The sequence below is a fragment of the Perognathus longimembris genome, chromosome 7, assembly GCF_023159225.1.
Source record: "Perognathus longimembris pacificus isolate PPM17 chromosome 7, ASM2315922v1, whole genome shotgun sequence".
NCBI classification, from domain to species: Eukaryota; Metazoa; Chordata; class Mammalia; order Rodentia; family Heteromyidae; genus Perognathus; species Perognathus longimembris.
Window position 1 is genome coordinate 27905962 of NC_063167.1, and position 68247 is coordinate 27974208.

The window sequence follows — 68247 nt, forward strand, 5'->3', positions numbered from 1 at the left end:
AAGTCCCTGAGACTCTTACCTCTTACCCAGTTAACCACTAAAAGCCAGAAATAGAGTGTGGCTTATGTGGTAAACTTTAGCTTTGATCATAAAAGCTCAGGAGCAGTGCTTAAGCCCTTAATTTCAAGCCCAAGGACTGACAAAAGTAAATAAAGCAGATTATAAGTTAATAGTTGTATTTTGACCTGTGGTTAATAAAGGATTACACACTCCCAAAAGCAAATTTGAATAAAGTCAGAATCAATAGGATTGAGATAGAAAATATTATAAATACACATAATACAAATATTTTTAATAATAACAATAGGCTGGGAATATGGCCCAGTGGCAAGAGTGCTTGGCTCTTGCTGGGAATATGGCCTAGTGGTAGAGTGCTTGCCTCATATACATGAAGCCCTGGGCTCGATTCCTCAGCACCACATAAACAGAAAAAGCCGAAAGTGCCGCTGTGGCTCAAGAAGTAGAGGGCTAGCCTTGAGCAAAAAGAAGCCAGGGATAGTGCTCAGGCCCTGAGTCCAAACCCCAGGACTGGCAAAAAAAAAAAGAGTGCTTGGCTCTTATACATGAAGCCCTGGGTTTGATTTGTCAGCATCACATATATAGAAAATGGCCAGAAATGGTGCTGTGGCTCAAGTGGCAGAGTGCTAGCCTTGAGCAAAAAGAAGCCAGGGACAGTGCTCATGTCCTGAGTTCAAGCCCCAGGACTGGCAAAAAAAAATAATAATTGGGGCTGGGAATATGGCCTAGTGGCAAGAGTCCTCGCCTCACATACAGGAGGTCCTAGGTTCAATTCCCCAGCACCACATATACAGAAAATGCCAGAAGTGGTGCTGTGGCTCAAGTGGCTGAGTGCTAGCCTTGAGCAAAAAGAAGCCAGGGACAGTGCTCAGGCCCTGAGTCCAAAGCCCAGGACTGGCAAAAAAAAAAAAAATTAATAGCATGGCCTAAATTTGGGGGGAAGGGGATATGAAAATATAAATATAAAGAGATATGGAAGTATGTTATAGAAATTATCATCAGACTCTGGGATTATGAGTGATATATATATATATGTATGCCTGCATCACTTTTTCTTAATTTGCAGAGAAGAAATCTATCCCCTACCTTCAGAAAAGAAAACAAAAAACAAAAATAATAATAAAAAAAACCCTTGGTGAAGAAGGGGCTTTTAGAGAAAGGTTGGATAATAGGTAATAAAATATAGTTAGATAAGAGCAATAATATCTAGTGTTTAGCACAGTAGGGTAAATTCAATCCATAACAGCTTATTACATGTCATGATAACTAGAATAGAGGAGTTTAAGGTTTCCCATCACAAATAAATTATATATATGTATATATGTTTTCAATGCTGAGCCTTACACACTGTCTGAATTCCCTCCAAATTTGTGTGAGACAAGTCCTTCAATGCAAAAGTTTACTTAGGAAGTGATTCCCAGGAAGCAGACATAGCAGAAGAAAAGAGGAAAAAACATGCTTTATTGAGCTACTGGGTCCCATTGGGGAATTCTGGGAGGAATCATACAGAATATAGCATAGAACATTTCCATCACTATTGTCTGATGTCCCTGGGCATTAGCTTTGGTGAACTCCTGGGGCTCCCTGCAGGCTAAACTGTCTGCTCTAAACAGGTAAACAAGGAGATGCTATGGCCTGTGAGATGACAGATGGTATACAGGCAAATTGCCTACAGTCTCAGTTATATCTAGACTGGGTGAGCTGAGGAAGACCGAGTGTGTGCCATGGGAAACTCTTAACTGATGTTAAGTGAAAAAGAGAGAGACAGAGAAAAAGTGAGAGACAGAGACAGAGAAGGAAAGAAGAGGAAGGAAAGAAAGAAAGAGAGGAAAGAAGGAAAGAAAGTCACAGAGCGTTCTATACAAATGGAATATCTTTTTTGGAAGTCCAGGATACATATGAACATACAATGTATAGTCAAGGTTACAGTTATGGACGTTACAAGTACACAATTATCAATATGAGTAAAACAAGAGTTTATCAAATGTTGAAGAACAGAAAGCAAGTTTGCTTGTGAAAAAGTACTTGTCAGGTATAGCTGGAGATAAAAGTAATAGGTTAAAGAATTGTGCTAATGGGTGAATGTTTTTGACCAACTAAAACAGATCTTCTAATTTATTCTCATTTGAAAGTAAATGTTGCAATAGGATCAAATTGTATGAAGGGGAGAAACTGCTGGCAGCTAGCTCTGGAGGAAAAGGGAACCAATATACAAAAGTCCCTTCCACCTAGTAGCTTTAGGAGTTTCCCTCACTTTTAGGGAGCCTCCTCTCTGCTCTGTTCCTTTTATCAAAGGCAGACAGACTGGGCGTTGCTTGTTTGTAGGGGTAGCCAGAAGACTAGGGTAGAGGGAGCCCCTGGCTTCGGCTTTGGTCTTTAGAACAGAATATGAACTTTTCCCAGGCCAACTTCTCCAAGCCCTTCCTGCTACTCTTGCCTGATGTCTGACCTTCCGCATGGGGTGAGAGAATTCCCAGCTTAGAGACTCCAATTCTGGCACTAAGGGACAAGGATCTCTGATTCCAACATCGGTGAGTTCACTTCCTCTTCTCCCTCTTCTCTCTCTTTATTCACTTTCTCAGGATTCTCAGATCTAATAGAGAAATAATTCTTACAAGAACACCTTAAAGGACAAAATGGCCAATGGGGAACTGTCAATTAACAAAGAAACAAAAAAGGTACAAATGACAAGGGAGCTGGATGGGTTTTGTCTGAAGACTTATTTATTATGGTTATGATTATTAACGTGATAGCTGGCATGTAACTAACCTTTACTGTTTGTTGAATCCTGGCCTCATTTTTGCGGGCAGATGCTCTATTGCTGAGCCATACCACCAGCCTAACAGTCTTATTTTCTTAAAAGGTTACATACAATGGGGGAGGATGATGGAAGGAGTGACATTGAATCAAGATACATTATACTCATAAATTGATAGGCTGAATTGTAATTCTTTTGGACAACTACTTCAATACTTTTTTAAAAAAATTAGAAAAGATTGCATATTTACATAGAAGAGAGGTTTGAGGAACCATTATCCCTAAGTGAAGGAATTGTAGATTTAGATTTGCTTGTCATTTGGTGGGGGGTGGGAAAGATAATTTCCAGATTTTCTTACAACAAGTACAACAGAAAAAGTTCTAAATTATGACACATGATGAAATTTAAGAAGTGAAATTGTACATATGAGGGGGAATTTTCTTCATAAAGTGTGAGTTACTGTGAAATTTTGCTTTATTTTGTAACTCGTGATACATAGCCCCTCATTCATTCATTCATTCAATTTCTCTGTGTTTCACATTCTGCTACCAGGAAAAGGGTCCGGCATTTTTACTTGCACAGTGCCTTGACATGCACACAATTGCTGCTCCTAAGCCTGAAAGAGAACAAGGCCTATCTTCAGAGTTATTGTTAGGACTGAAGACTATAGAAGTAGAGCTCCTAAGATGCAATAAGTGGGTACTGTTATTAATACAGAACAACATTACAATAATTCAGTCATGCACAAATATGACAAATATGTTGGCATAATATGTTGCATGAGAACATGATGGAGGGAGTAGATATCTTGGGCAATTAGAAGAACAAGCCCCAAGATCATACTGTGGCCAGATGGCTCTTATGGAGCACAGGAAACTATGAAACACGAGGGTCCCACTGAAATTCAGCTTCCTACCATAGAGCCCGTGAGGACCTCCAGCTCTGCTGCTTCGGCTCCTTCTCCTTCCTTTCCTGGCTTCTTCTCTCCTTTTTAATAGATGATTGGTCTTCTGATGACCAAAATGATACAAGTTTGAAGCAGAAAATTTGGAAGCTATAGAGGGAAATACCCAAGGGCACCCATAAGGAGTAGCCATTGGTTAACAGCTACATTCTTGCCTCTTCATTTTTAGTTCTTTCACTTTCAGGATCCTCAGGTCCAGGAGAGAAATAATTCTCCTAGCAAGAACACACTAAAGGGCAAAAGTATCCTATAGGTCATTTAATAGCCGTAGAAAGTGACACGTGATGAGAGAGTTAGATGGGTTTTGTCTGAAGACCCTCATTTAATCACTGACTTCATGCTGCAAGGAGGAATCGGACAGCTTTAGTCAGTTATGCGCCAACTTGAAAGGCTGTAGAAAAGGGCTCATGCACCATGGGTAAAGACCTGCTTGAAACAGGTACTTGCCAAGCCCAACCTGGACACTAAATGCAAAAAGAGGCCAGTGCTCTGATCGGCACTTACTTGACTCATTCTGGATATAAGTTCTCATCTCTCCAGACTCCTCTGCCTTCTAAGTCACACTCGTTCCCTCACTCATCCCCACTGTCATCCTCCTTTGTGCATTTGTAGGCTGATCTGGGATGCCAGCCTCTGTGTGAGTGCTCCCCACCCCGGTCCTGCAGGGTGGCAGGGCTGTAATACCGTTTTAAAGGTAAAGAAATAGAGTCTCAAGTTTATTCACCCACAACCACAAGGAGATATGGTGGATCTGGCCTTGTAAGCCAGGTCTGTGTGGCCCGAGGCCAGCCATGCCACCTGGGTTTCAGCTCCTGCTCCTGGGTCCTACCCTCCTTCAGGTCAAGCTCACCGGCTCTCTGCCCTAGTGTGGATGAGGATGGCAAGTTCCTCTGGCTCCGGGCTCCTTAGCTGCCTCCTCCCCCTCTTCCTCCAGGTGTCTGCACCACTGTCAGGTGGGTGTTTCAGAATGACTTTCCCTGCCCAGGATGTCTGATGATGACTCTAGAGAACATGAAAGCTTGGCCAGAGAACTTATTTCTCTTTTGGGTTCTGTCCTTTTTAAAAATTTATTTATTTATTGCCAGTCCTGGGGCTTGGACTCAGGGTCTGAGCACTGTCCCTGCCTTCTTTATGAGCCACAGCGCCACTTCTGGCTTTTTCTGTGTATGTGGTGCTGAGGAATCGAACCCAGGGCTTCATGCATGCAAGGCAAGCACTCTACCGCTAAGCCACATTCCCAGCCTGGGTTCTGTTCTTCCCCTAATCTTTTCCAGTGCCCGTCTCAGGCGCTGCCCTTCCCCAGGATATCCTCTGTCTCATCACTCTCCAAGCTCTTCCTCCCACCTGCCCACCAAGCCCTTCCTGGAGGTCTTCCCCCGCATCCTCCCTCCCACATCGAGCTGTTGTCCTTTCTGTTGGCATCCCACAGGCGATGCCGGCAGGTTCCACCTGGCGCCGCTAGGGGGCACGGCCGAGCTGCCCTGCCCGCTCTCGCTCTGGCCTGGGATGCGGCCCGAGGAGGTGCGGTGGCAGCGCCCCTCGCCCCTGCAGCGCCCGCGGGCCGTGCACGTGTTCCGCAACGGGGAGAGCAGGGAGGAAGAGCTGGTGCCGCAATATGCGGGCCGGACGGAGCTGGTGGGAAACGCCCAGGAGGGAAGTGTCGCCCTGAAGATCCACAACGTGAGCCTCGAGGACCGAGGACTCTACCAGTGTCAGATCCGGATCGGGAACCTGAGTCGAGAGGGCTCGGTGACGCTGCAGGTGGCAGGTGAGGACGGGCCGGGCAATTCAGGGAGGTGGGGGTGGGGGGTTTGCTTTATCTTTTTGTGCCTGTCCTGGGACTTGAACTCTATTCTTTAGCTTAGCCCTTCCTTCCTTCCTTCCTTCCTTCCTTCCTTCCTTCCTTCCTTCCTTCCTTCCTTCCTTCCTTCCTTCCTTCCTTCCTTCCTTCCTTCCTTCCTTCCTGCCTTCCTTCCTTCCTTCCTGCCTTCCTTCCTTCCTTCCTTGTATATGAGGCACTCTTTTCACTAGGCCATATTCCCAGCCCCTAGCTTAGCTTTTTTTTTGGGGGGGGGGGCAGTCCTGGGGCTTGGACTCAGGGCCTGAGCACTGACCCTGGCTTCTTTTTTGCTCAAGGCTAGCACTCTGCCACTTGAGCCACAGCACCACTTCTGGCCGTTTTCTGTATATGTGGTGCTGGGGAATTGAACCCAGGGCCTCATGTATATGAGGCAAGCACTCTTGCCACTAGGCCATATCCCCAGCCCCCTAGCTTAGCTTTTTCACTCAAGGCTGGCACCTCCTGAGTAGGTAGGATTACAGGTGTGGGACGCTGGTGTCTGGCTTTGAATGAGCTTTGTCAGAATCTACCCCCCCCCCCCCCCCGCATTTAAGTGTTTCTCTCATGACAAACATAATTCATGACAAACATAGTTTTTAATTTGCCTGCATGGCTCAGTCTTACCCAACCAAGCCTATTGATCTTAGGGAAACTGGGACTGGCCATTTCTGGTGAGGAATCAACCCGACTTGGGGAAATTCTGTACAATGTAACTCCTGGAAAGATAGAGCTAATGGCTTGTAGGGCTTATATGAGACTTCCCCTCTCAGAGGCATCTTTCTTTGCTCCATTATCAAGGAACTCAGAACCACTCAGAATTCCCACTTGTGAGAAAGGTTTACTTCATAGTCCTCTCGGAGTTTCTGAGATAATGTTTCTCAAACTAACTTCAATTATTTGAAAAGTATTGGTCTAATGGGCATCAACATCTCATGCCTGCAATCCTAGCTACTCAGGAGGCTGAGGATCAGGCTGAGGATCACAGCTTGAAGCCAGCCTGGACCAGGAAGTACATAAGACTCCAATTAAGCACTAAAGAAGCTGGAAGTGGAGGTGTGACTCAAGCAGTAGAGCACTAGCCTTGGGCCAAAAAGCTCAGGAACAATACCTAGGCCCTGATTTTAAGTACCAAAATGGACACACACACACACACACACACACACACACACACACACACACTCTACCAAAAACCTGGTCCAACCCAACCCAATCTGCATTTGCTTGCTTGATACCAGCTCCTTATGGTCACATGATGATTGTCTTTTGGTCATTGTTTAGTCACATACACCCCCAAAAAGGAGAATTAATTTCTTTAAAATAAATAGAAGTGAGTAGAAAGATTTTTTTGCCCCCAAACACAGAGTCCTTTGGGATGCAAGTAAGGGATGCAAGTATTATTGTTGTTGTTTGTTTTTTGAGACAGGGTCTCCTGTATGGCCTAGGCTGGCCTTGAACTCATGATCCTCCTGTTTCAGCCATCTGAACACTTTGATTACAAGTGTGTGCTACCATACCCAACTGAGACATCTTTGAATTTTTTTTTTTGTTTTGTTTTGTTTTGGCCAGTCCTGGGGCTTGGACTCAGGGCCTGAGCACTGTCCCTGGCTTCTTTTTGCTCAAGGCTAGCACTCTGCCACTTGAGCCACAGCGCCACTTCTGGCCATTTTCTGTATATGTGGTGCTGGGGAATCGAACCCAGGGCCTCATGTATATGAGGCAGGCACTCTTGCCACTAGGCCATATCCCCAGCCCCATCTTTGAATTTTTTGAGGTGCTAAGGACCAAACCTAGGGCTCTCTCCACTGAGCTACATTCTCAGCCTGCAAGCAATTTTTTTTGAAGGGGACTAAGGTTCCCAAAAGAATCAGAGTCACCTGATGGTAGTTACTTCTAAGGGTGGATTTTAAAATGTATTAGGCGGGCAGGGGTGGAAGGTCTCTGGCTTGAGCCACTTCCTGGCAGAGGCCCTTTGAGTCTGTTTCTAGACTGCTTCAACCAGGTCTCTCTTCTCTCCAGTTCTAGGCTCTGATCCTTACATCCACGTGAAGAGCTACGATGCCGGGTGGATCCAGCTGGTGTGCAGGTCAATAGGCTGGTTCCCGAAGCCTCGGGCCCAATGGAGAGACCCAAATGGTGGAGTGTTTGTATCCCTGTCAGAGGTCCATTCCCTGGATGAAACCGGCCTCTTCCGAACAGCAGTGTCCAGCAGAGTGAGGGACAGCACTTTGGGGAACGTGTCCTGTACTGTCCGCAATGAGGTCCTTGGCCAAGAAAAGACCGCAGCCATGGTCATAGAAGGTAAAGGGGGTGGAGAATAGGCTACTGTGAGGGAGGAAACTAATACAAAAGTTTTCCTCTTACAAAAGGTGGTTGCTACAAAGATTGTTGATATCAAAACAAGGTATTATAACCAGTCAGGGCAGAACTCTAATTATCGCCTAGCTACTATTTCCTCAAGACTAATTAACTTCGATCATGACTTCTCTATCTACTGTGAAGAGACTTCCCTACCTACAGTGAAAAGCTTTCACTAAAGGCAGCTGGTCAAGCAAGTCTCCTCAGGGAGGCTCTGTACAGAGAAAAGGGAGATTCTCATAACAAAGAGTGGCTTCCTTTGGCCAGCAAACACAAAGGAACTCATTAGAGAGGATTTTCTCCCCAAGGGCCTATTAGTGTGCTAATGAGGCATCAGAGTAACTGTGCCTAGGCTGTTTTCCACTGGTCAGAGAAGTTATTCTCCCACAAAAGACCTTGAAAAAATATAGAACATTTTAAAGTACACAAAATGGCCTATAATCTTGTAAACTGTGGAGAACTTCTAACATTTTGGGGGTATTTCAAGATTTTTCCATATGCATGTATGTCAGAAAAATGTACATATGTATATGTAGTATTTTTGTCCTTAGGTTTTTATTTTCTCTCTTATTTCCCATGTCAGGAGCAATTTTTTTAGCTCACATAATGAATTAATTATCTGTTACAAGATTTTTGGGGCTGCAGATAGTTTCATTGTATGATAATGGATCAATTCAAATTAATCACAGCCTATTTCTGGGCATCTGGATGTTTTTCAGTATCTATAACTGATATAATAAACAACTCTGCATATGTTCGGGAACTGATTCTGATTATCTTCTAGACTGTGTTACTGGAAGTAGAATTGATGGGCTAAAGGGTATGAACATTTTGAAGATCCTTAAAATATGGAATTATATGGTAAAGAATTGTGGGAGGTTTTCTTGGCGTCTTTTGGCAGTACTGAGATTTGAACTCAGGGCCTTCAGCTTTTTATTTATTTATTTGCCAGTCCTGGGGCTTGAACTCAGGGGCTGAGCACTGTCCCTGGCTTCTTTTTTGCATAAGGCTAGCACTCTGCCACTTGAGCCACAGCACCACTTCTGGCCTTTTCTATATATGTGGTGCTGGATAATCGAACCCAGGGCTTCATGCATGCAAGGCAAGCACTCTTGCCCCTAGGCCATATTTCCAGTCCCACCTCCAGCTTGCTAGACAAGCACTCTCTCTGTTTCTCTATCTCTTTCTTGAGCCAGGACCCTAGACTCTTTAGCTTTGGTTTGTTTTTCTGACAGGGTCTTACACTTTTGCCCCATGGACTATCTTCAGACAGGGTCTTGCACTTTTGCCCCATGATCCTCCCTTCTCCACCTCCTGTGTAGCTTTGGATTACAGATGTGTGCTACCATGCGTGGCTTAGAGAAGGGTGGGTCTAGAACTAAGAATGATAGACTATGACTGGTGTCTTTGGGTAAGAGAGTTCTTTAAAGTAATTCTCTTTGCTGCCTCCATCTTCTCTTACTACTGCCATTGCCCTCATTGGGTACTACATGTTTAACCTGATACCTAAACATCCCCCAAGACCCATATTCTTTTTTTTTTTTTTTTAAAGAAGATGCCTAACTTTATTATTAGATAGGAAAACACAAAAAATAGATGTCATTTTTCCCCCAATCAAATGTGCAGTAACTGTTGTAAAACAGCTTGATTAAGGTCTAGTTGATAGACAATAAATTCCACTATATATATATATATATATATGTAGTTTGATGAGTGTGGAAATATATATACACTCATGAAATGCTGCAGTAATAAAAATAGTAGATATATCTACACTCTCCAGGAATTTCTTTGGGTTCCTATTGGGTTTTTTGTTTGTTTGTTTGTTTCCCAAGTGGGGGAAAACAACATGAAATTTACCTGTTCTTTTCATGGATTTTTAAAAGTGTATAATACAGTATTATCAATTCATATTTGCTATATTTTAAATGTCTGGTAATATCACGTGTTGATGAATATGTAGGGGAAATTAAGCAATTTTATACACCAAGAGTATATAAATTGGCACACTTTGGAGAATTGAAAATAATTATGAAAATCAAAAGTATGTATTACTCATGACTTATAATGCTACGATTTGAACATTTTTTGGATAAGGGGTTATCAGAAACAACTAAAATTTTTATCAGTAGAGGAAATGACTAAATTTGTGGTATGTTTGCATTGTAACACAGGTAGCAATGAGAAGGAATAACACATTCTATAAGTGCTAAACTAGATAGCTAGAGATGAAAAGTATATAGAATTTTAGGCAGAACAAGAAAATTCAATGTTAGGACAATATGAAACAATATATATATATATATATATATATATATTATGGAATGTGTGTGTGTGTGTGTGTGTGTGTGTGTGTGTGTTTTGTTGAAACCCATATTCTTATCACCCCCATTTTGCACCTGAGGCCAAGTAGGCTGGAGAGGCAGTGTCTCTTACTAAGGGCCACACTGTAGTTGAGCGAGGACACACAGCCAGGCCTCCACTATTGTCATGGTTCTCTTTTCTCTTTCATCATCTCTTTTCTCACGTGGTACCTGTGGCACCTAGAGCTTTTTTTGCCCCTGCTGATGGTGCCTTGGAGTGTATATGTGAAAACAGACAGGCTGCTCATTGTTCTAGAATGGAGCAAGCTAGAGGGAGCAGGAGGGAGCTCGTGAGAAGCAATGGGTGATCATTAAGGAGAGAACCTTCAGCAGGTACTGATGACTAAGACTGGAGTCACAGGGTTTGAAGCCAGCCTGGGCAGACAAATCTGAGACTCCTTTCTCCAATTAATCAGCAAAATGCTTAAAGTGGATGTGTGACTCATGTGATAGAGCAACAGTCTTGAGAAAAATGAAGTGAGATTCAAGGCCCTGAATTCAAGCCCCAACACTGGCACAAGAGAAGGAGAGAGGGAGATGGAGAGGAGAGAGAGAGAGGGTGAAAGAGGAAGAAAAGAGGAGGGGAGGGGAGTGGAAAGAAGGGGAAGGGAAGAGAAAGGAAGAGAGGGGAAGAAAAGAGAAAAGGAAATGTGAGGAAGAGGGAAAGGAAGAAGGGGCAGGGGAGGTGAGGCGAGGATTCTGATCTTGGAAGTCTCTAGACTGTTTTTCCATGGAGTTGGAAGACAGGTTGAGAGTGTGTTGAGAAGCTGAGTTTAAACCACTGAACCATTGGTTGAACCATTGAAACTTTCTGGGGGTGTGAACATCTCACTTCTCATTAATGTCACCCAGGGTTTGAGTTCCCAAGTGGAACAGAGCGCCTCATGGTCTTGGCTAGGGTTTCTCCTTAAGGTGATGGAGACATTTGGGGTGTGCCAGAACCCTCTGCGCTCAGATGTTGTCCTAATGGAGGTCTTTGGTGGTCTCTGTTTCAGCCCCATCTCCAGGAAGTATTTCTCCCTCAGCGGTGGCTCTTGCTACCATCCTGCCTGTCCTGGTGCTTCTCATCACAGCAGGCTTTTGCCTTTTGTGGAAGCAAAGAAGATCAAAAGGTAACTCAGGGGTAAGGGAACCCAGGTTGGCAGAAAGAGGAATTATGACCACTCTGGGAAAATACCAGAAGGAAGTAGATGTATATATGCCATTTATCCATAGGTTGGAAATTCTGTAAGTTGGCTAGGAGAAAACTGGTAGAGCCATGGCCTGGAGACCCACATTGTCAAAAGAATAAACTAAACTACAGATAGGACCTGAGCAGAGCTGTGTGAACTCTCATTCTTTGAGAAATTGGACAACCACTAACCATATCAGCTTTCTAATTAACTAAGAAACTAGAGACTTCTAATCAGGAAATCCAATTATATTCCTTAGATAAAATCTTTATTAAATGGTAATGTTTGCAAAGGACCTGAAAAGTTCCATAATCCAACACTGCCTCCTCATCTGATAGTTTAAAGTCCTTTCCTTCCCCTTCCTTCCCTCTGTTTTTCCTCCCTCCTCCTCCCTCCCTCCCCTTCCCTTTCTCCCTCCCCTTCCCTTCCTCCCTCCCCTTCCCTCCCTCCCTCCTTTCTTCCCTTCCTCCCTCCCTCCCTCTCTCTTTCCTTCCTCTCATCCAACCCAAGGTCTCATGCATGCTGCTAAGTATTCTAAGCCGTAGCCCCAGCCCTGTTCTAATTTTTTCAAATAGTCCCACAGTTATAGCCACAGTGAGTTTGTCAAGCCGCTTGGGCCATCTATGGAGAACCATGGCTGTTAGAAAGAGTTGAGCTGATGCCCATCCCTCTTTCCCTTCCAGAGAAGCTTCTCTATGAACAGGCGATGGAGGTAGGTAAGTGTCCTGGGCTTGGGTGAGGGAGATGTTTCCCTTTTGTTGGTTTCTGTATCCTCAGCACCCATGTGTCTAAATTCTCAGCCCGAAAGCTGTGTCATTTACTCCCTTGTTAATGGTGTCTAAATCCATCTCTTCCTGTTTTCCCTAGCTTACTTGTCATACTTTGCCTTCTGGTAGGTTCAGTGGCTTTTGTCTGTGAGTTCATTGCTTATTCTTAGGGGACATTTGGTAGATCAAACGTAAAAAAGCTTTTGTTCACTCTAAATGATTGATAATTCTCTATCCAGTGCCTTAGACCATACTAGACTCTGGGGATCCAGTGGTAAAAAAAACGACATAGTCTCTGGCCTTCTGACGCTTTCAGTCTAGCCAGGATTATACAAACTAAATAGTTACACAAATAAATGTGTGTAAGTGTCCAGTTCTTCATAAGCAAGAGGAACCAATTGAACTGAGGGCTGAAGATGTGATGTTCACCTTGAAGAACTGGAAACTATGATTGAGGGGAGGGGAAGATGGAAAACCACGCACAGCAGAAAGAACAACTTCACAGAAGCATGGCCAGGGAGAGCTCAGAAAAGATGCACCAGTGAGGAGGGGGTGATCATGCTAGGTCACAAGAGCCTGGAGAGCACACTAAAGGTTCCAGCCCTTTTCCTAAAAGTGGTAGTAATGAATGGGAGTATGTCAACGAGAAGGGTGTTTTCAAAATCTCCCTCTCAGAGCAGTGTTGAGAATATATCAGAGGGAATGAGGAGAAATGTGGGAGACATTTTGAGTTGTCATTTTTGTCATTACAATGAGATAAGATGAGGGACTAGATCAGGGATGTACAGGTGAAGATGGACAAGTTCAAGAACAGATATAACGAAAGATCTTCAAGGTAATAGCAAACTGTCTCATTGTCTTCTCTCCCCCCTTTTTTTTAATCTCTAGAAAATCTTCTTGAAGACCATGCGAAAGAAAAAGGTAAAGAGCGAGATACAAATAGCATATTCTCTCTTCAGTTACATAAGTACTAATGGTCTCCTAATATGACTGGATTTTTTTTTGGCCAGTCCTGAGCCTTGGACTCAGGGCCTGAGTACCATCCCTGGCGTCTTCCCGAGCACTCTGCCACCTGAGCCACAGCGCCCCTTCTGGCCGTTTTCCATATATGTGGTGCTGGGGAATTGAACCGAGAGCCTCATGTGTAGGAGGCAAGCACTCTTGCCACTAGGCCATATTCCCAGCCCATGACTGGAGTTTAATTTCTAACATGAAGGGGATATGGAATTGGTGGGAGAGGGTAAGGAGAAGCCCGTAATCAAAATCCACAGGTTTGGCTGAGCACTGGTGGTTCATACATGGAATCCTAGCTACTCAGAAGGCTGAGATCTGAGGGTCATGGCTTGTAGCTAGCCTGGGCAGACAAATCTGAGAGGTTCTTACCTCCAATTAACTCCAATTAGAGCTGTGGCTATAGTGGCAGAGTAACAGCCTTGAGGGGGAAAGTTAAGCAAGAGTGGAAGGCCCTACGTTCAAGTCCCAGTACCAGCACATAAAAAAAAAAAGCATAGCTCTGGACCATCACATTCTTCCTTCATCAGCCTTTCTACCAGTCACTTAGACAAGAAGTCTGCATATTATTTAAAAGTATGACCATATGGTCATACAGAATGCATGAGAATCTCAAGAATTCACACAATCACAAAGAGAGATGGTGTAATGCATGGAAAGTCTATGGTCTCTGGAGTCAGCAACACCTGACTCAGCTTGCTGATCATCTGCCACTTACTGGCCCTGAACTTTGGTTTCCTCATCTGTAAAATGGGGATAAGGAGTGGCACTGTGGTTCAAGTGGTAGAGTGCTAGCCTTAAGCACAAAGAGGCTCAAGGACAGCACCTAGGCCCTGAGTTCAAGCCCTACAACTGACAAATAAATAAATAAATAAATAAATAAATAAATAAATAAATAAATGGGAATAAGGTATTTTACCTGCTTTTTTAGTGTTAAAATTATATGTGTGTGTACATATATATTGCACACATATATACGTGTATATTACATATATATTACATTACTGAGGTTGAATCTAGGGCCCTCCATTTGGCAGGCAGGTGTTCTACCACTTGAGCCATATACTCAGCCCCCTTTGCCTTGTTTTTTAAATAGCGTCTCATGATCCAGAGTAGCCTGGATCATGATCCTCCTATTTACTCTTTTTATTTTTTTTATTTTTTGCCAGTCCTGGGCCTTGAACTCAGGGCCTGAGCACTGTCCCTGGCTTCTTTTTGCTCAAGGCTAGCACTCTACCACTTGAGCCACAGCGCCACTTCTGCTTTTTCTATATATGTGGCGCTGAGGAATCTAATCCAGGGCTTCATGTATATGAGGCAAGCATTCTACCACTAGGCCACATTCTCAGCCCTATTCTTTCCAAGTAGTTTAGATGAAAGTTATGTACCACCATGACCCGCTTTTTTACTTGATTTGGGATCTCATGAACTTTTTGCCCTGGCTTGTCTCGAACCTGAACCCTCCCAATCTCTGCCTTCCTGGTAGCTAGAATTATAGGAATGAGCCACTGCATCTAGCTAGAGAAAATGTTTTGAAAAGATCTAACACAGGGCTTGTGACTCATTTCCCTTACTGCCATTTAAAAAAATTTGATGTGTGTCATGAACCACTAAAGGTTAAAGTCAGACTTCCTGTTAAAGTCTAGATAGGAAGACATGACTGGCTTGATGAGTCCAAGTTCAAAGACACTAGGATGTTGTCTCCTTCCCAATATATGTTCTTCAAGCTAGTGAAAATAGGGGATAAACAATGCAAACACTCTACCCATTTTTCCCAGAAGCATAAGAGAACAATGTGGAGTACTGGTGAGGGTCCCTGACTTGGGAGCTAGGTAGACTTGGGTTTGAATATTACCTCTGGTCACTCACTAGCTGGATAACCTTGAGGAAGTGTCAAGTTCCTCTGATCATCAGGCTGCCACTCTATAAAAACAGAGCAAGAGTTCTATGCACCTCACATTCAGTATCTATCTGTATAAGAACCCAATGCAGCTGATGGAAGTTCTTAGTACTGGAAAAGGCAACCACAAACCATAAATTCCTGGGGAACTGTGACCTTGTCAGCGTTATTGCTCCAGAGCCAAAGCATCACCTACAGCTAGCCTTAGTCCAGGGCCTGATAGTGGATTCAGGTGTGTAACTTCAATCCTCTGGCAGGATCAGTGCTAGGCAGGGGAACAGGTGGTCCCCTCCAGACAAGCTACAAGTACTTTCTCAAAGTATGTGACATAGACATATATGTTCCCAAATTTTCTGGAATCTTGAGTCTTGGGAAAATTATAACATTTGTTATAACATCACCAAGTCAATATGATACTTTTAGCAGCCAGTTTCATACCTTAGGTATCATAAACAAGAGAGAGCAAGGCATGTACACTCCTGGGCTACAGTTATCAGCACATGTAAACAGATAGCAGAAATGAAACTATACAGATGGGGGAAAAAGGCACAGGAAGAACCCAAGGCTGGGGCAACCTGGGTCATTGGGCAAGTAGAACTGGCACCACTGGTTTTCTGAGACTAACTTCTGTGACATAGGCTTGGGTTAGGAACTGTTGGAAACATCTCCATCCTTTGAGTCATGGGAGCAGGAGTGGTACCTAGGGCCTCGGGGGATAAAGGCAAAATCTGATCACTCACTCCTCTGTCTCTTGTTTTTTAGGAAGACTTCATAAAGCCCTCAGTAAGTCCTCCTTCTCATCTGTGGCACAAACTTCCTTCTGCTGACATCTCTGCTTTGGGATAAGTGTTTTAGTGTCACCTCCCGGGATAAAAGGGAGAGAGCAAGGGTAATTTAGACTACGGGGTTTGGGGATTTCTTGGCTCTTGAAAGCTTTTCTTTCAAGCTTGGTTCTGGTGGCTCATGCTAGCTACTTAGGAGGCGGAGGTCTGAGAATCGCTTTGAAGCCAGCCCAGGCAGAAAAGACTAGAAGACTCTTATATCTCTAACCAGCAAAAAGCTGAAAGTGGAGATGTGATACGAGTGGTAGAGTGTCAGCCTTGAGTGGAAAAAGCCAAACAAAAGTATGAGGCCTTGAGTTCAAGTCTCAGTACCAACACACACACACACACACACACACACACACACACACACACACACACACCCCTCTTAAGGGTTTTCTTCTTCCTTTTCCTGTACTGCTTTTTTTCTAGACTCTAAATGGGAATAGATGTACCAAAACCATCCAATTTCCCTTTCATCACCAGGCATAGCATTCCCCTGGGTGAGATCCAAGACAATGGGTCCCCACTAAACTGAATAGGCGAGAATAATGCTTTTTCTACCATTTCTACCATTCTATCTGTGAGGACCTCCATGTTATTATTTTTGTAAAGTGTGAAAACACATAACACATATATTTTACATGGAGAAAATACACACAACAGCAGTAAGTTTTATTTTTTTTTAATTTTTATTTTATTATTTATTTATTTTTTTTGCCAGTCCTAGGCCATGAACTCAGGGCCTGAGCACTGTCCCTGGCTTCTTTTTTTTGCTCAAGGCTAGCACTCTGCCACTTGAGCCACAGCACCACTTCTGGCCATTTTTTGTATATGTGGTGCTGAGGAATCGAACCCAGGGCCTCATGTATACGAGGCAAGCACTCTTGCCACTAGGCCATATTCCCAGCCCCCAGCAGTAAGTTTTAAATGAACTTGTACCTTAGTCTTTTCCTATAGAATTTATATATGTTGACACTGCCATTACATGTGAAGATATATTATTCCATCTGTAGGTAAAGCTTGGCTCACATAGGAATTTTCTCTTTTTTAAAAAATTTATTTTGTGGGGCTGGGGATATGGCCTAGTGGCAAGAGTGCTTGCCTCGTATACATGAGGCCCTGGGTTCAATTCCCCAGCACCACATATACAGAAAATGGCCAGAAGTGGCGCTGTGGCTCAAGTGGCAGAGTGCTAGCCTTGAGCAAAGAGAAGCCAGGGACAGTGCTCAGGCCCTGAGTCCACGCCCCAGGATTGGCCAAAAAAAAATAAAAAAAAATTATTTTGTTTTATTGTAAGGGTGATCTACAGAGGGGTTACAGTCACATAAGTAAGGAAATGAGTACATGTTGAACAGTGTGACCCCCTCCCGCCTTTTCTCCCACTTTTCCTCCCCTGGACTTCCCTCCCCCCACATAGGAATTTTCTAACCCTTGACTCTATCTGTGGGGAGGTGGCCCTCAGCTCGGAGCTGGGTATGGCTACTGAAGATCTGCTATGGGAATGTGGGGTGGGGTGGACAGTAGCATTGAGGATGAATAACTAACCCTTGCTCTGATATGTCTACCTATTTGTGTTCTTTAGAGAAACTCCGGAGTGAACTGAGTAAGTTTCTTAGGTTTTTACAACTTCCATACCAACTTATCTTCTGTTGCCCAGTGTTTCTAGTGGTAGTTCATCTCCCTGTCTCTTCTCCCATAGAGTTGAAAAGAGCTGCAGCTAACTCAGGTGAGATGCGCTCTCTTCATGTATGATCCCCGCTTTCTACAGTCCTCGATGTTTCCCTTGTCTTGAAAACCTCTTTTATGTCTTTTAGGCTGGAGAAGAGCCCGGCTACATTTTGGTAAGTTACATCAGCCAAATCCATCCATATTTCAAACCTTTTGCATCTTTAAATTCCAAACCTTAATTTTGCTCCATTTTTCAAAGTGCACACTATGCTTTTCTCTTTTAAAAAAATTGAATTTTACTGTCAAGATTATGTACAGAGGGGTTATAGTTACATATGTAAGGTAGTGAGTACATTTCTTGTCAAACTTGTTACCTCCTCCCTTATTTTTCTCCTACCTTCTCCCTCCTCAGTCCCCCTCCCCGAGATGTGCCATTAATTTTCCCACACTATACTTTTATATTTTAAATTTTTATTTATTTAGTTTTGAAATAGGGTCTTGCTATGTAGCCCAAGCTAGCCTGAACTCCCCATCTTCTTCGTGTGTGTGTGTGTGTGTGTGTGTGTGTGTGTGTGTGTGTGTGTGTGTGTACCAGCACTGAGGCTTAAACTCAGGGCCTGGGTTCTGTCCCTTAGCTTTTTAATGTAAATAGTATAGAAACAGACAAGTCACAAAGAAGACAAATATCTAGTAAATCATAAATATTTTGAAAACTGTTAAGCAGTTAAACCAACTTGATAAAAATTGAAAAATTCAGGCTGGGTGAGGTGGCACACACCTACAATGTCAGCTCCAGGGAAGTTGAGACCAGAAACTAGAGAGTGCTGGGTGCTGGCATTGTCACCTGTAATCCTAGCTATTCAGAAGGCTGAGATCTGAGGATCATAATTTTCCTGGCTAGGAAAGGATAAGTCTGTGAGATTCTTATCTCCAATTAACCCCCCAAAAGGCGGAGGTATGGTTCACATGGTAGTTCACCAGCCTTGAGTAGATAAAGGCAAAAAAAACCCTCACATTCAAATACTAACAAAAACAATAAAAGACAATAGTAGTATTTCCTAAGGATTAGTTCAGGTAGTTTCATAGGCAGATAAAAGAACTTTTTGGGGCTTGGAATGTGGCTTTAGCGGTAGAGTGCTTGCCTAGCATGCATGAAGCCCTGGGTTCAATTCCTCAGCACCACATGAACAGAAAAGGCCTGAAGTGGTGCTGTGGCTCAACTGGCAGAGAGCTAGCCTTAAGCAAAAGAAGCTCAAGGACAGTGCCAGGCCTTGAGTTCAAGCCCCAGAACTGGCAACAAGAAGAAAAAGAAGAACTTTTTCCCCTTTAATTTAGTAGCCTAGCAGGAGATCTATTCTTTGGTTCTAGTATACATGGGGGGCAAGGTGGGCTTGAACCATGAACTAAATGTGTCAGTGATAGTAATTGTAGACTGCAAGACCATGTTTCCTCCAAAGCTCCCTTAAGGCTTAGCCTTTCAAACCTCACCTCTGTGACTCCACAGTGGCAGTGACCTTGGATCCAGAGACAGCACATCCCAAACTCATCCTGTCTGAGGACCGAAGATGTGTGAGGCTTGGTGACAGAAAGCGGCTGGTGCCTGACAACCCCCAGAGATTTGACTTTGTTGTCAGTGTCCTGGGCTCTGAGTGCTTCACAGCTGGCTGTCACTACTGGGAGGTGTATGTAGGAGAGAAGACCAAATGGATACTTGGCGTATGCAGTGAGTCTGTGAGCCGGAAGGGGAAAGTCACTGCCTCGCCTGCCAATGGACACTGGCTTTTGCGACAGAGTCGTGAGCTTCACTATGAAGCTCTCACTTCCCCACAGACCTCCTTTCGCCTGAAAGAGCCCCCAAAGTGTGTGGGGATTTTCCTGGACTACGAAGCAGGAATCATCACCTTCTATAATGTGACTGACAAATCCCACATTTTTACTTTCACCCACAGTTTCTCTGGCTCCCTTCGCCCTTTCTTTGAGCCTTGTCTTCATGATGGAGGGAAAAACACAGCACCTTTAATCATTTGCTCAGAGTTACAGAAATCAGAGGAACTTATTGTCCCCAAGCCAGTAGATAAAGGCCATGTTAATGGAGATGTGTCCCAGAAGGTGAATCCTTCCTTACTACTTGCTCAGGGTTCTGAGATTTTCCTCCTCAAAGATACCATTGTATCCTGGCACTCTGACATGGGCCCAGCCCTTCAGGGGCTCAAGGCTCCTTCTTTTTAGATATTTGCCTTATGGCCTGCTCTCATGATCATCCAGCTCAGGACCCTTGATTTCAGACTCCTGGCTCAACATTTGACTTCAGAATGTCTTTTCCTTGGCCCAAACCCATAACCTTTCCTGGTTTCAATCTGTACTACTTTTCTCCAAGGGCTCTTTTCCTTCCCTCTCCCCTTCTCTCCCCCCTCTCCCTCTAGTCCCCAAAGTCAGATGTTTACATGTGAGATGTTCTGGTTCACAAATTCTTCCTTCTTTTCTTCAGGCATAGGAAGCAGAGGGGTAAAAACACACCATCCTTTTCAGGTTTTTGAATGCTATTTACGACATAGCTGAGAGACAGCCAGAGTATATGGGCTTTTAAAAAACTAATTTGAGGGGTTGGGGATATAGCCTAGTGGCAAGAGTGCCTGCCTCGGATACACGAGGCCCTAGGTTCGATTCCCCAGCACCACATATACAGAAAACGGCCAGAAGCGGCGCTGTGGCTCAAGAGGCAGAGTGCTAGCCTTGAGCAGGAAGAAGCCAGGGACAGTGCTCAGGCCCTGAGTCCAAGGCCCAGGACTGGCCAAAAAAAAAAACAACTAATTTGAAACAAAGACATCCAGAATGTACATGCTTTCAAAAGCTATCTTACCTACTAATAAGAACCACCTGAGAGGCTTTAGCAGTCCAGCTAGGGACCTGAGAGGCACAGCTTTGGCCTTGCACAATCCTGTCTTTTGCTCTGGCCCCTTTAAAGGCCTTCCTGAGGTTCACAGTGGCTCAGGAGAAAAAGTGGCAGCTTTAACAACCCATGTAGAAGCTTTCTACCCCACCCCTACAGTTATATTGGAAGATTTAACTATTTGTGCAGCAAGCAGCTTCTTAGATAAGAGTACTAACTTCCAAGAAGTTGATAAACTTCTTATTTGAAAGATAAGAAGTTGTGAGGACAAAAGAATCCATCTGATTTGGGGGTATGGATTACAGAAAGAGGGCTAGGTACTTTGTCACACCCTGTATGTGGTCCAGCCTATCTGTGAAGATGCTGGCTATCAGTTTGCAGATTGGTACACAGTTCAACCCAACAGAAACTAGAACTTTCTGACTGTCAGAAGTTTCTTCCATTCATGCCTATGTAACTAATCATGGTTCTCCAGAGAAACAGAACCATATACATAGGACTTAATTCAAGTCTGGGGTAGGGGAAGCTGATGTCCAGGCAAGACTTCTGTTTTACTTGAGGGGAGGGTCAGCCTTTTTGTTGTAGTCAATTCTTGGAATGATTGGATGTGTCCTGTTCATATTAAGGAGGGCTATCTGCTTTACTTAATCTATGGATTTGAATCTTAATCGCAATCCAAATACACCCTCACAGAAATACTCAGTATGTTTGACTAAATAACTGGGCACCTTGACTGGGTCAAGGTAATACATAAAATTAACCACTACTGTGCCTAAACAGACTTTCTGATTTGCCTTTGTTCAGTTATTAAATAAAACTTTTGGTATTCAGTTTGGCATGAGTGAGAAACTGTAGCAAAAAGCTCTGGGTTAAGAGAAAAACACATTATGAGATTGGTTTCTAAATAGCTTTGCGTCATCTCAAGCAAGCCTTAAGCCCAGTTCATAATAAACTTGGATTTATTCTTAAACATTCCCACTAGTATTTGATTTTTATGAATTCATAAACTAGTATTATGAAAGGACAGGTCCTGGCCATCCCAGAGGACCATGCAGAGATAATCACAGACAGGAGAAGAAGGTTCATAAGGTTAATTAGTGGGGCCATAGTTCCCACAGGAGAGGGAGCTACATGGTGTCTGCCCCTTATCCAGGTGGCAGCTTCTCTCTCTGGGGGTAAAAGGGAAGTAGGTAGGTAGTGAGCAGGAATAGCTCATTAGGTATGGGTGGATCTGGGGTCTAGTGGGAGGAGCTGAGGACCTGAGGCTAGGGAAATGCTAACATTCCCCCATTTGTTGTTTATTAATAACAGAGGAGGGCTACCAGGTGAGGAGTGTGGGCGGAGGTTGTTTCTTCTGTAACTACTTCCTGCTGTAAAGGGGTGAAGTAGTCAGGGGTCTCTGATTCGTCATTTGGCCTGGTACCATCCAAGATGTATTTGTTTGACCATTTGGTTGATAAAAGTCCTCATCATTTCCATGAGAATGGTTCAGGGCCAATGGGTGTCATGGTCTCCTCTGGCTACCTCCTGCAGCTTGGGCACATCAAAGAGTCACTGGGGCTGGGGTCTTCAAGATCCAGATCTGTGCTGGGCAGAGCAGTGTAGTAAGAGGATGGCCTTTAACTGCAAGTTTCCAGGGGGTGTCCTGAGTGAGGGATGTTATCCTGTTAAAAGAGACTTTTGAAAAGGTTAGGCAAAGGGCTGACAAGTTCACGGGACCAGTTAACATGAACGACATGGGAGAACACACCCTGGGCATAAGCCAGAAAAGTTCCATTTGGAACATAAACCCAATTGTGGCCCATTACAAGGAAAGGAGGAATAACTGGATTGGGGGCAGGAAGGAAGTGTTTAGGGATAGTGGACTGGTTGGGAGTAACCGTCAGAGGCTAATATAAATAAATAAATAAATAAATATACACAAAGGCAAGGATGCAAGTTTCTGTACAGATGGAAAATGGACAGGTATGGACATTAGGTGGGTAATCAACTATTCCTCTTGATCTCCTAGCTCTGATTAATTTTGAAAGGGCAAATTTAAATTGACTCCATTTAAGATCATCTCCTCTTACTCCTCTCCATGGTTCCTCATTGTCAGGATTGACTTCATCCCGAAGATCTAGGTGCTCATTGCTTGGATAGCTTGTCCCAGTTGGTGTTAGGTTTTTAAAGTAGGTAGCCAGTAAAGGAGAACGCCACGCGGTATTCAGGCAGGAAAGAAAGTTTATTACCGAACTGCTGGCCTGTGGCTGAGATGATCCATGGCCGGAGAGAAGGGAGAAAGAGAGAGACCCCCACCCAGCCCTGCCTTATATCTAGGGCAGGGGCAAGGGGTGTGGCCAGGTGGATTAGGATGTGACCTCAGGGAAAGGGGAGGTAACTGCCTCCAGGTCTGCAGGTTACCCAGGTAACTGGGTGGAGACTTAATGAGGTGGGGGCATCTGCATGTAGCCCTCAGGGAGAGGACCTTACAGTTGGCATTCACAGGGTTTGAGCTCAAGGCCTGGGCACTGTCCCTGAGCACTTCTGCTTGAGGCTAGTGCTCTACTATTTGAGCCACGGTGCTGCTTTTAGCATTTGGCTGGTTCTCTTGAGCCAAGCTTCCAATCTGGCTCTTTGCTGGTTAGTTGGAAGATGGAGTTTTAGAGGGATTTTTTTTTGCCCGGGCTGGCTTCAAAGTCTCAGCTTCAGTGGATCCAGAGTGGCTGTGTCTTCCATCCCGAATCAGCAGGCCTCATTAGTCATGTGTGATGGAGGGAGGCAGGAGAGTGGGGGCATAGTTCCCATGGGAGAGGGAGTTACGTGGCGTCTGCACCTGGGGGTTAAGGGGAAGTAGTTAGGTAGTGAGGAGTGGCTCATTAGGTATGGATGGATCTGGGGGCTAGTGGGAGTGCTGTGCCAAGTCGCGAGACGATCACCAAGAAGGCCACTGAGACTCAGACATTACGAAATGCAAAAGCAAGTCAAGGCTTTATTCAAGCAAGCTGCAACTTGGGCCTCGTCCTACCCACTGACACAGCGGAGGTTAGGAGGGAGCCTCAAGCTGCGATTACACAGGGCTTATAAAGGCAAAAACAAAGTTACAGCAATCAGGTGTTCAAGCAAGATTAGGACACAGGTACAAATCTGATAGGGCTCGAGGCATTCTAAGGGTGGTTAGAGTTAAGCATTCCCAGCGGTTAGAGTTCTTGACTGGCTGGGCCCTAATAAGCTTGCCCTGGGTCTGCTCACAGGGCCTGCTTATCTCAGGTTCAAGTGGTAAAGTGGGGTTCGCGTGGTAAAGTGGGGCCTGACTTCAAAGTGGCACTTCATTCCCCCTTTTTTTCTTTGGTACCTTGGGAGGCAATCATGGCTCCATTCTGTCCATTTCAATGGCTTACATGTCTAGGGGATGATATAGAGATAAGGCATGGGCCAATAGGGCCCAAAGTTAAGTAACCAAAGGGCCTGTCACCATTTCTCACAAGTACTGTCTCTGTACCTCTGTTTTGCATGCCTCTAGTTTATCCTGCCTCATCTTCCCATAAACAACTCTGGTCCCTGGGTTTTAAAGGGGGGCAGATGGGTGAAGATCATCCATCTTCTGTAACTTCTTCAGGCTGACTCAGGGGCGTTGACCTTACCTAGCCAGGAACCTATAACCTTAGTCTACTTTACCAAGGGACTGCACACATCAAACTGGACAGGACTCCTGCTCATCACACTCGGGAAGTTGCTTATTCAGGTTCAGGTCCAAGTGATCTGGCACATCCCAGTTGCCTGTGGCCAGATCACATAAGTCTACTACTAAGTCTGGCCACCAGGTTCCTAAGGGGGCTTCTTTAGTTGCTAAAATAAGGGGGTCACCCCACTTTGGAGTGAGCTGCCAAAATAATTGGAAAGGCTGGTGAGGGTTAACGTCAACATTAGCCTGGGTAGCAAGGAAAGAAGGCAAAAAGAAAATTATAACAATATTCAGTCCAACTTTCTTTTCTTGAGGCGAAGGCGAAGTGGCTGAGTCGGGTGCTTGGAGACCTCCCATGTTCCACCATGGTAGTCGTCGTCCAGGGCAAAGGGGTCAGCTGGCCTGGCGTGGGAGCAATGGACCCGTGGTGATGCCGTCTACCTTAGTCAGTAGCACTACGTAGGGTCCCTTCCACTGTGGTTCTAAGGATTTGAGGTTATGCCTCTGGACGAACACCCAGTCCCCTGGTCTGAATAAATGGGGGGTAGGGACAGAAGCAGAATCATATAATGCCTTACTTAAGTTGGGGCCCCATATTCTTATGCACGAGCTGCAAATAATCAAGTTTACACAAAAATTCAGCATCATCCAAAGCAGCAAGCAATTCAGTCTGAAGGCTACGGATAATGGGCGGGGGCTATCCGTACATTATTTCAAAAGGAGTAAAGCCAAGCTGATAGGGAAAATTTCTTACTCTAAGCAGAGCAAAAGGAAGGAGTGACACCCAGTCTGCGCCAGTCTCTAAGGCCAATTTAGTTAAGGTCTCTTTTAGAGTCAGATTCATTCTCTCTACCTGTCCTGAACTCTGGGGTCTATAAGCACAATGCAACTTCCAATCCGTCCCCAGTGTAGCTGCTATTCCCTGACTTACTTTTGAGATGAAGGCCGGTCCGTTGTCTGACCCAGTGGTGGATGGGAAGCCATACCTGGGTAGGATTTCTTCCAGGATCCTCTTAACCACTACGTTCGCGGTCTCATGCTTTGTTGGATAGGCTTCAACCCATCCTGAAAAGGTGTCTACAAAAACTAGCAAATATTTGTATCCAAATTTTCCAGGTTTAATTTCTGTGAAATCTACTTCCCAATATACGCCTGGCCTATCCCCACGGAGGCGAGCTCCTTTAGTCATGCTTTGTTGATTGGGGGCATTGGTAAGCTGACAGGCCTTGCACTTTTTTAACAATATCTTCAATAAGTTGATCTCCTTGTCTAATTTTCACTTTGGAGTGTCGGGGCAAGTCCTGCATTCTTTGAGTTCCTATGTGAGAAGCTCGGTGGATTCTCTTAAGGATCCCCTTACTCAGCCCTTGTGGCAGGATAAGTTTCCCTTCACAAGTTTTCCACCAGTCATTGTTTCCTTCTCTGTCCAGGGGTTTGTGGGCCATGGGAATTTTCTTTATCCACTCCAAGTCTTCTTGGGAATACTGGGGCACAGGAGGCAAAGCTTGTGGCCCTGGGTCTACTAGAGTCAATACCTCTGTTCATATAGAAGCTTGACATTCTCAGCAAACCCAGGTATCCACAGCCGGCAAAAGCCTGTTGTTGCCAGGAACTCTGACTTGTCTGGCTGACTTAGGCACAGGGATTTTCAGCACAGTCTCTTTATGTGCATTTGACAGCCAACGCTTGCCCTCTTTTAATATGAAGCCCAGATAGGTTACTTCAGGTTTACAAATTTGTGCCTTTTAACATTCTAGTTGGTTTTTTTTTTCAAATTTTTATTATCAAACTGATGTACAGAGAGGTTACAGTTTCATATGTTAGGCATTGGATACATTTCTTGTACTGTTTGTTACAACGTTCTAGTTTGTAAAAGCTTTTTCCTGACTGGCTGGGGAACTAATCTCTGATGACCTAAAAAAATTACCTTTGCAGGCCTTTAACAGATCTCAATAAGGACACAATCTCAGGTCCACAAGCTTTCTTTCCTGAACAGATGTATCAGCTTAAAATTCTCACTGCCAGTCAGAGCTTTGAGTAAATGCAGGGGGTTGAGATTTCAATCTATCCTCTCATTTGACAAACTTACCCTTACTAACCACTATCACAGATGACTGGCAAGTTCCTGCCCAGTAGACAGACATGGGCATTAGAAAGGCATGCTTATGAACTATTCTTCTAGGACTTCCCGGCTTTGATTAACTTTTGAAAGGCCAAACAGGAGTGACTCTAGGATCTGACACCATCTCTGCCATCCAAGCAGTGGCTTACTGCCTCTGGATGCTCTATCACTTTTGTCCCAGGAGGAGTAACTTTCCACTGGATTTGGACTCAGGGCCTGAGCACTGTCCCCCAACTCTCCAGCTCAAGACTAGCACCCTACCACTTTGAGCTCCACACAACTCCATTCCCAGCACTCTGCTGGCTGCTTAGAGACAAGTCTCTCATAGGGACCTTTCTCTGCCCGGGCTGGCTTTGAACTGCAGATTTCAGATCAGTGAGTCTTACAAGAGGCCACTTTACTCCAATTAAAGCAACAAGATGGTCCACACAGAAGTAGTTTTTAAAGCATGTTCTTACCTGGAGCTTATTAAGGGCCAGTATTAGATCTTGACAAACTTGTAGGAATCACCTGTGCTTCTCTGTGGGCCTGCTGGAAACTGTTACAAAAAACCTACAAAGAAGCTGGAATGGCAATTAAACATTTTGGTAGCCATAATTCTCCTTTTCTCACTTTGCAATAATTATTTAGGACAATTTTACTTCCAAATTTCTTATCTAGAAATGTATTCTTGATTTCCAAACCCTTTTTACTAACCCAACACTTTAGCTTTTATCTGCATTGGAAAAACTGAAGCTCACAGGCATTCTGAAACCAGGTGCAGCCCTTTGCCTAGGGACTGCTTGTTTCAAAAGAGCCTTTTTTTTTTTTTCTTCAGTCCCAGTTACTGCATGGCATGAAGACCTTTGAACTCAAACGACAATTTTTCCTTAATGCAAGAATTACAATTAGAAATATTTATCCATTCAGCTTTCCAATATATTAGTGAGAAACATTGGCCCATTTTGCCATTTCTTCCTACATACATAGAGTTAATGAGTTTACTTCTATCCCCATTAGTTTAATATATATCCTTTTACATCCAAATTTCTGACACTTAGCTCTGATTTTTTTAATTAAACATTTTTTAACTATAGTTCCTCTTTAAAACAATGCAATAATCCTTTAAAGCATTTGGTAATGCCCAAACTTGATGACCATTTGAATTTAAACTTAAACTCACTCAATTTTACATCATACTAACAGTCTTGAACATGTTCACTCACACATGCACACACACATACATATTCAAAAGATCTTAAAGCGCGCAGAATAAGCATCGGCCGTACATTTTCCAGTGGCAAGAGGTATTTTGTCAATCTTACTTCTGCAACACCCCAATTTTAAGACAAAAACCTTTAACAAATGCTTTTAGCATTCTCCAGCCTCATTTTCCAGGGCTTGATAGTTTTAGTAAAACATTTTTAGTCTGCTTAAGAAGGCTGGGTGGGGGGTCCCCCCAGAGTTCTTTTTTGCGGACACTCACACTGATTGTGAGCTGTGGCCTGTATGTCTCAAGCAGGTTTGACACAAAAGAGACTGTTAGACTTACAAACACAGAGATTACAGCGCTGCGTGGTGCGGTCACTCCTGCCACCTGCGGATGGCTTGGGCTGGCCCCGTGTCTGCCCCTGTTGGCAGCTGCGGGTCAGGACTCTGTGCCTTGGGCTGCTGGCGCCAGGACTGGGCGGCGGGCCCCTCCAGAGCAGAGGGCACAGCTGAAACATTTTCCTCAGAGTCCTCTTGTAACTGGGGTGGGGAGTATGGAGGGGGAAATATTTCCTCCTCCACGCTTCCTCCCTGGAGGACAGGTGGGCACAATTTCTTCTCGTCTCTCTTGGTTTCTCTCTTGTCACCCCGTGAATATTGGGGTAGGGGAAGGAGTGGAGGAGGGAGTGGATAAGAAAGGCCAAACCCAAGCTGGAGTGTCCCTGTCAACTAGTTCCCTCCAGGTGTCTATATAAGGAATCTGGTCTAGATAGCCTGAATGAGGGGCTTCGATTAGGCTTTGTAAAGTACTGATCTTAACTATATTAAAGCTCCCCTCAGGTGGCCAATTAGCTCTCAAAGGTGGGCCATTCTGACTTACACAGGGTGATCCTTAAGGGTCACACCTCGGTTCTGAGCTAGTTCCTTGACTTCCCTCCAGTGAGCTAGGGTCAAATCTAGGGGGCTAGATGGAGATCCCCAAGATAGAACGTTACTCATAGCTCTGATCAGATGTTTAGTTCAGAAGGCTAAAAAACAAACAACACAACACAACACACAGGCCTGAGAATAGGAAAAGTTATGAGTTGGCGATCTCCTAGGTTGGCCCACAAGCCTCCTCCTGCTAAGTAGCAGGAGCAGACCTAAGTTGGCCCAACCTCCCGCAAGGGTGCAAGAGGAGTGGACTCAAGTGGACTCAGGTAAGAGTGGAGAGTCTCCTAGGTTGGCCCACAAGCCTCCTCTTGCTAAGCAGCCGGAGCAGACCTAAAGTTGGCTCAACCTCCTGCAGTGGTGCAGGAGGAGTGGACCCAAGTGGACTCAGAGTCTGGGGTGTTCCCCAGTCTCCCCGGAATTGCCGAGTAAGTGCGTCCACTTCGACAACCCCTTAAACAACCCCTTTAAGCAAAAGCAAAACAGACAGACAAATTACAGGACAAGACAAACAAATGAACAGCGCTGTTTCCTTCGGAGTCTGGGGTCTCGGGGGTCTCTGGGGCGATCCCAGACAAGCCCCCAAATGTTGTGCCAAGTCGCGAGACGACCACCAAGAAGGCCACTGAGACTCAGACATTATGAAATGCAAAAGCAAGGCAAGGCTTAATTCAAGCAAGCTGCAACTTGGGCCTCATCCTACCCACCGACACAGTGGAGGTTAGGAGGGAGCCTCAAGCTGCGATTACACAGGGCTTATAAAGGCAAAAACAAAGTTACAGCAATCAGGTGTTCAAGCAAGCAAGATTAGGACACAGGTACAAATCTGATAGGGCTTGAGGCATTCTAGGGGTGGTTAGAGTTAAGCATTCCCAGCGGTTAGAGTTCTTGACTGGCTGGGCCCTAATAAGCTTGCCCTGGGTCTGCTCACAGGGCCTGCTTATCTCAGGTTCACGTGGTAAAGTGGGGTTCGTGGTAAAGTGGGGCCTGACTTCAAAGTCTAGCACTTCAGGAGGAGCTGAGGACCTGAGGCTAGGGAAATGCTAAGTTACCTCCTCCCTCATTCCACCCTCCCCCCAGAATTTTTTTTCTTTTAAATTGGCCATGTAAGTTTTCTGGAATTCCAGTGGCAAAATGCTATTATTTTGCCCATATTTTAGAACTACATGGTCAGTTAGAAGACAAAAACTTTTCCAGCAAACAAAAATTTTCACAGATTATCCGGTGAGGAAATGGAGAAGCCACATTTTGAGAAACCAGTTCAGCTCCTGTAATAGGGAGGCCAGATCTGCCCAGTGCCATCAATAGCTGTGGAGGGACTTCAGGTTGACTCCTGCTCAGATTAGAGCAGAAGCCAACTCCATCACCACTAAGCCCTCCCCCACCCTATTCAGGGAAGCTCCCCTTTACTATGTAGATTGACTACCTGAGGCCTGGGAGCTTCTAGAGAACCTGTGTCCTCTTTATTATGATAAGTTATGTAGATTGACCACCTGAGGCCTGGGAGCTTCAAGGGAACTGGCTTTGAGTAGGCATATCCGCCCGCATCATGTGAGCCCCGCCACATCCATGCATCAATTCTAACTAGAATGATAGGTTAGTTCAAATAAATATTATGAGACAGACTGTAACTCTATTGGCCACCTGCGTGCGGCCTAGCATGCTCTGTAAGTGTTGTATCTTCATTGGTCACCTGCGTGTGACAAATTTGTCTGTGATGTTTGCCTTATAACCAGGCTGGAAGGCCACATGGATGTGCGGTCCCAGCTCCCGAGTCTGGGCTGCACAGGTGTGCGTGGTTCCAGCTCCCGAGTCTGGGCCCTGATCCTGCACACGTGGTCAGCAGTTTCGGCTCCCGAGTCCCGGCTGTGACCAAGGCCGGTCGGTTCACTTTTTGTTCACTTTTTACTTCCCCAATTAAACTGTCTTTTTGTCACCTTGTAGCTGGAGACTGTGTGGTGGACTCTTGGGGGAACCAGGAATCCCCTCCCTTGGGGGGGGGACCTTGTTTCATTGTAGCGAACCCCCACTCTACTTCATATTGGTGCAATGAAACGGGGTGCCCCCCAAGGGAGGGGATTCCTGGTTCCCCCAAGAGTCCACCACACAGTCTCCAGCTACAAGGTGACAAAAAGACAGTTTTATTGGAGAAGTAAAAAGTGAACAAAGGGGCTGGGAATATGGCCTAGTGGCAAGAGTGCTTGACTTGTATACATGAAGCCCTGGGTTCAATTCCCCAACACCACATATACAGAAAACGGCCAGAAGTGGCGCTGTGGCTCAAGTGGCAGAGTGCTAGCCTTGAGCAAAAAGAAGTCAGGGACAGTGCTCAGGCCCTGAGTTCAAGGCCCAGGACTGGCAAAAAAAATAAATAAATAAATAAAAAGTGAACAAAAAGTGAACCGACCGGCCTTGGTCGCAGCCCAGACTCGGGAGCCGAAACTGCCAACCACGAGTGCAGGATCAGGGCCCAGAGCTGGGACCGGGCATCCGTGTGGCCTTCCAGCCTGGTTATAAGGCAAACATCACAGACAAATTTGTCACACGCATGTGACCAATGAAGATACAACACTTACAGAGCATGCTAGGCCGCACGCAGGTGGCCAATAGAGTTACAGTCTGTCTCATAATATTTATTTGAACTAACCTATCATTCTAGTTAGAATTGATGCATGGGGCTGGGGATATGGCCTAGTGGCTAGACTGCTTGCCTCGTATACATGAGGCCCTAGGTTCGATTCCCCAGCACCACATATACAGAAAATGGCCAGAAGTGGCGCTGTGGCTCAAGTGGCAGAGTGCTAGCCTTGAGCGGGAAGAAGCCAGGGACAGTGCTCATGCCCGGAGTCCAAGCCCCAGGACTGGCCAAAAAAAAAAAAAAAGAATTGATGCATGGATATGGCGGGGCTCACATGATGTGGGCGGATATGCCTACTCATAGCCAGTTCCCTTGAAGCTCCCAGGCCTCAAGTGGTCAATCTACATAACTTATCATAATAAAGAGGAGGACTCAGGTTCTCTCGAAGCTCCCAGGCCTCAGGTAGTCAATCTACATAATAAAGGGGAGCTTCCCTGAATAGGGTGGGGGAGGGCTTAGTGGTGATGGAGTTGGCTCCTGCTCTAATCTGAGCTGGAGTCAACCTGAAGTCCCTCCACAGCTATTGATGGCACTGGGCAGATCTGGCCTCCTTATTACACTCCAATGGGGAGCTGAAGTGGGATGCAGAGAAGGTCCAGGAGATGGGAGACAGGACTAGAACAGAACACAGACACATGGCATGGCGTAATGGCGGCGGAGCTCGTCAGAGCCTTATAGGCTTACAGCAAGATACCTTCAGCTTCAGCATTTGAATTGCAAGGCCACTGTTAGAGTTCAGGGTGGGGGAAGGGTTACCAGGGGCTTGAGTCTCCACATCCTGCCTGCCTTGAGGAATCTGGCATGCCCATTACCTGGGGGATGGGTGGGCTTCCACCTCCAAGAGTTTTTGGAACCTTGATGGAACCACGTTGGCGCTTGCTAAAATCAATTCTACAGCAGGAAGTAGCTCCAGAAACAACTTCCGCCCATACTCCCCGCCTGGTACCCCCTCCTCTGTTATTAATAAGCAACAAATTGGGGGATGTTAGCATTTCCCTAGCCTAAGGTCCTCAGCTCCTCCCACTAGACTCCAGATCCTCCCATACCTATTGAGCCACTCCTACTCACTGCCTACCTACTTCCCCTTTATCCCCAGAGAGAGAAGCTGCCACCTGGATAAGGTGCAGACGCCATGTAGCTCCCTCTTCTGTGGAACTGTGGCCCCACTAATAAACCTCCTTATGAACCTTCTTCTCCTGTCTGTGATTATCTCTGCATGGTCCTCTGGGATGGCCAGGACCTGTCCTTTGACATTATACATTAGATGTTTATATTCCATTCCCACATTCAGTTTCAGACATACTTTCCCGAATATCTCAACTTTAAACTAATATTGTTCACAATGGCTTTACCCATTACATTTGCTATACACAAATCAAAAGAAAAATCTGACGTTTGTGGAGGCAGAAGCTCTTTCTATGAACTCAGTTAATCCTTAAACTCTTCTGCCAGGGATATTATCTATTTTATACAGGAAGAAAATGGCTCTCCAAATGGCCAGGCAGTAAAGCTAGCATAAACCTTCTTTGTGGCTCTGAAGGCAAGTCTTTTTATTTTTTGTTCTTTGTATCACATATAAGAAGTCTGTAGGTAACTTTACACTTAATTAGCCTTCATTATCTCCTAAAATAAAACCTGAGGCTAGCTCACTAAGTCAGTTAAGCATGTGGTGCTAATAATGAAATAAAACCTGAAAAACAAATCCAGCCTTAGAGACTTTGCTGTCTTGATCTGGATCGATGAGTTGTTGTCACGTTTAACTGAGTGTGCAGGAAGGACCGGAATAATTGTCCTTTGGACAGGAGATTGAGTGGTTGCTTTGTCTTTAACCCTTTGAGTCCCTTCCAAAGTCCACATTGATTTAAAATTGTAAGCCTCAAGTGAGATGCCAGATTCAAACTTCACTGCCTATCTACAGGAGGGCTGTGAACGGCAACTCAAAGTAAAGCAGATCCGGGACCCGATAATCTTAGAAGCAAAGCCAGGATTCCAAACTCAGATCTTAACTTTGCAAATGTTTTCTGGGGCGATCTTCCTCGGGCCTACAATTCCCAGCGTGCCATGCCCATGTCTAAAGCTTATTGGCGGCTCCTCCTGCGCGTCTTGCGTAGTGGCATACGCTGCAGCCAAAAGACAGGATAGCTCCCGGCACAAGACAGAAAGGATAGCTCCCAGCACCGAATCCCGGAGCTGAGGGGCGGGTCCTGCCTAGGTTCCGGCTCCGGCTCCAGCCCCTCCCCGCTCTCCGAGGCGGCTCAGTCCCTGGCGGAACGGCAGGAGCGAGGTGGGTCCCGGATCGGGCCGAGGTCGTGGGGGAGAAGGGGTAGGGGTGGGGGGGAGGCAGACGTGACTTCGCGGGGCACTCAGAGCATGGCCCCTTCCTTCTCACCTAAGAGTTGGTGGCCGCTGCCTTCCTCCGCGGACCCAGTGGGTAGCAGAGGGGCCCTGTGGTCCCTGACCTCTGTCCGGGTCCCCCGGCCCACTGGGTCCGGCCGCTGGCGCCACACCGGACTCGACCCCGCCCTTTTCCTCGTGACCTTTGAAAACTTCAACCTCCTGCCACAGATCTTGCCTTTGGGATCAGCCCCTGGTCCCCTTCCACTCTCCAGTCCCAAGCCCACCGGCGTCTCTGAGCCAAACTCCTGCCTTCCTGAACGCGGCAGCCTTGGGCTCCTCTTTAGCTTCTCGCGCCCACGTCACACTCTCCAGCCTCTTGGACATCGGTCTTCGGAGCCCTCCGATTGCAGCCTTTGTCCCTTTCTCCTGGACCCGTTATCTGCCTCCCCTGTACAATTCCCTGTGCAAGCACTCTGCCTCCCTGGTCTTTACAAGTTTATCCCCACCCCCGCCCGCTTCCGCTTTGCCTGGCCCCAGAACAGGAACTTGGACTCTGCAGACCACATTCCAACTTGGCTTCTTCTCTCCTAGGCCCTTGCCTTCATCATCTGTGGTCAGCCCCATCGTGTTGGCTCGTGCCTCTTAGAGCCAGATTGTTCTCTATACTATGTGGATCCCTTCTACTCCTCTTGCTCTTCATGGTGGTGAGCCCTTAGGGAGACTACTGGCCCAGTAGGCCAGGCTTACCGCCCCCCCCCCACCTCTTTTCTGAAATATGATAGGGGCATGACTATTTTAAGCTACCTTTCCAGTAGGTAATGTACGATTCTCCCCTGCCATGCTGGGTCTTGCTCATTCACCCATTCTGGAAGTTCTACCACTTGATTGCTTGGGAGGGCTATGCCTGTGTCACTCAACTCCTGTGCAACTGTTTTTCTTTGCTTTCTTTCTGTCCTTCCCCCTTTTTCTCCCTCCAGTACTAGTGTAATGGTTAAAAACCCTGGCTTTTCCATGAAGGACATCAGTCCCCATTCTGCCCCTTGGGCAAGTTAGTTAATTTCTCTGAGCTTCAGTTTCTTTATCCCTAAAATAACGATCAAAAAGTGCAAAGTTATAAAGATGAAATGATAAATTATATATAGCACTTCATCCTGAGTAAGAACTTAACAAAACATTAACTGTTACTGGCTCCTGTATGATGTGCCAAGGACTGTGGGAGGAGGAGGAGGTACAGAGGAGGCTGGGCACTGTCCTTGTCCCCTGTAACAACCTGTACTGTTTGATGGTTTCTGGAGTTTGTATCTACTGCACTACCCTCTATCATAAACCGAGGGTGGCGATCATAATCCTAAATCACTGTACTTGTCTGCTGACTCAGCATTCCGCCCTGGGTAGAGCCCTGCCTTAGTAAATTAAAGGCTCTCAGCATGGCAGTTTTAGAAGTGAGCAGAAACCATATAGCGCTGCTTATAAATACTACTAGAGCCTAAGTGGGATGGGCATTTGAGCACTCAGCCTTGTGCTGTAGAAGATTATATGACAACCCAAACCCTTTCTTCAATTTACTTACAAATGACTAGTGGAAATAGATGTGAACAAATAATTGCACAGCCCCATAAAAAGCAAGCACAACATTCTGCGGGCACATAAAGGACAAAGTGGGTATGAATCAGATTGCTGGGAAAAAGTGGGTTAGGATAGAACCACGTAAGCAGGACATGGGTTCTGAAGACCAGTCTGGCCTCAATTTTGTTGACTTAACAAATATTTATTAAAGGTCTATTATGAATGCCTACATCTACTTTAGGAATGTGGGTTACATTAGTGAATAAAAGTAAACCGAGGTCCCAGTTCTCATGGAACTTAAGTTTAGTAGGGAACTTACACTTAATGTCTATAATAGACTCATAGACATACATAGGATGTCAGTGACAGTGTGCTAAAGAGAGGGAAGACTGGAGAAGGGGGTATAATTTTTTTTTTTTTTTTTGGCCAGTCCTGGGCCTTGGACTCAGGGCCTGAGCACTGTCCCTGGCTTCTTCCCGCTCAAGGCTAGCACTCTGCCACTTGAGCCACAGCGCCGCTTCTGGCCGTTTTCTGTATATGTGGTGCTGGGGAATCGAACCTAGGGCCTCGTGTATCCGAGGCAGGCACTCTTGCCACTAGGCTATATCCCCAGCCCGGGGGGGTATAATTTTTAAAAGAATCAAGGAAAAATGGATTTAAGTATCAAAGAATAAGTACTTTGTGATGTTCACTATAGGTTACTAGAAGCAAACCTATTATGTTTTTATACTCCTTATCCAGATTCTTCAAGAAATATTAATAGGGGTTGGTAAATGTACTTTACAAAAGTTTTTGCACCAGAACTGGGCCTTGAACTCAGAGCTTTCCCCTCTCTGGGTTTGCTTGCTCACAGCTGGGACCCTACCTTTTGAGCCATGCCTTCTGTCTGATGTTTTCTGGCTAATTAGAAATGGAATCTCTTGGACTTTTCTGCTCAGCTGGCTAAGAACCAACATCTCGGGGCTGGGGATATAGCCTAGTGGCAAGAGTGCCTGCCTCGGTATACACGAGGCCCTAGGTTCGATTCCCCAGCACCACATATACAGAAAACGGCCAGAAGCGGCGCTGTGGCTCAAGTGGCAGAGTACTAGCCTTGAGCGGGAAGAAGCCAGGGACAGTGCTCAGGCCCTGAGTCCAAGCCCCAGGACTGGCCAAAAAAAAAAAAAAGAACCAACATCTTCCATATCCAGCTTCCTGAGTATCAAGGATTACAAGTGTGAGCCACTAGTGTCCAGTTTTTTTGTTTGTTTGTTTTTTGAGACAGTGTCTCATGTTATGTAGCCCTGACTAGCCTGGAACTTGAGATCCTCCTGCTTCAGCTCCCTGTGTGCTGGGATTATAGGTATTTGCCATGCACTGTCTATTATTTTACTGGGACACAGCCACATTTACTCCTTTATGTGGTGTAATGCTTCTTTCATGATAATGATGACAGCTGAATAGTTATTACACTGATCCTATGGTCCTAAATGTTTACTAGACATTTCTGACCCTAAGTTTTTTTTTTTTTTGGCACGACTGCAATTTTATTTACGCAATAAATAGGGAAGGAAAAAATCCTATCAGAGCAACAGGTGAGGAGATGAGAAACTAGGTAACTCTCCATTAAAAAAATGTTTTTGTTGGTTGTGGGGCTTCTACTCAGGGCTTGGGTGCTGTCCCTGAGCTTTTTTGCTCAAGGCTTTCTACCACAGTGCCACATCCGGTTTTCTGGTGGTTAACCGGAAATAAAAGTCTCATGGACATAGCTGCCTGGGCTAGCTTTGAACTATGATCATCAAATCTCAGCCTCCTAAGTTTCTAGGATTACAGGCATGAGCCACCGGTGCCCAGCCAATTTTGTTTTTTTTAAGTACAGTAGCCTTGGCTTACAATTCAGGAGACTAAAACACAGTTTGGGGCAGAAACACTTGTGAGCTAACAATAAAATACATTTCCTTCTCATTCACAAAGAATATGCCACTGAAGCTTTGTGTGTGGTTGTGCTGGTCCTAGGGCCAGGGTGCTATCTCTGAGCTTCTTTTGCTCAAGGCTAGGCCTCTACCACTTGAGCCACAACTCCAGGCTTTTTTGATGGCTAATTAAGGAGTCTCAGGGACTTTCTTGCCCAGTGACCCTAAGTTTTTTTCAAGAATCTTAATATAAAATTTCTGAAGGTGCCTAGGCTTTTTTTAGTGTTGAATGGTTTTCAGCCTCTTTTAAAATTTTCGTTTTTCTCAGTGAGTCTTTTCACATCTTTGTTGTGAAGCCAGTCATCACGTTCAGCTTCGCATCTGAGCTTGCATCAAAGACTTGCATGATCTTTCTTAGGCATGGCCCTTGTGCCGAGGTTATCCAACTTGGAACCCATATTTCCATCCAGCCAGTAGCCAGATCTCAATAGACACAAGCAAGTTGGAGTCACTGAAGCTTCTTTTCTTCGTTTCTGTCACGTCCATCAGTTTCATCAAATTCTTCATCATTCATGTTTCATCAGCCTCCAAGTTACCAAACTCCTCAGCACTACCCTCTGCATCTTCCAAGTTTTCATTTGTTTGCTATTTCTTTTTTCACATTGCTGGAAAAATTAAAGAATCTTTTTGATTCTTCATAGAGCTAGAACATGTTTAAAACTTTTTTCTTTTTTTTGGCAGGTCTTGGGGTTCCCACTCTGGGCTTGGGTGCTGTCTCTGAGCTCCTTTTTGCTCAAGGCTTGTGCTCTACCAATTGAGCCATAACTCCACTTCCGGTTTCCTGATGGTTAATTGGAAATAAGAGTCTCACCAACTTTCCTGCCCAGGCTGGCTTCAAATTGCAATCCTCAGATCTCACCCTGAGTAGTTAGGATTATAGGCATGAACCTCTGACACTCAGCCCCAATTCTTCTTCTCCTTTTTTTTTTTTTTTCCCAGTCCTGAGGCTTGACCTCAGGGCCTGGGCTCTGTCCCTGAGCCTCTCTGCTCTGTCCCTGAGCCTCTCTGTGCTTATAACTAGCCTTCTATCACTGGAGCCGTAGCTCCACTGACAGCCTTTTCTGCTTATGTGCTACTGAGGAATCGAACCCAGGGCTTCCTGGATGCTAGGCAAGCACTCTACCACTAAGCCACATTCCTAGCCAATTCTTTTGTTTTTGAGATAGGATCTCACTACCTTTTTGCCTAGGCTAGCCTTGAACTCTCGGTTGATCCTCCTGCTCTACCTCCTGAGTAGCTGGCATACATCATACATGGCTTGTTTCTAACAACTGTAACTGTAGCATTATTTGAGGAATGGCAAGTATGTGTTACATATAATGTTGCACATATTATAGGCACTTCTAATACGCAGTCCTGCAGTGTGGCTCAGCGTGATTGGATAATTTGCAGTTGTAAAGATCAGCTATGCCACCATTGTAAATGTATACTAAATATAGTCAGGGTCTGTTCTTGCACCCTGGCTGTGTATGTGACTGTGTGGATGTGAGAGGCTGAATGTTTCAAGTGTGACTATAGCTGTGTCATGTGGAAATGTGGGCTTGTGACTGTGCATGAGTCTGTAATATTTGAAAATGGTGGAAGTGGGCACTGGCCAATGAGAACAGATGCAGCTGAGGTCCTGCAGGGGATCTTGGAGGGCCAGGTACAACCCTGCTAGATCGTGGTAAGGTCTGGAGAGGGTTGGGGTGGCAGAACCGTTAAGATTGTTGAGAGATGGGCCTTATAAACCACTAGAGCCTTAAGAATGTTCAAGTCACATGTTCACTTGGAAGCTGAGTAGATACCATTGGTTAGTGATGGGCGAAGTTGGCGTTTTCTTGGGTCGCTCAAAATGCATGTGAAGTTTGTCACTTGAAAGTAAGTAAATAAATGCTTTCTCTCCAAGTATTGTAGAAGTGAGGTTATTCCTAATGGATGGTTCCCTGGGGGAACCTTCTCTCAGAATGCAGATATGTGGTCTGGCCTGGCCCAAGGACAGTAAAGGTGTTGAACATGTGTGTTCATTCCCAGGGTTCAGAGATGGGCAGTGAGAAGGAGCCGAGCCCAGAACCACACCTGCCAGAGGAAGGGGAAGGACTTAAGCTTTGGAGAGTGGATGGCTCAGAGAGCTCTCGAATCCTACCTGGGGAGGAACATGGGCCGGAGAGCCTATTGATGGAGGCACCAGGAACACATCTGGAAAAGCCATGGCAGGAAGCCCCTGCCCCAACTGGAGGACCTGAGGACCCCATTGCTCATCCAAGGCCAGGAGAAGACGAGAAGCCCTTTTTATGTGCCCAGTGTGGCAAAACCTTCAACAACATCTCGAGCCTCAGGACACACCAGCGCATCCACACTGGCGAGAAGCCATACAAGTGCTCGGAATGCGGCAAGAGCTTCTCCCGAAGCTCCAACCGCATCCGCCACGAGCGGATCCACCTGGAGGAGAAGCACTACAAGTGTCCCAGGTGCCAGGAGAGCTTCCGGCGGCGCTCGGACCTCACCACGCACCAACAGGACCACATGGGCCTGCGGCCCTACCGTTGTGACACCTGCGGCAAGAGCTTCAGCCAGAGCGCCACGCTGGCGGTGCACTACCGCACCCACCTGGACCCGGCGCCCTACATCTGCTGCGAATGTGGGAAGAGCTTCAGCAACAGCTCCAGCTTCGGGGTGCACCACCGCACCCACACGGGCGAGAGGCCTTACGAGTGCATGGAGTGCGGGAGGACGTTCAGTGACATCTCCAACTTCGGCGCGCACCAGCGGACCCACAGAGGGGAGAAACCCTATCGCTGCACCCTGTGCGGGAAACACTTCTCCCGGAGCTCCAACCTCATCCGACACCAGAAGACACACATGGGTGAGCAGACAGGAAGGGATTCCAGCTGAACCGAGCCCCATGGAGAAAGAGAGGGAGGGAGGCCAGGGAAGGCCCCACCTATGGAGAGGAAAAAGGCCTTTAGAAGTGGCTGTGGCCATCCAGACCGCGAGCCCTCCATCCATCTTAGAGAATGGTTTCCTGTTGCCTCTGAAGCCTCGATCTCCAGCAAGTCCAGAAGATGAGTGAAAATCCTTGCCTCCTCCCAGGAAAAAGTTAGAAGACACAATCTTGATTTTTTTCCCTCCTTGGGCGTGGAAGAAGTATGTTAGCTCAGGACGTGTTTCTGTCCCTGGAGCGGCAGTCTGTTGGCCTTTGAGAAAGTGCCTGTGAGATGTCACCTCTGAGGGGCCCCCACATTGTCTGTGAACTGCTTAGGATGCACTGCAGTGGCCTGCTTTCCCACCAGTCCTGACCTGAGTGCTTCTAGAGCTCTAGGCTGGGAGGAGTGGCCCTCCTAAGGGAAGGGGCCTCCATGGTCTGAGGAGAGGTGTGGGGACCTGCCTTAGGACTGAAAGGGAAAGCCCTCAGGGATCCATGATCCAGGGACCTTCACACTTCCCCCTTTCTGTTACCTGTTATTCTCACCCCAACCTGCTTTGTTTCCCCAGAATGATTATCGTAAGAGCCCTTCATGAAAAGGACTGTGTACTTATTTGGAGAAGTTGGGAGCTGGTTCCAGTGCAGCCATTCTGAAAGGAAGTTGAATTCCAAGAGAGATGGGTGGTTACTCTGAAAAGAAGAGGAAGGCCCATTTCCAGAACTTTTGAGAAGGAGGGAAGGGAAAAAAGTGCCATTGATCGAACATCTACATGCTGTAACTTTTACTGGGTTTACTTGCCAATTAAACTGCTGTCTATTGTCAGAGCAGTCCTTGAAGGTATAAGCTGAGGAAACGGCAGTGTGGAAGGTAAAGTCTCAGCAGGTGTATTGGGGAGCGGGTTTAGGCTTGGGCCTCCGTGGCTGTCAGCTGATGTTTTCACTTCATTTACCTGGTGGCCACCCACAGGAGCCATTTAGGAGTCAAGAAGTAGGAGTCAGAATGAATTTTTTTCTTTTTCTTTTTTCCTTTGGCAGTACTGGGGTTCAAACTCAAGTGCCTCACGCTTGCTAGGTGAGTGCTCTAGCACTTGAGCTCCCTCCTCATCTTTTTCTCCTTCTCTTCCCTTCTGTCTCCTTTCTTAGTAGTGATGAATACTGACAGTGAAGACAGTTGTGGCCCCTGAGTTCTCTAGTTTAGGAAATTGACAGATAAACCCAGAATGCATGGTAATTGATGTTCTTACAATTGTACTCCAGGTACTATAGTAGCCTAGGGGAGGGCCTTACTGTGGCCTGGACTAGATAGTGAAGTCCAGAAGTAAGACATAGTCCTTCCTGCAGGGAATTTGGGAAGAGAAATTCCTCTGACAGAGTGCTGGGGGCACACCGATGTGGATGGACCACCAGAGGTGAGAGAGGCTGAGAACACAGTTGGATTTGGTTTTGAAGAATCAGTAGGTGATTGCTAGGTAAAAGAAAGTGGAAGTTTAGTTCAGATGGAAGAGAAGACTTAAGAGTTTGAGGAACAGTGGGATGTTTGACATAATAACCAAGTGTTTTATGTGTGGGTAAGAGGAAGTTGCTAAAGTAGACAGGACAGATCATAAGAAAGTAAGACATTTTGGACAATTGTAGACAATAGAATTCTAAGGTTGGAAAATGACGGGATCACATTTGTCTTTTAGTAAGAATGCAGTCTAGTGTGGAGGATGAACTAAAGGAGGAATGTTGTGTGTGTAAACCAGGTGCCAGCTTGGACTCCATGGGTCCCCATAGAATTCTGTATAATTACCTCAGAGGGATTGCCAACCCCCAGAACGGGCAGACGAAACCCTCCATATAATTGCTACAGATTTTGGAATTTATGGCCCCATGGTTTCCTTTTGAGAGGTTCTTGTGATGTGTATAGAAGCTTTGCCTATTTGGTACCCATGATCCCTGTCAAGGAACTCAACACTTTCATTAGCTTCCTCAAGACTTAACTGTCAAACCAAGCATTTTATACATCTAGAATCTCTTCCAGAGATTGAGGGTCTTGGGGTTAATCAACACATCATAGCATGCAGCTTTCCCTCCCCTTTCATCCCATCTCTGCCCTTACAGTCTTGTGCCCTTCTGGATTGCCACAAGACTGTGGTGCATCTTACTGTCAATGGTCTCTTGCCATCATCAAAGATCACTTTTTCTTACATCTCCAAAGTTGGCATGTGTTTTACAGTTGACAAATTGTAAATAAAACATGACATTATAAGAAAGAGATAAGGAAGGCTGGGTGCTGGTGGCTCGTGCCTGTAATCCTTGCTACTCAGAAGGCTGAAATCTGAGGATCACAGTTCAATGCCAGCCCTGGCAGGAGAGTCTGTGGGACTCTTATCTCCAGTGAACTCCTAGAAAACTCGAAGTGGTGCTGTGGCTCAAAGTGGTAGAGTGCTAGCCTTGCACAAAAGAGCCCAGGGACAGTCCCTAGCTCCTGAATTCAAGCCCCACCAGTCCACAAGTGACTACTCCCCACTCCTCTCCCCATCTCCAGTTATTTACCGGAAAACTGGAAATGGTGCTGTGGCTCAAAGTGGTATAGCACTGTTCTTGAGCGAAAAAGCTCAGGAATAGTACCCAGGCCGTAAGTTCAAGCCCCATGACTGACAAAAAAAAAGGATGATGGGACTGGAAGCCTATCTCACAGTCGTCTTCAGAGATGGATTAAACAACAATATACAGACTAAATACCTTTATGAGAACTCTGAAATACTTTCAATTAGGTTTCATTACCCCAGGAGGGCACCAAGTCAAGAATCACATTGAAGTACGTAAGATGAGTCATTTCACTTCATGTGATTTGCTATTTCCTTAAGCCAGCATAGCTCACTTTAGGTCACAGGGAGAAAAATAAAGATAAATGGCATATATATTCAATATTCTGGCCTTTTAGAGCATTGCCCAAGGAACTGGCTCCTCTCCCTTCTAACCTAGAATACAGCTAATAAACCTGGAATAGTGATGCTGTCTGAGCTACAGAAAGCAAGGGTGGAGGTTAGTTGTATCACCCCAGGGCCTGCAACACACTAGACAGAGGCAAGCCCACTCAGCATGATTGAGAGCTCCCAACAGTTGCTCCTCCTCAGGAGGGAGGCAGAAGAGTAGAGCACATGTCCAGTATTCCTCCTTTTTGGAAAGTTGCCTATGAGACTGGAATTTGTTCTTTTTGGATGGTTGGTTGGTTGTTTTAAACACGCTTTTATTGTTATTAAGGAGTTGTATAGAGGGGTTACTATTTCATAAGTCAAGTAATGAGTACATTTCTTTTTTTGGACAGTGTCACCTCTCCTTTGCCTTTCCCCATTTCCCCCTCATCCCTGCTCACAATTTGCGTGGTTTATTTTCCACATAGTGTCTACTGAGGATAATCTTTTTTTTGTTGTTGTTGTTGGTTGGTTGGTTGTGGGGCTTGAACTCTGGGCCTGGGTGCTGTCCCTGAGTTCTTCAGCTCCAGGCTAATGCTCTACCACTGAAGCCACAATGCCACTTTTCACATAGTGTCTACTGAATAGCATGATTGCATTTGTTCACCTTTCTCCCTCCCTTTCTGCACCCCCACCTTTGCCCCCTAAAAAGAAAAAAAACCAAAGCAAAAACACACACCACAACCGCAACTAGTGTGGTATGTGTTTTGTTTGTTTGGGGATGTTGGCACAGAGTAAGCATAATTTTAATGTCTAGGGTATCCTGAACACAAAGGAGAGTAGGCTTGCTATCAGAGTACCAGAAAACCTGCTGTACTAAAGACAGACACCAGAGGGCACAAGAGATTGTGAGCTTCTGAAAAGAGTTTTTGGGGAGTTGGGGAAATTACAGGCATAAATTCAAAGAAGTCATATTCCTCCAAAAAGATTCAGAGACAACCCCTTCCTCAAGAGCCTAGTTGAGATTATTATTGAAAATCTTCCCCATTGTTAAGCCAGTTCATTAAAATTAGAAATTGACTGGATGTGGTAGCATATTCCTTTAATTCTAGCTGGTCAGGGGCAGGATCGTGGTGAATTTGAGATCCATTTGGGCAGAATTAGTGAGATCCTGTCAAAAACAAAATACAAAAACAAATAATGTGGCTGGGAATATCGCTTAGTGGTAAAGTGCTTGCCTAGCATGATTCCTCAGCACCACATACCCAGAAAAAACCAGAAGTGGTGCTGTGGCTCAAGTGGTTGAGTACTAGCTAGCCTTCAGCAAAAGGAAGTCAGGGACAGTGCTCAGGCCCTGAGTTCAAGCCCCAGAACTGGCAAAAAAAAAAAAAAAAAGATGTAACAGCATCCTAACAGTAGAACAAGAGAATGTAATGACATGAAGAGGGTGAGAGGGTAAAGAAAGAGATTTTCTAAATGATTGAAATTGTCAGCTTAAATATTGATTATTATAACTTGAAGGTATTTTATGTGAGCCTCATGGTAACCACAAAGAAAATGCACAGAAAAAGAAGATGCACAGAAGAAACGAGAAAGGAATCTAAGTGTTTCAGTACACAATCAAATCAATGAAACAGGAAGGCAGGAAGAAAAGAAAATGGACAAAATTACTGAGAGAAACAAAAATAATAAAAATGGCAATAACAAGTACTCTATTAGTAGTGACTTTAAATGTAAGTAGACTAATCTTTGTAATCAAAAGATATAACATGGCCAAATTGATAAGAAATTAATATATACATATATATGTATGTATGTAAATTGTGTGTGTCTGTGTGTGTGTGTGTGTGTGAGTTCAGGTATCCTAACAAGTTAAAGCTGAACAAATGGAAAAATCATCACCTTTTAAAATCCGTAAGAGAAGTGGGGTCATTGGTAAATCACTGCCTCCCCCATGGAGAGACCCACAACTAAATAAAAAATGATAATAAACTAGGACCACAACCTTTGTGGAAGCCAGTACCAGGGAGGGAAAGCCTAAACTGTGATGGATTACTTTTTGGAAAGTAGGGAGGGACAAATTTGACAGTAAAAACTTCTGGGGAACCTTGTCATCTGGCCCACACCTGAGTTTAACCTGGGAACACAGCCAGGTTCTCACAGTAAATATGTGTATGGTGTGTGTGTGTGTGGGGGGGTTTCCATTGCATTTCTGGTTGGGGAAAGAAGAACCATTTTGAAACATCAGAGCACTCTGTTCTGCTTAGCAATGTCTGCCCTTAGGAGAAACTAACCAAAGCCTAACTTACTGAGGTTTTGCTAAGATTCTATCAGAGTCTAACTGATGTGGTGGAAGGGAAACTCCTACCTCCTGTTACTCACACCTTTTTTTTTTTTTGTGTGTGTGTGTGTGTGTGTATACTATACTGGAGCCTGAACTCTGAGCCTCAAACTTTCACTTAGATTTTTTTCCTTGGCTTCTTTTGCTCACAACTAGCTGGCATTCTACCACCTGAACCATGCTTCCAGTCCAGTTTTAGCTCATTTCATTGGAAAGAGTCTCAAAGATTTGTCTGATCTCTGCCTCTGAGAATCTGAAGATTCTCAGGATCTCAGGCTCCTGAGCAGCTAGGATTACAGGTGTCAGCCACCAGTGCCTGGATCTTTTTCATTTATTTGAGACAGATCTCACTAGGTAACCCAAGATGACCTGGAACATGCTATGTAGTCCAGGCTGGTCTCAGACTTAGAACTCTCCTGCCTCAGTCTCCAAGTATGGGATTATAGGCACATAGCACCAGGTCCAGCTCAGTTACTTGCGTTTAATGGTAAGAAATTAGAATCCTTCCCTTTTTTTTTTTTTTTTTTGAGGGGTTGCCTATCCTGGGGCTTGACTTAGGGTCTGGGCACTGCCCCTGAGCTTTGCTAAAAGCTAGCCCTCTACCACTTGAGCCACAGCTCCACTTCTGGCATTTTTGGTAGTTTATTAGAGATAAGAGTCTTAGAACATTATTGTCTGGGCTGACTTTGAAGTATGATCTTCATATCTCAGCCTCCTGAGTAGATATGATTACAGGCATCAGCTGCTGGTGCCTAGAATTTTTCCTAGGTGCCTAGGATTTCCCCTCTTACCACTTCTTTCCAAAAGCATACTGGAAGTCTTAGCTAATAAGACAAGAAAATGAAATAAGAGATTTATTTACTAAGGAGTACGAAATTATTTTGTCTTTATTTGTAGATAACATGATTTCTTTATAGAAAATCTAAAAGAAGCAACAAAAAACAACAAAAGTTTTTTTTGTTGGCATCACCAACAAAACCTTCCAGGAGGGCTGGGATGTAGCTCAGTGGCAAAGCACTTGCCTAGCAATTGCAACATCCTAGGTTCCATCCCCAGTGCCAAAAAAAAAAAAGACAAAACCAAAAACAAAGGAAAAAACCTTTCAGGAATTAACAACCACATATAGCAAGGTTGCAGGATACAATGTTAATAGACAAAGTCAATTTGAATTCCAGTGAGTGAGTGAAATTTAAAATTAAAAACAATCCTATTTATTTTTAGCATTTCTCCAAATGGACACATTAGTTATAACTCTAGTAAAGTGGGCTGGGGATATGGCCTAGTGGCAAGAGTGCTTGCCTCGTATACATGAGGCCCTGGGTTCGATTCCTCAGCACCACATATGCAGAAAATGGCCAGAAGTGGCGCTGTGGCTCAAGTGGCAGAGTGCTAGCCTTGAGCAAAAAAGAAGCCAGGGACAGTGCTCAGGCCCTGAGTTCACGGCCTAGGACTGGCCCCCCCCCCAAAAAAAAACAACTAGTAAAATATACACAAGATCTACATGAAGAGAGCCACAAAAAGTAGAAATGAATTTAAAAGGAATTAGATAGATAGTCCATGTTGTGGACAGGAAGGCCATTATCAAGATTTCAGTTCATTTGCTGTTTACAGTGAATGAAATCCCAATCAAGATCCTAGCAAGTTACCTTGTAAATGTTGATAAACTGATTTTAAAGTTTATTTGGAAAAGTGAAGCAATCAATATAGTTAGTACAGTGTTGAAGGAAAAGTAACATTACTTGAATTCAAGACTTATCATAAAGCCTCGGCAATCAAGACAGTATTTGATGAAAGAATAGACAATCCAAAAGAAAAGAATAGAGAGCCCAAAATATACTTACATAAATATAATCAACTTGTCTTTGGAGAACAAAAAGGCCACATAGCAGCAAAGGTAATCTTCAGCAATTGATAGTAATACAACTGACTTCCACATGCCAACAAAGAAACAAAAACAAACCCAACCAACTTTTTATAAAGATTAACGTAAGGTGACTCAGAGACCTAAGGGTAAAACAGAACTATAACACTAGATTACACAGGAGAATAGTTAAGTGCTTGGGTGTGATGATGACTTTTTAGATACAACATCAAAGACATAATCCATCAAAGAAAGAATAAGCTAAACTTCATTAACCTTAAAAACTTGTGCTTTGTGAAAAATAGCATCAAAAGAATGAGAAGACCACCCACAGATTAGGAGAAAATATTTGCAAAGGACATAGCTTATAAAGGACTTTATCTGAAATACAAAGAATTCTTTGTAAGAAGACTCATAAACAAGAAAATGAGCAACGTGACTTAAAAAATAGACAGCAAGCCAGGCAATGTGACATATGCCTGTAATTCCAGGCCTAGTACAAGGCTAGCCTGAGATACTGGGTGAATCTTAAGCCAGCCTGGGCTATATAGTAAGACCTTATGGGGATGGGCAAGGGGAGAGAGAGGAACAGATACTTCAGCAAAGAGAGGTCAAGTAAATACAAAAAGAAAGTGCTCTATATCATATATTAGGGACTTAAAACAAGAATGTAATGCCAGTACATAATATAATAAAAGGGCTAAAATCTAAACAACTGACAACACTAAATGCTGACAAAGCTATAGAACAAAGGAACTCTATTTGTGGATAGTGGGAGTGCAAAATGGTACAGCCACTTTGGAAGCTTGGCAGTTTCATACAAAACTACACTTTTAGCATACAACCCAGAAACCATGCTCCATGGTGTTTGCCCAAAGAAGCTGAAGACTTATGTTCGCACAGAAACCTGCTTGTGGCAGCCTCATTCATTATCGCCCAAGCTTGAGCTTACCAAGATGTCCTTTAGTATATAAATGGATAAACTGATATGCATCTAATAATGGAATATTATCCAGTGTTTTGTTTTTTTTAAGAAGAACACACTTTGGAGGCATGAAAACACATCTAGGAAACAATGCAAATTATTAAAAACCTATATGATAGAGCTGTAACTTATATGGCATAAGTCATTAAGTTATTATACATTCAAAAATTATAGAGGCAGAGGGGCTGGCAATATGGCCTAGTGGCAGAGTGCTTGCCTCGCATACATGAAGCCCTGGGTTTGATTCCTCAGCACCACATATACAGAAAAAGCTGGAAGCGGCACTATAGCTCAAGAGGTAGAGTGCTAGCCTTAAGCAAAGAGAAGCCAAGGACAGTGCTCAGGCCCTGAGTTCCAAGCCCCAGGACTGGCAAAAAAATAAAAAAAAAAAATAAAAAATATATATATATATGCAGAAAAGATCAGTGGTGGCCCCAGAGGTTAGGGTATAAGGATGGAGCACATAGGTTTTTCTTCTTCTTTTTTTTTTTTTTTCCTGTTTTGGTTTGTTTGGTTTTTGTGCTGGTACAGGAGCTTGAACTTAGGGTCTGTGCACTATCTCTAAGCTTTTTTACTCAAGGTTAGTGCTACCACAGCTCCACTTCTAGTTTTCTGGTGGTTAGTTGGAGATAAGAGTTTCACAGACTGTCCTGCTCAGACTATCTTTGAACTGAGAACCTCAGATGTCAGCCTCCTGAGTAGCTAGGATTATAGGCAAGAGTGACTAGTGCCCAGCCAAAGAGGAGTTTTGGTGTGTGTGTGTGTGTGTGTGTGTGTGTGTGTGTGTGTGTGTGTGTGTGCGCGCGCACGTGCATGACAGTCCTGGGGCGTGAACTCAGGGCCTGGGTGCTGCCCTTAAGCTTCTTTGGCTCAAAACTAGTGCTCTACCACTTGGGCCACAATGCCACTTCCAGACTTTACTGAGTTTATTGGAGATAAGAGTCTCATGCACTTTCCTGCCTGGGCTAGCTCTGACCATGATCCTCAGATCTCAGCCTCTGGGGTAGCTAGGATTACAGGTGCTAGCCACCAGCATCCAGCCTGAATTACCTTCAATTCAGTAAAATCTACATGCTTTGTGAATGCTGTTTTCTGTGCCTGAAACACTCAAGTTCAGCTGGCCAACTTCAACAATTGGGCTGGAGGGCTGAATGCATGGCTCAAGTGATAGAGCACTTGCTCTATCAAGAGTAAGTCCCTGAATTCAAATTCCAGTAGCACACAAAGGTGGGGAGGAGGGTGTAAAGCAGCCTAGTTAGGACCTGAACTTATATAAGTATTGTTTATCTTTTGGTTCTTTTCTTTCCTTTATTTTCCCTCCCTCCTCCCTTCCTTCCTCCTCCCTTCTTCTCTTCCTTTCCTGTGTCCTGGTACTAGGGCTTGAACCCAAGGTTTGGGTACCATCCCTTCTCCTTTGCACTCAAGGATAGTGATCTACTACTTTGAGCCACAGCTCTATTTCTGTTTTCTGGTGGTTAATAAGAGATGAGTCTCATGGACTTTCCTGCCTGGGCTGGCTTTGAATCTTGATCCTCAGATCTCAGTCTCCTGAGTAGCTAGGATTACAGGTGTGAGCCAGTTTTGTTTTAGTTTTTTTTTTTTTTTTGCCAGTCCTGGGCCTTGGACTCAGGGCCTGAGCACTGTCCCTGGCTTCATTTTTGCTCAAGGCTAGCACTCTGCCACTTGAGCCACAGCGCCACTTCTGGCCATTTTCTGTATATGTGGTGCTGAGGAATCGAACCCAGGGCCTCATGTATATGAGGCAAGCACTCTTGCCACTAGGCCATATTCCCAGCCCCAGTTTTTTTTTTTTTTTTATGTTGTTGTTTTTAAGACAGAAATACACTTGGTATTGTTTATTGTAAGAGATATGGCTCTCTCAAAGAGACATCTGGAGATTTTTTTTTTGCCAGTCCTGGGGCTCGGACTCAGGGCCTAAGCACTGTCCCTGGCTTCTTTTCTCGCTCAAGGCTAGCACTCTGCCACTTGAGCCACAGCGCCACTTCTGGCCATTTTCTGTATATGTGGTGCTGGGGAATTGAACCTAGGGTGTCATGTATACAAGGCAATCACTCTTGCCACTAGGCCATATCCCCAGCCCCATCTGGAGATTTTTAAGAGATTTTTCCCTCATTTTATTCACTGTAGCACTCAGTCTGTGACTATTTGGTTACATATTATTAGGTTTGTCTATGCATATCTACAGAGGCTTTTTATTGAGTTTATTTGTTTTTGTTGCCAGTCCTGGGGTGTGGACTCGGGGCCTGAGCACTGTTCCTGGCTTCTTTTTGGTCAAGGCTAGCACTCTACCTCTTGAGCCCCAGCGCCACTTCCGGCTTTTTTCTATATATGTGGTGCTGGGGAATCGAACCCAGGGCTTCATGTATATGAGGCGAGCACTTTACCACTAGGCCATATTCCCAGCCCCTACAGAGGCTTTTTAAGGCAGTGAAAATACTATGTATGGTACACTAATGGTAGATAAGTCATTATATATAAATTCATAACATGTGCAACACCTAAAATGAACCCCACAGTAAACAATGGACTTTGGGTGATAATGATGCACATGTAGGCTCGCAGGTGTAACAAATGTACCTCTCTGGTGATTTAATCTTTCTAGTTATTGGTTTAGACATTCTCTTTCTTTGTTATTTAGCCTTTGTAGATTGTATTCTTTTCAGAAATGTATCCATATCCTCTAGGTTATCCAACTTCTTGGTCTATAATTGTTCATAGCAGTTTCTTACCATGCATTTTACTTCTGTGGCAATAATTGTAAGCTTTCTGATTTTAATTATTTCAGACTTTTCCTTCTTCCCCTTCTTCTCCCCCGCCTTCCCCCACTGTCTCTCTCTAGGTAAGGGTTTCTCAATTTTGTTGATCTTTGTAAAAACAAGTCTTTGTTGATCTTTTCTAGTTCATATATTTCTGCTCTAATTGTTATTTCCTTTATTCTGGTAACTTTGATCTTAGTGTGTTCTTATGTTTCTAGTACCTTGAAGTGTAAAGATAGGTTGTTGATTTGAGGGTTTTTTTTTTTTGTGTGTGTGTGTGTGTGTGTGTGTGTGTGTGTGTGTAGGTGTCTACTGCTCTAGTCTTCTTTTTTTTTTTTTTTTTTTGGCCAGTCCTGGGCCTTGGACTCAGGGCCTGAGCACTGCCCCTGGCTTCTTTTTGCTCAAGGCTAGCACTTGGCCACTTGAGGCACAGCGCCACTTCTGGCCATTTTCTGTATATGTGGTGCTGGGGAATCCAACCCAGGGCCTCATGTATATGAGGCAGGCACTCTTGCCACTAGGCCATATCCCCAGCCCTCTAGTCTTCTTTTCTATACCTGGTTTTGGCTATATGCTTTTGTATGCTGTATTTTAATTTTCACTTAAAGATAATTATTAATGTGGATTTACACACACACACACACACACACACACAGAGCTACCTCTACTTTCTTTTAGTAACAATTGGCATAGATTGCCTTTTTTATCCTTTTAGTCCTTCTCTCTATATATTTATAGTTATAGAAAGTCTCAAGTCTCTTATAGACAGCATATAATTCTCTCTTTCTTTCTTTCTTTCTTTCTTTCTCTCTCTCTCTCTCTCTCTCTCTCTCTCTCTCTCTCTCTCTCTCTCTCTCTCTCTCTCTTTCCAGTTCTGGTGCTTGAACTTAGGGCCTGGGCACTGTCCCTGAATTTCTTTTGCTCAAGACTAGCAGCACTCTACCACTTGGGCCACAGTGCCACTTCTGGCATTTTCTGTTTATGTGATACTGAGGAATTAAACCCAGGGCTTCATGCATACTAGGCATACCACTAAGCCACATTCCCAGCCCTCTCTTTTTATTCTTTCTTTCTTTCTTTCTTTCTTTCTTTCTTTCTTTCTTTCTTTCTTTCTTTCTTTTTTTTGCAAGTCCTGGGGCTTGAACTCAGGGCCTGAGCACTGTCCCTGGCTTCTTTTTGCTCAAGGCTAGCACTCTACCACTTGAGCCACAGCACCACTTCTGGCTTTTTCTATATATGTGGTGTTGAGGAATCGAACCCAATGATTCATGTATATGATGTAAGCACTCTACCACTAGGCCATATTCCCAGCTCTCTCTTTTTGTTCTTAAAGACAACTTTTCTAGAGCAGTTTTGGATTCTGAAAAGTCTTTTCCTTATACTCCTTACTCCTATACTTTCCTATACTTATGTAACCACCACTTTTATCAGCAGTGAGAGAGAGAAAGAGAAAGAGAGAGGTGGGAGGGGGGAAGGGAGAAGGGAGAAAGGGAGAGAGAGAGAGGAGAGAGAGATGAACTGAGGAAAGAACCAGGTATATCCTTCAAAAGTATGCTTCCATTACCTACTTCCTCCAGCTAGGCTCCATCTCCTAAAGTTTGTAGAGTATTCCAAATGATGTATCCTCTTGCTTTTTATTTGCTGGTACTGGAGGTTGAACTCAGGGTCTGGTACTTTTGCTTGGCTTTATTCATGGCATTTCTGGATTTTTTTTCCCCCTTTATGGTCAAAGTGAAGTGCAGAGGGGTTACAGTTTCATTTGTAAGGCAGTGAGTACATTACTTGTTCAACTTGTTACCTCCTCCCTCATTTTTCCCCTGTCTCCCTTTCCCTCCCCTCTTTTTTTTGCTGGTTACTTGGAGGTAAGAGTCTCTGTCTGGGTTAGCTTTGAACTATAGTTGTCAGATCTCGGCCTGCTGATTAGCAAGGATTACAGGTGTGAGCCACGACACGAGCACCTGTCTATTCTCAGTCTGTGCAGAGGATATCAAGTCTATCATGAGAAAAGAATAATTTCCCATCAACAGATGATGATGAGAAAACTGGATATTCAAATGCAAAAGACCCTGGGTTGAAACCACAGTAATCCTGCATTTCAACTGATGCACAAAAATTATTTGACAAAATCAGTACCCTTTCGGGGCTGGGAATATGGCCTAGTGGCAAGAGTGCTTACCTCGTATACATGAAGCCCTGAGTTCGATTCCCCAGCACCACATATATAGAAAACGGCCAGAAGTGGCTCTGTGGCTCAAGTGACAGAGCGTTATCCTTGAGCAAAAAGAAGCCAGGGACAGTGCTCAGGCCCTGAGTCCAAGGCCCAGGACTGGCCAAAAAACAAACAAACAAACAAAAAATCAGTACCCTTTCATGATAACAAAACAACAACAAAAAACACTTGTGTGAGGAATAGATGTTACCTCAACCAAACAAAAAACAAAAAAGAAAGAAAATAGGCAAAGGATACAAATGTCCTGTCTCCACAGAAGATATTCAAAGTCACCAACTATCATAGGAGAAAATGTCCAGCATCATTAATCATCATGTAAAAACAAGATCACACGAGATATTTCCTTTCACCCATTGGATGGCCAAGATAAGAAATATACAAAGTGACAAGTGCCTATGAATATGTAGAAAAACTAAAACCTTTCTGTATTGTGGATAGAATTCCTCAAAAACATTACAAGTAGAACTACTATGTTACCTGGTATTCCCACTTCTAGGTATATATCCAAAAATAAGTGAAAATGGCATCTCAAAGAGATCTTTACAAACTCATTGCCATCAACGGATTGTGACACTCCAAAACATTTATGTTGAAATCTTAACCCCCCAGTATGTTGCCCCTAAGAGGTGGAGTCTTTTGAAGAAAAATCAGCTTATGAATGTAGAGCCCTTATGGTAATAGTGTCTTTATACAAGGGACGACAAAGTTCATTCTGCCACAGAAGGGTACAACTCAGCCCTTGCCAGAACCTGACTATGCTAGCACTCTGATTCTAGACTGCTAGCCTGTAGTGCTTTAAGAAATAAATTTATGGCCAGGTGTTGGAGGCTCATGCCTATAATCCAAGCTACTCAGGATGCTGAGATCTGAGGATTGTGGTTTAAAGTCAGGAAAGTTCATGAGTCTCTTATCTCCAGTTAAACACCAGAATCACAAAGTGGAGCTGTGGTGTAAGTGGTAGAGTGCTAACCTTGAGCAAAGAAGCTCAGGGTCAGTGCCCAGGCCTGGTACAAGGAAGGAAGGAAGGAAGGAAGAAGGAAGGAAGGAAGGAAGGAAGGAAGGAAGGAAGGAAGGAAGGAAGGAAATTTGATGTTTAAAAGCCTCTCAATTCAAATTTGTTGTTTAAATGCCTCTCAATATCTGATACTTTGTCATAGCAACTTTAACAGTCTGAGTATCTAAATCTCCATCAGTAGATGAATGAATAAAGAAATTGAAGACTTAACAGCCTTTAAATAGAAGAAAATCCTGCCCTATGCTACGACATGATGAAACTTTAGGACATTATGGATGTAAGGTTTATTAAAGTAGGTAGCTGATGAAGGAGAACACCACCTGGTATTGATGTAGGAGAGGAAAGTTTATTCCCCAACTGCTGGCCTGTGGCTGAGATGATGCATGGTGGGAGAAAGGGAAGAACCATGGCTCCACCTTGCTTTACCTAGGACAGGGCGGGGAGGTATGGCCAGGTGGAGGGGAGGTAACTGCCTCCAGGTGTGCAAGTTACCTAAGTAATGAGGGTCCTGAGGGGGGGAGGAGGATCTTCATGGAGCACTTGGGGGAAGAGGGGATAGACCTTACAATAGCTATTATTTCACTTCTATGACATAGACCCATAGAATTAGCCCTTGTAGAATGGTGATTGCCATGGAGAAGGGTGTTAGGCAGCAGGAAATGGGAAGTTGTTCTGTGGGTATAAATTTCAGTCATATAAGATGCTCTAAAGATGTGCTTGCTGGCTGGGAATGTGGCTTAGTGGTAGAGTGCTTGCCTAGCATGCATGAAGCCCAGGATCCGATGCCTTAGTACCATACAAACAGAAAAAGCTGGAAGTGGTGCTGTGGCTCAAGTGATAGAGTGTTAGCCTTGAGCAAAAAGAAGCTCAGGACAGAGCCCTGGCCCTGGGTTCAAACCCCAGGACTGGCAAAAAAAAAAAAAAAAAAAAAAAAAAGGCCTGCTTACTATGCAACACCACACTTCTTGTTAACAATTATGTGATAATAGATGTTAAGAAGAAAGTTTTTTTTTTTTTTTTTTTTTTTTTTTTGGCCAGTCCTGGGGCTTGGACTCAGGGCCTGAGCACTGTTCCTGGCTTCTTTTTGCTCAAGGCTAGCACTCTGCCACTTGAGCCACAGCGCCACTTCTGGCCATTTTCTGTATGTGTGGTGCTGGGGAATTGAACCCAGAGCCTCATGTATATGAGGCAAGCACTCTTGCCACTAGGCCATATCCCCAGCCCCCAGAATTATGTATTTTTAACCACAATAAGTATTATTGTTTGAATATGATATATCTCCCCACCAGTTCATGTGTTGAGTACTTTATTCCCAGATGATGGTGTTATTTTGGGAGGTTCTGGAAACTTTAGGAAGTAGAGCCCAGCTGGAGCAAATAGATCACTGGATATATGCCTTTGAAGTTTATACTTGGTCTCTTCCTCCCTCCTTCCATCTCTTTCTCCAAACAAAAAAATTTTTTTTTTTTTTTTGCCAGTCCTGGGCCTTGGACTCAGGGGCTGAGCACTGTCCCTAGCTTCCTTTTGCTCAAGGCTAGCACTCTGCCACTTGAGCCACAGCACCACTTCTGGCCATTTTCTGTATATGTGGTGCTGGGGAATCGAACCCAGGGCTTCATGTATACGAGGCGAGCACTCTTGCCACTAGGCCATATCCCCAACCTCTCCAAACAAATTTTTGATGAAAATTAATACTTTGTAAAAACTTTTGAAAAGTGCCCTTTAAAATTCTTAGTCACTTAAAGGGAAGTAAGCCTATGATGAAGATTAAGCAAGGATGTTCCCTTCCACCCACGTCTGTTGCTTCAGTTGTCCTGCACACAGTAACTACTAAACTCAAGGAGAGAGGGAGAGGATGAAAGTTATAAAGGAGAAATGTATATAAACACCATTTTTAAAAGATATATCCAAGATTGGTGTGGTGGTGCACAACTGTAATCTTGGCGTTAGAAAAGTTGGAGTCAACTTGGATTATATAACAAGACTATCAGTTTTAGTGAATATAAGTGATATGCAATGAAATGTATACATTTAAGCCTACAGTTTGATTATACTAGAGTCTTGGAAAATAGATGGGAAAGTTTTCAAGAACTGCATAAAGTATCTTGAGACTCAAGAATCCACTCAAATTCTAAACCAATTTACTTCTTTACAACCTAGGAGAGGTCACAAACTTTGATCAGATGAATTGCAGAAGGGTGTAATTGGAACCCAGGAGGAAGATACGGACTAGAAGTCCTGTGTTGTCATGGTAACTACAAAAAGGGCTCACTGTACACTCGCGTGGCTCAGGTGAATCATCCTGGAAGCTTGCAAAACTCAGCTACTGCTCCCCAGTGTTAAATTTCTGACTGATAATGACCTTATTGTGTTAATAAATTATCATCCCAATAGCTTGAACTTGTTTAAGATGTCAACCTCAGCTTGCCTGAGAAGGAAACTATATCACAGCCAGTAATTGTTGACCTGGTCACCTTGACTTGGCTCTCCTGAGATGGTAATTCTATCATGGCTGTGAACTGTTGACCCAGTAATCTGAACTCCTTACAGTTGATAGGACTTCTTCCTCGGTGACTTTGAGATGAGTTTTTTTGGTTGTTGTTCTGTTTTGTGCCAGTGCGTTGCTTTTATTCTTTATTTCTTTTTTAAGATTTTTAAATTGTTATTATACAGGCTAGCTCTCTGCCACTTTGAGCCACAGCCCTATTTCTGGCTTTCTAGTGGTTAATTGGAGATAAGAGTCTCATGTCCTTTCCTGTCTGGGCTGGCTTCAAACCACAATCCTCAGATCTCAGACTCCTGAGTAGCTAGGATTATAGGTACGAGCACTGGCACCTGGCAAGAGTACATTTCTTTTTGGACATTACCCTTTCTCTTGCTCTCTACCAGTTTTTCACTTCTGTGCCCATACATAAGTGACTTTGAAGTTTTTTAAAGCCGCAGAAAGCTTACTGGCTCTTGGAAACTACAAAGGGTCAGACCTGGTTAGTACTTGGGTGGGAGAATTAAACAGAGTTGATAGATATATTAAACCTATCATTTTGTGTTTAAAATAACAGTGTAAACCAGGAGCCAGTGGCTCCCAGGGTAATCCTAGCTACTTAGGAAATGGAGATCTGAGGCTCCCAATTTGCAGCCAGCCTTAGTAAGAAAGTCAGTGAGACTCTTATCTCTAATTAATACCCAAAGGCTGGGAATAGAGCTATAGCTTATGTTGTAGAGCACTAACCTTCAGCAAAAAAGCTCAGGGACAGCACCAGGCCCTGAGTTCAAACCCCAGGACCGACACGCCAAAAAAAAAAAAAAAAAAGTGTATGTGCTTTATACTGAAGGTATAATTTTTGAAGGACATATTGAAGATATGAAGGTATGATTTATCTGATGGATGAATCTAACTTCCCATCCTTGGATCCACTGACTCCCATTGCATTTATGTTTTCTGATTGAGTGGTTCTAGTTCCCACTGTAAGATGACTACAGAGACCATTGTCACAGTCTTCAAGGATATTGGGACTCCTCAAATTCTTTTAAGTACTGGTGAAAAATAAGTTTCCTGCAACCCCTACAGAGTAATCAGTAGGTCTTAAATTCATTCCAACATTCCAAGCTCCCAAGTCTTATTCTACATCAAATCTCTTATTCTACCTTAAACCAAAGAAAAAAAGACATTTTCAACTCATTCCTGGTGGATGCTGTGGTTCAGATACTGTTTGATTTTGTCCTAAAGGATACATATGTTGGGAGTTTGTCCTGAGTGTGGTGATGTTGGGAGGTGGGATGCAGTGGGAAGTACTTAGGTCAGTGAAGATGATACCTTTGGAAGTAACTTATGTAGATCTTGTGGGTCCCTGGTTATTAAGAGAGTTGATACAGAAGAGCAAGCCTGCTCCCTCCCTGGTTTCTCTCTAGCTGTCTGTCTCACCATCTCATCTTCCCTCGGGCATGTGTTTCCACCATGAAGCCATCCACCATGATGTGATGCCAAAGGTGCCTTTACTAGAACCAATACCATAACTGTTTACCTAATACACTTCTGTTTTATCCAATAACATAGACAAATGCAGTGGGTAACTCACACTATAATACTAGCAATTCAAGAGGCTGAGCTCTGAGGATCTTGGTTCTAAGCCAGCCCAGGCAGGAAAGTCTACTAGACTCTTATCTCCAATTAACCACTCAAAACCCAAAAGTGGAGCTGTGGCTCAAAGTGGTAGAGCACTAGCCTTGAGCGAAAGAGCTCAGAGACAGCACTCAGGCCCTGGGTTCAAGCCCCACAAGTGACCAACCAACCAACCAACCAAACAAACAACCCAACCTAATCTGCTTTAAGAGGGGGGACATCAGAGGCACAATAGGAAATTCCCCAACTGTTTCCTCCAAAGACACCAACTTAATCATATATAGCCCAAACGTTTTATGAGAACTCCAGGAACTAGTTAAGAAGTCACAATATCTCAGGCAAGCTCAAAGTCAGTAGCAGCTACATTGAATGAGGTAAGAAAATTCATTTTATAGGCCAGGCATGGTGGCCTGTAATCTCAGCACACAATCCTACTGTATAAGCAGTAGGATTACAAGTTTAAGGCCAGCCTGCTACACTATGAAACTTTGTCTCAAACAAAAACAGAAACAAAGCCATTTCATTTCACCTACAATAGCCTATCCATCAGCCAGCATAGCTTGGTGGTATCAGTATAAATGCTCACTTTAAGGCTTTTCCCTTGAGGAGGAAACAGAAGAGAACCTCAGTGCAGCTACCGGGGTTTCCAGGTGGTTGCCCGAGGGTGTGGCATCTGTCTTGTCTGTCTCTGGTTCTCAGCTGTGATAACATTGGCATACTTTGAATTCTTGGGTACTCCTGAGAACCAAAGAGATGAGAAGTTGGCTCCAGTGCCCAGAGACCCTGGGGGTACTTTCAACAGACACAAGAGAAAGCCAGAAATTAAAATCTTGTAAAAACAAATTGGCCTACCTCTTGAGTTGGGACATTGCATGTACAAATCACAACAAAAAAAGTTTAAGAAATACCCAGAATGATTAGCCAGGCTGATTAGTTGTTTTGTTTGTTTTTGAAACATCTTACAATGTTGCCTTGGCCAGCCTTAAACTCACAGTCAATTCAGATTGGCTTCGAAGTGTCAATCTTCCTGCCTCTGTTACTTAAGTGCTAGGATTAAAAGTGTGACCATTGGGTTGGGAATGTGGCCTAGTGGTAGAGTTCTTGCCTAGCACATATGAAGCCCTGGGTTTGATTCCTCAGCACCTCATATACAGAAAAAACTGAAAGTGGTGCTGTGGTTCAAGTGGTAGAGTGCTAGCCTTGAGCAAAAAGAAGCCAGGTACAGTGCTCAGGCCCTGACTTCAAGCCCCAAGACTGGCCAAAAAAAAAAAAAAAAGAAAAAAAAAAGTGTAATCATTGAAGATACCCACTGTATAAAGACATTCCACAGGGGTTGGGGGGGAGGGGGGAATGAGGGAGGAGGTAACAAACAGTAATGTACCCATGGCCAAACATATGTAACTGTAACCTCTGTAACCTCTGTACATCACTTTAACAATAAATAATTATTAATAAAAAAGACATTCCACAAAGTTACTGCTGAATTGTGGGTGCAAGCATACACACACACACACACACACACACACACACACACACACACACACACACTGTTATTGGGTTTTTTTTTTGGCCAGTCCTGGGGCTTGGACTCAGGGCCTGAGCACTGTCCCTGGCTTCTTTTTGCTCAAGGCTAGCACTCTGCCACTTGAGCCACAGTGCCACTTCTGGCCATTTTCTGCATATGTGGTGCTGGGGAATCGAACCCAGGGCCTCATGTATATGAGGCAGGCACTCTTGCCACTAGGCCATATCCCCAGCCCCTGTTATTGGGTTTTGAACTCAGGGCCTGAGTACTACTCTTAGCTTTTTTACTCAAGGCTGGCGCTCTACCACTTGAGACACACCTCCACTTCAAGCTATTGGGTGGTTAATTGGAGATAAGAGTCTCCTGAGAGTTTATTGCCTAGGCTGGCTTTTAATTACAATACTTACCATCCTAAGTAGCTAGATTACAGGTGTGAACCATCAGTTCCTGGCTGGTTGATTTTTTTTTTTTTTGGCCAGTCCTGGGCCTTGGACTCAGGGCCTGAGCACTGTCCCTGGCTTCCTTTTTGCTCAAGGCTGGCACTCTGCCACTTGAGCCACAGCACCACTTCTGGCCGTTTTCTGTATATGTGGTGCTGGGGAATCAACCCAGGGCCTCATGTATACAAGGCAAGCTCTTTCACCACTAGGCCATATCCCCAGCCCCGATTTTTTTTTAAATACACAACTCCTAGCAAATACCACAAGCCCATGAGGAAAGAGGGAAGCAGGACCCAATGTAAGGTCCAAATAAATCTCAGGAAAGGAACCCTAAAGAAGAGACCTTGGAAGTGGTGCTGTGGCTCCAAGTACTACAGCACTAGCCTTGAGTAAAAGAGCTCAGGGGTAGCACCCATGCCCGGAGTTCAAGCCCCACGACCTGCAAAAATAAAAAAATAATAAGACATATTAAGAAATAGAGATCTTGAAGCATCAGACAGAAAATACAAAATAATGATTTTCAAGTAATTCAATGTGCTATAAGAGAATATCAGAAAAGAACAGAAATTTTGGTGCTGAAAACACAGTAACTGAATGAGGAATTCACTACAGATTCACAGCAGATATGATAAATCAGAGGAGAGGATCAACACACTTGAGACAGGTTATTTGAAACTATCAAGTCAGAGAGGGAAAAAGGATGAAAAATGAGGAAATCCTAAGAAACTTTGAGATGTTTCAAATTAAACAATATAATCATAGTACAAGTTCTAGAAGAGAGAGAAAAGCTAATCTGAAGAAATAATGGTACTAAAAAAAACACCCAGGGGCTGGGGATATAGCCTAGTGGCAAGAGTGCCTGCCTCGGATACACGAGGCCCTAGGTTCGATTCCCCAGCACCACATATACAGAAAAACGGCCAGAAGCGGCGCTGTGGCTCAAGTGGCAGAGTGCTAGCCTTGAGCGGGAAGAAGCCAGGGACAGTGCTCAGGCCCTGAGTCCAAGGCCCAGGACTGGCCAAAAAAAAAAAAAAAAAAAAAAAAAAACACCCAATATAAGAAAAGAAATGGACATCCAAAGTGAAAAAGTTCAAGGTACTCTAACTATGATTATATGTATTTCAGACACATAACCCAACTCTCAAAAGTCATAACAAAACAAAAACCCAGCAAGGAATAATGGTACATGGCTGTCATCCCAAAAATTTGGAGGTAGAGGCAGGAGGATGGCTGTGAGTTCAAGGCTAAGCTGCAATGTGTAGTGAGACCATGTCTCAAAAAATCAAAGAAAATCAAGCCAGGTTCCTGTGGCTCATGCCTGCAATCCTAGCTACTCAGGAGGCTGAGATCTGAGGATTGCAGTTTGAAGCTAGCCTGGGCAGGAAAGTCTGTAAGACTCATATCCAATAAACTACTTGGATAAAGCTGAAAGTAGAGGTGTGGCTCAAGTGGTAGAGTGCCGGCCTTGAGCACAAAGAGACTCAGTGACAGTGCCCAGACCTTGAAGTTCAAGCTCCAGAAATGGCAAAAAACAAAACAAAACAGAACAAAACAAAAACAAAAGGAAAAGGAAAAGAAAATCAAAGACAGGACAGCGTGAAGACACACCTATAATCACAACACTTGGAAAGCTGAGGCAAACTGGGCTACACAGTAAGACTCTGTTTCCAAAATGCTTTTTTTTTTAAGAAAAAAGTTTGTTGGCCATTTCAGTTCAAACTCTCAATCTCACTTCATGCTTACTAGGTAACCACTCTGAATACTGAGCCATGTCTCCATTCTATTGTCTGCTAGTAATTTTTTAGAGAGAGTCTCGCTTCCTGCCCTGGCATGTTCCTGGACACAATTCACCTGTGGTAGACTTTCCAGTAGCTAGGATAACAAGTGTGCACTACCATATCCAACTCTTGATTGAGAAGGGATCTTGTGAATTTTTTGCCCGGTCTGTCATCAAAGTGCAGTACAATAATCTTGGCTTCCCAAGTAGCTAGGATTGTAGGCATAAATAAGTCATTGGTGCCTGGCTCAGAAAGCCAACTTTTTTTTGAGTATGTTGATACTATAGCTTGAATTCAGGGCCTCATGATTTCCCTTAGCTTATTTGTTCAAGTCTGGTACTCTGCCACCAGAGCCACATCTGCATTTCTGGCTTGTTTGTTGGTTAATTGGGGATAAAGAGTCCCTCAGATTTGTCTTTCTGGGTTGGCTGAAAGCAAAGATCCTCAGACTCAGCCTCCTGAGGAGTTAGGATTACAGATGTGAGCCACCAGTGCCTAACTTCACAAAAGTATTTTTAAAAAACCAAGTATAGAATCTTGAAGTCAAGCTTGGCTTGTTACATACAACTTTTTACCCAAAAAGAAGTAATTATCTAAATAGTTTGGGTAAGGAAAATATCAGCAATTTTAATAAACTCCCCAGACAGAAAGTACCAGACATAGATAGATTCACAGTGAATTTTCCCAGACATTTAAAGGATAAATTGTGCTGAATTTCTACAGTCTTTTCCAGGAGATAGGAGGCTGAATACTTATTTCCTAAGTCATTCTGGGAGGACAGCTTTATCATAATACCAGAGTCATGGACATTACAAGAAAGAAAAATAAATTGCAAGAGAATAGAAATTTCATTAAGGAGAAATGTGGTTCCCATTCTCGTTGGTAGAAATCATACAAAGGATAACTCAAACATTTAAACAGACAGGTCCTTACCTAACCAGCTGTCATTTCAGAGCATAACTAGGTGAGGAGTAAGGCAAACTGGTTCAAGTTCATGCTCTAGGCTGCTGCTGCTCTAGGCAGCTCAAGCTAGGCCTAGAGCCCAAAAGGCCAAAGAACTACCAATGTTAGATTATGTTGTTGTGATTCGCTCTCCTTCAAACTCTTTCTCTCTTTCCTTCCTTCTTTTTTTCTTTCTTTCTTTCCCTCCCTCCCTCCTTTCTTTTTTCTCTCTTCCTTTCTTTCAATGCTGAGGTTTGAACTCAGGGCCTTGTTTCTTGACTTATTTACTTGGTTGATACTTCACTCCTTGAGCCACGCCACTAACTCAGCTTTCTGTTGGCTCTTTTGGAAATGAAATCTCATGGACTTTTTTTTGCCTGGGTTGGCTTTGAACTGTGATCCTCCAGACCTAAGCCTCCGGAATACCTAGAATTATGCGTGTGAGCCACCAGCAGCAGGCTTTCTTCTTCCTCAAACTATATGTAAGACTGTACATGAACCTCAGACTATTATACCCAACTCCCTTTATCCAATTCCTTTACTTGAATGTCTAGTAGACATTCATCTTAGTATATCCCGAATAAAACAGCTGAGGCCATCTTTCTTTTTTTTTTTTTGGCCAGTCCTGGGGCTTGGACTCAGGGCCTGAGCACTGTCCCTGGCTTCTTTTTGCTCAAGGCTAGCACTCTGCCACTTGAGCCACAGTGCCACTTCTGGCCATTTTCTGTATATGTAGTGCTGGGGAATTGAACCCAGGGCCTCATGTGTACAAGGCAAGCACTCTTGCCACTAGGCCATATCCCCAGCCCTGAGGCCATCTTTCTTAATGTTACCATTTTCAGTTATTACTTCTTTCACTCCTCCAGCCAACCTAGCTGTCTTTTATTTTTTATTTTTCTCAAACCTCACAGCCAATCTCATCAGTAAACTCATTCCCACTCTGACCATATCTTCTTTTTTTATTTTTTATTATTTATTTATTTATTTATTTATTTTTTTGCCAGTCCTGGGCCTTGGACTCAGGGCCTGAGCACTGTCCCTGGCTTCTTCCCGCTCAAGGCTAGCACTCTGCCACTTGAGCCACAGCGCCGCTTCTGGCCATTTTCTGTATATGTGGTGCTGGGGAATCGAACCTAGGGCCTCGTGTATCCGAGGCAGGCACTCTTGCCGCTAGGCTATATCCCCAACCCTGACCATATCTTCTTGAAGCTACTATCTAAGCCAAGCTACTATCACCTCTAACTTGGGCGATAACAACTGTCTTGTGACTGGTATTCATACCTGTTTACAACAGTCAGATGAATCTTTAAAAATGTAAATCACATTGTGTCACTCCTCTGGTCAATATTCTTTAGTTGTTTTCTATCCATATTGAAAAAAAAACCCTACAGTTCTGTGTGATCTATGAAGTTGTACATACACATAGCATACATTCTACACAGCATCCAGCCACTTCTCTGACCTCATCCACATTCTACCCAAGTTCAGCAGTCCAGCTTCCTCCTTGTTCCTGTAATACACCAAACATAGTTTTGTCATAGGACATTTGAAGTTGTTTAGACTTTCCCCCAGGGATGAGTATCATCTGCTCTTGTACTTCATTCAGGTCTTTGTTCAAATGCCACTCCCTCAGAGTAGTATTCAAATAAGCTGAGCATGGTGGCACAAACCTGTAATTCTAGCACTCAGGAGGCTGAGGCAGGAGGATCTTGAGACTGCCCTGGGTTGTATAGTAAAACCTTATCTCAATAAATCAATAAATAGCTCTTCACCCCTATGTTGGCCATCACAGCCTATCATTCTCTCTATCCTTAGATTGTTTCTTTTTAATAACACACATCACTATCTGACACTTTATTTTTTGTGCTGGTGCTAAGGCTTGAACTTGAGGCCTGAGTGTTGTCCCTGAGCTCTTTTGCTCAAGGCTAGCACTCTACCACTTAAGCCTCAGCTCCACTTGTGGCTTTTTGTGATTAATTGGAGATTAGAGTCTCCTGGACTTCTCTGCCTTGGCTGGCTTCAAACTGTGAACCTCAGATCTCAGCCTCCTGAATAGCTAGAATTGTAGGCGTGGGCCACGGGTGCCTGGAACTTTATAGTTTTAATTGCTTATTGCAGTCAATGGAATGTAAGTTCCATGATTATAAATCTTTTTTTTTTTTTTGCCAGTCCTGGCCTTGGACTCAGGGCCTGAACACTGTCCCTGGCTTCTTTTTGCTCAAGGATAGCACTCTGCCACTTGAGCCACAGCGCAACTTCTGGCCTTTTCTATATATGTGGTGCTGGGGAATTGAACCCAGGGCTTCATGTATAAGGAGGCAAGCACTCTTGCCACTAGGCCATATCCCCAGCCCATAAATTTTTTTTTCTTACTGCTACATCTTTGGAACTTGGGGGAGGTGCTCCATAAATGAATGAAGTGAAGCTAAAGAAAAGCTTTGAATTAAATGGCTAGAAGCTGTACATAAAGTGGTTTAGGAAATGACAAATCAGAGCTAGACAGGACCTTAAGAATGAAAGAGACTCCTAACAATTTATACAACCCTTGGTGGTGAGTAGTCAGCTTTCTAAAATGTGTAATGGGGAATATGGTGCAACTCCAGCTAACACTGTAATATCACAACAGAGGGAGAAACTGAAGATCAGAAAAGTGAAGTGACTTTTCCAAAGTTATTCAAAATAGCAGAGCAGGAATCTGAAGCTATCTCTTTCTGACTCTAGAAACCATTGTTTCTAGAACACTGCATAGCATAGGAGAATTCTTGGCCAAGAGTGTGTGCCCAGTTAAATGACTATTATTAAAGGAATGAACAATTGCTCCATAACTTCATAGTTAATTTGGTCTCTTAAGAACCGATCATTATGGGAAGAACAAAGGCAGACCAGGATATAAAAGCTTGGACAAAAAGTTTTAAGCAAGACAGGGAGGAGCTGCCTTGTGAATCCTAAGCATTCAAGTTATCTGGGACTTAGGATACTGAAGAAACATTGTGACAGGTGGTCTGTGAGGATCAGAATATGGTTACAGATGTAGGCTTATCATAGAACAGTATAGAGTATTCTAGGCTGTAGAGGAACTATAGTCAGAATATTGCTTTAATGAAACCAGTTGAAATGCCAGGTACAGGGTTACCAAATGCATTTGTTGTAGTAGTCCAAGTCAAGGCTCTTTTCCAAAGCAATCTACTCTCTGAATCTCTGAATGATTTGAGGGTAAATCCTACTTGATGTAAATGTTCGCCTAACAGCCACAAGTTGGCAGCAGTGTGCCATTAAATGGAAGAGGCAGGCCCCAATTAGGAGTAGCTAGCTTCCCTAGAAAAATGTTCCTTGGCTTGGCCAGGATCTTCACCTGGTAGAAAACAGGACGAGTTGGGAGAGCAATCTGTGTGAAGGGAATCCCAAAGGCCCTGAGGGGTAGGAGAATGTGGCGGTCAGAAGACCAAGTGGCCCAATGGGATGGATATGGATGTAATGGGGTAGGCAGGGATAGTGGTAAGAGATGAATCATCAATGACCTTGAATTGTAAAGCTAGGAAAGATGGATATTATCCTAAGGTAAATGGGGATCCAGGGAAGGTTTATAAGCAGGAGATGAGTAAGTTTGCATTTTATAAAGGTCATTAAAACTCCTGTGTGGAAAACAATCAATGGAAGACCACAAGCAGGAAACCATAACAAGGCTGTTGCAGTAATTTTGAGATTAAGCGGTCTGCTCTACCCCCAGGAACTGCAATTGGACTGTTAAGACTTGTAGGGAATTCAAAAACGAAATCAAGAGGATGAGAGAAAGGAGACACTAAAAATGCAGTTTTTGTAAAAAGAAAGTAGTGAATTGTGTTTTCTGCCTAAAACTGCACTGGAAGAACTCAGATTCCAGAGGTTCTGAGTCTAGAATCCTAGTTCATTCAACGATCTTAACCAGATCCCGTAGTGGAAACTGAGGACCAAGGATGTTTCGTTCCTCCTTACTCTGGTGGAGTGGAGAGCGCTTTCATGGAGAAAATATAGGCCGCCATGGAATCCAAAGGCTTCCAGGGAAGATGAACCTCGTACTTCAGATAAAGGATCAGAACTGCCTGAGCAATGGTGGGAGAAACTCTCACTTTTCGTCAGAAGCTGAAGAAGTCTCAAGAAGTGTGAACAACGACCTGGGTTAACTTCACAAACCAGCCCCAGAGCGCTCCCTCCCTCACTTCCGGAACAGACCGCGCTTCCCGGAAGACAGACGATCCGATTGGATTGTCTCCAGATGCCGGAGCCCGCCCCTCACCGCCGCACTGCGGCTCTGATTGGTGGAGACCAGGTGTAGCCCCGCCTCAGTGAGTAGCTGTCTGCGACAAGTCTGGGTTACCACGTTTCGGCCGAGCTCCGAGCCCCGCAGTGTAGTCAGGGTGGATGGACGGCAGTCCCTTGGCTGTGGGCGGTCGAAGCTGACCCCTGAGCTACGCTGGGGCGCACTGCGGTGCGTATAGAAAAGGCGTCGCGCGCCGTGCGCCGTAAGCGGTGCCTTCCGGAGCCTTGTGGGCGGCGGCCGGGGCGGGCCGGCCGGGCTACGGCGCCCGTGCGTCACCTCGCTGCGGGGAATGGCGGCGCGCGGGGCGGGCGCGCCGGCCCTGTTCCGGAGGGAGCTGCACCCTGGACCCTTGGGCTTTTCCAGACCCGAGTATGGGCCTGTGCGGCGAAACCGAGTGCGCGCCTGTTCTGGCCTTCGGGGCCTGAGGCACAGGGGAACATGGCGCCAGCCCCTTGGTACCATCTGGCCTTGCCACACACCCGCCCAGTTTAGGGCACTCCTCTTCCCCTTCACCATCCTGACAACGGCAAAAGCGCCAGCGGGCAGAGTCCTGAGCGCACCCTTACTGGAACCGCCTGGGTTCCAGGCTCAGACCATACACTCTTCAATCTCACCCCCTCATCCCTGCCCTGATACACATGCTATTTACTGAACCTCCCTGCTTATGCCAGAGTTGAATTCTGCGATGTGCAGTTATAAAGGCAAATTCCCCCGATGTTTTCAGCCTCTAGAGACATAGCCCTGGTGCTTTATTTTAGCTTGTTTTTGCTTTATGTATGCCAAGAAGCCAGATAAAGGAAATCCGCCTCTTTGGGTGACATTCAGATGGGTGGGAGAAATTGAGACTTGTGAAAAGGCGGAAAGGTAGTGACATACTGCCATTCTTGGAAGAGGCTCAAGTCTTTAGAGGCAGTTCCAAAAACAACAGCACTCTTAGCTTTGTCTTTCTGGAGGTGGTGATACCAGGACTCTCTGCTCTAATGTCCTGGAGAAGCTCTTGGGGATTACCTCTGCATTGGGTGGGGAAGAGAGGGTGCAATTTCCCCCCAAGAGATTAATAGGCAAGCTGCTTTGGATATTGACTGGGGCCAAAGAACATGGTTCATTTTGTTTGAGGGAAGCAGGACCTTGGGGAAGGAATTGTGCAGTGTAAATGGTCAAAAGCAGGTTTAGTGTTTGCTGTGCGGCTTCACCTGTCAAGTGA

The 68247-nt window shown here is 44.5% G+C and overlaps 1 protein-coding gene across 3 annotated transcripts; it reads left to right on the forward strand.

Annotated features, from left to right (window-relative positions):
* The first annotated feature begins 2329 nt into the window (after positions 1-2329).
* Znf691 (zinc finger protein 691) lies at positions 2330-40301 on the forward strand. Of its 3 annotated transcripts, none has more exons than XM_048351072.1 (13): positions 2330-2549; positions 4580-4693; positions 5170-5508; positions 7597-7878; positions 11294-11410; positions 12154-12186; positions 13126-13158; positions 15911-15931; positions 17555-17575; positions 17672-17698; positions 17787-17813; positions 19145-19269; positions 38941-40301. In XM_048351072.1, exons 2-13 carry the CDS (start codon positions 4612-4614, stop codon positions 39799-39801), a joined length of 1968 nt encoding a protein of 655 aa, XP_048207029.1. In that variant the 5' UTR covers positions 2330-2549; positions 4580-4611; the 3' UTR covers positions 39802-40301. The 3 variants fall into 3 exon arrangements, with proteins under 3 accessions (XP_048207029.1, XP_048207030.1, XP_048207031.1); XM_048351073.1 differs by having other exon boundaries at positions 4607-4693; XM_048351074.1 differs by lacking the exons at positions 2330-2549; positions 4580-4693; positions 5170-5508; ... (7 more) ...; positions 17787-17813; positions 19145-19269 and adding an exon at positions 33317-33356.
* The last annotated feature ends 27946 nt before the right edge of the window (positions 40302-68247 follow it).

Coding starts and splice junctions, on each gene's coding strand:
- Znf691 (XM_048351072.1), top strand. CDS start 4,612: ATGAGGATGGCAAGTTCCTCTGGCTCCGGGCTCCTTAGCTGCCTCCTC. Junction 17,576..17,671: donor GAAACTCCGGAGTGAACTGA/GTAAGTTTCTTA, acceptor CTTCTCCCATAG/AGTTGAAAAGAGCTGCAGCT. Junction 19,270..38,940: donor CCCAGAGATTTGACTTTGTT/GTCAGTGTCCTG, acceptor GTTCATTCCCAG/GGTTCAGAGATGGGCAGTGA.